This window comes from Acomys minous (assembly GCF_964271855.1).
Source record: "Acomys minous genome assembly, chromosome: 6".
NCBI classification, from domain to species: Eukaryota; Metazoa; Chordata; class Mammalia; order Rodentia; family Muridae; genus Acomys; species Acomys minous.
Genome location: NC_140487.1, coordinates 117,967,469 through 118,036,987, shown reverse-complemented (window position 1 = coordinate 118,036,987; position 69,519 = coordinate 117,967,469). Strand labels below are relative to the sequence as shown.

The window sequence follows — 69,519 nt, the reverse complement described above, 5'->3', positions numbered from 1 at the left end:
ATGTCCTGCCTCACAGGGTATCTGGCTCCCTCTTTGTCTAGTCTAACTGCTAAACCATAACAGGGCTGCTCCATCTCTATCTGTCTTTAGTCTAAATGCCGACCCACAACAGGGTCAGCTAGTTTCTGGTGAAAGGCAAGCTCTGGAAAAAACAGAGACTGAAAGGTGCAGGCTCTGACAAGATGGCTGAACATTTGGCCATGTGGCCTATTGTCCCCAACAGCTGTTCCCAGGGGGGTGAGACAGTGGGCATCAGGAGCGTTCCCTGGGAAGAGCTTTCCTACCACATTCTTGTTGCACTGGGGTGACAGGGACCCTGCTGAAGACACAGAAGAGGGAGGCAGGGGCTGAGGTTCGGGGAACCTCACGAGCTCATAGGGAATGGGGAGGAGAGGGACTTGAAGAAAGAGAGGAACCAGGCAGTCCTACCCAGCCGACCCTCCTGCATCCTCTTCTCTGAGGACCGTTTACCCCCAACCCTGCCACCTACCCCCACCCCACCCTCCACCCACCCACCCCCCTCCCAGCCTTACTGTCCTTGTCTGTGAAATGGAGAAGTTACCCCTTGAGACAGGGTTTCCCTGTGTAGCCTTGGCTGTCCTGGACTCACTTTGTAGTCCAGGCTGGCCTCGAACTCACAGCGATCCGCCTGCCTCTGCCTCCCGACTGCTGGGATTAAAGGTGTGCGCCACCATGCCCGGCTTGGGCTTCACAGATTCTATAAGATTGCCCAAGAGTCAGCCAGCCCCCTAGTGTCTCTGGTAAATCCCCTTCACTCACAGAGGCCTGGAGCTGGCTCTGTCCCTGCAGCCACCAGACCTTTTGTGCAGAAGTTGGGTTTATGAAGAAAACCTCCAAACAAACAGAGCCCAGCTGGCCTCCACCCCACCTCCAGCCTTGCCTTGCCAAGCCCTTCCTACTCCTGCCTTCCCAGCTCTGGCTAGGGAGGGGTTGGGAGGGGAGGGAAAGCCCTGGGAAAGGGTTTTCCTGGCACAGGTGTGGAGTAGGTGGGGGGGGGTGTGGATCAAGGAGATCAGGATAGGCCTTTTGGGGGTCCCAGACATGCAAGAGACTGATGGCTTGTCCAAGAAGGTCAGACAGTGGGCATCAGGAATCTTAAACTGGGAAGCAGGTTAAATAAATGTCCCTCTGTCTAATGAAGGGCCTAAGTCCTTCTGGGAGAATGACCTAGGAAGTGACCCATAAAGCCCCTCAGTTAGGCTTAGAGACCCCAGGAAGGACAGAAGCCAGTTTGGGGAGGGGCTTAGGTAGATGGAAGGCTCTGCTGGGGTTGGAGGCACTTACAGGATCCAAAATGGAAGGGAGGAAACTAGAGGTGCAGGAGAACAAGGCCTAAGAAAATCAGAAGCCCGAGCCAGGCATGGTGGCGCACGCCTTTAAGCCCATCACTCGAGGCAGAGGCAGGCAGATCTCTGTGAGTTCGAGGCCAGCCTGGTCTACAAAGTGAATTCCAGGACAGCCGGGGCTATTACACAGAAAAACCCCCATCTCGAGAAAAACAAAATCAAAATCCTGAGCTGGAAAGATGGCTCAGAGGTTAAACACAAAGCTTCTCTTCCAAGGTTATGAGTTCAATTCCCAGCAGCCACACAGTAGCTCCCAACCATCCTTCTAATGTGATTTGGTGCCCTTTTCTGTCATGCAGGCATACATAGATAAATAGATCTTTTTCAAAAATTCAAAATCCTGGGGCATGGAGAAACTGTTAGAAACTTGCTCTAGCAGAGGACCTAGTACTCACATGGCTGTTCACAACCATCTTCTGGTCCAGAGACTCTGACACCCTCTTCTGGCTTCCTTGGATACCAGGCACAGGCATGGTGCACATGCAAGCAAAACACCCATCCCCCTAAAATAAATTATTTACTTTAAAATTTTAATTACAATTCTTGCTGGATGTGGTGGCATTATATCTGCAATCACAGCACTTCAGAGGCAGGATACTACAAACTCAAGGTCAGTCTGCTCTACACAGAGAGTTCTAGATCAGCCAGGGTTTCCTAGAAAGACCCCGGTTTAGTAAATAAAAAGTAAATGAATAAACAAATGCTCTGGTGGCAGCTGGTGCTGTGGCTAGGAGACCAAGCACTGCCAAGCGTGTGCATGAACTTGGCTTGCATCACCAGCACTGAAAGGAAAAAAAAAAAAAAACCACAGGACTCTGTATCCACAGAGTGAGAGCACCCCAGGGAGTTCAGGGTCAGGCTAGAAAAGAGGGTTCTCCCAAGGCTGTGACCCCAGCTAACCTGAGTCTCCGAGGGGCGAGAGCTGGAATTCTAAGTGGCGTTCTACCTCAGGAGATAGATAGATGAGGAAGAAGAGAGAGGGTCTGCCGGAACCCCAGCCTGAGATGGGTTTCTCTTAGGACCTGGAGTTTCATAGATATTGCTGCACCTTGCTGGGTTAGGACAGGGCAGGACCTGAGTTGATGCTTGAGAAGGCCTGGAGGGCTCGGGTGACAGGCCAGGCATATCAACAACATGGCTGAAGAGGAGGGAGCTGCATTTCTGGGAATAGTTACGTCTTCTTTTCCAGGAAGGCCAGCCTCATCTCCCTCGCCCTAGCTTGAGACCCAGTGTCCTGGTGGTGTGTGTCAAAAACTTTTCACAACACACATTGTGTGTTTTCTCTACCCCCAGGTGACAGACCAAAGTACAGATGCCACCTGGTAAACCTGGTAAAACCATGAACTTCATTGGGATTAGCTACAGGAATATGGGTGAGAGGTTGCTTAGGGGAACAGAAATGACTCAAAGATAGACAGCCGTGTCACCAAAGCCCACGCTAGCATGGGTGACAGCTCACCAATTGGGAACCCGGAACACACTACACAGCCTACAGGTAGATCAACAGGTTGGAATGTCCTTTCCAGGTGCCTCAGTTGGTCTAAATTACTTCCAGGTAGATCAGCTGGGTTCGGCTGTTTCCAGGTAGTTGCCCTGGTCTCAGGGCCTTCCTTGTAGCCCGGCTTCAGGAAATGGGGACTCTTGGCTTTTATTACAGAGAGGGGCCTCGTGAGTCTGATTCATTTCAGGGACTTCCTGAAGCTATTTTGAGTTGTTTACCTTCCTGTTTGAAAAGTTTCCTGCAGGAAGCCGGCAGTGGTGGCGCCCGGCTTTAATCCGAGCACTCGGGAGGCAGAAGCAGGCGGATTGCTGTGAGTTCGAGGCCAACCTGGTCTACAAAGCAAGTCCAGAACAGCTATGGCTACACAGAGAAACCTTGTCTCGAAAAACAACAAACAACAAACAACAAACAATCAAACAAAAGTTTCCTGCAGGGCAGGCCATGGTGGCCCACACCTTTAATGCCAGCACTTGGGAGGCAGAGGGAGGCAGATCACTGTTAAGTTCGAGGCCAGCCTGGTCTACAAAGCAAGTCTAGGACAGCCAAGGCTACACAGAGAAACCCTGTCTTAAAAAATCAACCAACCGGGGCTGGAGAGATGGCTCAGAGTTTAAGAGCACTGACTGCTCTTCCAGAGGTCCTGAGTTCAATTCCCAGCAACCACATGGTGGCTCACAACCATCTATAATGAGATCTGGTGCCCTCTTCTGCCATGCAGGCAGAACACAGTATATATAACAAATAAAAACCTTTAAAACAACAACAAAAAACCCAACCAACCAAACAAAAAAACCCAAAAAGTTTCCTGCAGGATAAAATGTTTCAATCTCAGAAGAAACTGTTACAAATTTCATCTGGAACCACCTGCCCTGAGTTAGACCCTATGATGCAATCTGGGGTGACGGGAGGTCCAGGCAGAGCATCTGCTAATCCTGGCAACAATCCCAGTGTCCCCTGCTCCCACCCCTACCAGTAACAGGCGCCATCTGGGGTTGGGCCCTTGAGGGCTGTGCTCTGGAAGCTGTGGGAGGTTGTCACCCTCAGGGAAGGAGTGCAAATGGAGAAGAGGAAGATGCAAACCCCCCAGAGAGGCCATGGATTCAGAGCCTCAGATAACACTCCGGCTGGGGACAGGTGGTGTGATTTTGGGTCCACAGTGGCTGCCTCCTCCTTTTGAGGTCTTTTCAGGTGTTTTGTTGTTGTTTTTTGTTTCCCTCCCAGTCCCCACTCCACCAGACAGGGTTTCACTGTGTCGCCCTGCCTGTCCTGGAATTGACTCAGTAGACCAGACTGGCCTCGAACTCACAGAGATATACCTGCCTCTGCCTCCCAAGTGCTGGGATTAAAGATATGCACTGTGTCCACCACCAGGCTTTGTTTGTTTGTTTGTTTGTTGTTTTTGTCTGCAAGTATGCCTATACACCAGTATAGCAGGTGTGGGCAGTGCCTTCAGAGACTAGGAGAGCTTGAAATCCCTTGGGACTGAAGTTACTGACCATGGTGAGCCATCTTGTGGGTGCTAGGAACCAAAACTGGGTGGTCTGAAAAAGCAGTATAAAGGCACTCCAGCCCCCCTGAGCATGGCATGGCAAGCATGGCCATTTTCTTTCTTTCTTTCTTTTTTTTTTTTTTTTTCTTTTTCAAAACAAGGTTTCTCTGTGTAGCCTTGGATGTCCTAGACTTGCTTTGTAGACCAGGCTGGCCTTGAGCTCACAGTGATCTGCCTGCCTCTGCCTCCCGAGTGCTGGGATTAAAGGCATGCGCCGCCACACCCAGCTTTCTTTTTGGTTTTTAGAGACAAGAGTTTTTCTGTGTAGATTTGGCTCTGTCCTGGACTCCTTTTGTAGACCAGGCTGGCCTCGAACTCACAGCTATCTGCCTGCCTTTGTCCTCCTGAGTGGTGAAATTAAACATGTGCACCACACCCAATTTAGATGACAAATTTTACAAAGATTCACTTATTTATTTATTTTATGTGAGTGCTCTGTTTCTGTGGACACCAGAAGAGGGAATCAAATTCCATTACAGATAGTTGTGAGCCACCATGTGGTTGCTGAGAATTGAACTCAAGACCTCTGGAGGAGCACCCAGTGCTCTTGACCACTGAGCCATCTCATCAGCCCTTTTTTTTTTTTTTTTTTGGTTTTTCGAGACAGGGTTTCTCTGTGTAGCCTTGGCCATCCTGGACTCACTTTGTAGACCAGGCTGGCCTCGAACTCACAGCGATCCACCTGCCTCTGCCTCCCTGCCTCCCGAGTGCTGGGATTAAAGGCATGCGCCACCACGCCCGGCTTAGATTACATTTCTAAAGCTAGTCACTTCCCTTATTTGACCACTTCCTCCTCCTGAGGCTGACTACCAAGGTCCAGCTATTAAAATCCCCCTTTGGCTCACCTAATTAACATACCCAATTAAAATGAAACTTCTCATCCCAACACAGGGCTTCCTCTTTTACTTTTATAAACCGGCATTTGCCTATGGATCACATCTGTCTTCTCTTCTCCATCCAGAGGCCATCCTTTGTTTTCTTGGGACAAATACCACCTCCCTCACTCCCCCCCACCCCATCAGCATCTCCATCCCCCCTGTCCCCTTCCCCTTCTCCCTCTTCTGCTATCTCCTGTCTTTGTCTCTTATTCCCTGTCCTTAAATCTCCTTTGTGCTGAGCACTTGGTCTTGTGAGTCCTGAGACAATACGGATCGCTTCACAGTGAGTGCTCTTAATCACTGAGCCATCTCTCCAGCCCCTGACTGAAGTCCACTGTCAACTCTTGGGTCCCCTCATTCCTTCACCACCCCTCATTGTCAGCCTTTTGTCCCCACTGTTCTGTAACCTTTACCACCATCAGGGGCCCAGGGGCCCAGGGGCCCTCTGATCCAACTGTACCTCCACCACCTCCTCCTGTGTGTCCCCAGCCTAGGCAGGGTGTGTGGGGGGGGGCGGGGGGAACGGGACTGCAAAGCAGATAGAACACTTTTTTTTTTTTTTTTTTTTTTTTTTTTTTTTGTGGAGACAGAGTTTCTCCGTGTACCCTGGCTGTCCTGGACAGCTTTGTAGATCAGGCTGGCCTTGAACTCACATCAATTCATCTGCCTCCACCTCCGGAGTGCTGGGCTTAAAGGGGTGCGCCACCACGCCCAGCCATGGAACATCTTTTTGTGTAAGAGACACAAGAAGCTCAGAGATGTACTAAAAAGGGAGCTGGGGACACGGCTCAGATGGTAGAGTGATTGCATAGGATATAAAAGGCTCTGGTTTCAATCCCCAGCCAGACCTGGTGGCGCATGCCTGTAATCCCAGTGCTTAGGAGGAAGAGGCAAAAAGATTAGAAGTTCAAGGCTATCCTTGACAGTCATAGCCTTGACAACATAGTTTGGGCCTAACCTGGGATGCTTGAGACCCTATCTCAAAAACAGGCAGATGATAGATAGATCCAGAGGTACATAGATGACGGACAGTAAATGAGCTGTCGAGATGGCTTAGCGGGTAAAGGGGCTGGAACCAAGCTAAAGGCAGAGAAAGGGACTAGACTCTGACCTCCACACCGGATGGCACAGCTCGTGCCTCGCCCCCATCATGCACACGATGATAATTAACTAAAGGAGAGTGTTGGTGGCAGCCAGGTGAGCTAATGTGCTCCTGTCTCAGCTCTTGAGCTTGAAGGACCTGACATGTGCTTAGCACTCAAGGAAAGTTCGCGGCTATGGTTGCTGGACTTTCTCCCACCTCCTCGCTTCTCATGAGGGACAACCAAGCCCAGAGAAGGCGTGGACCTGTGCGAGGTCACACAGCAGTCCCCTCTTGCCAAGAGACTCCTGGGCTGGCGCCACCCCAGGGTGGGTCCCATGGGGCAGCCCTCCATTGTGAGCTCTCAAAGCAGGAAACCGCTGTGCTCAGCAACCTGGGCCGCAGAGAGGAGGAACGAGTTTGGCTACGTGACTGGCAGGCCCTGGAGGCTGAGCCAGGCCTGAGCTTGGAAAACAACCTGTAGTGGGGGCTTGGGTGGAGGCCTCGCCTGGAGAAAGGAGTGGCTGAGGGCGGCTTTTCCCCCAGACAAGGCTGGGAGGCTCAGGGCTTGTTCCCTGCCTTTGAGGGGGTGGCTGGAAGGCTCACTGTATGCCTGGGCTGCAGGGCTCTGAGAAGCAGTGAGGAACGTGGGTGGGCAACAAAGTCAGTGGGCGCACATAACCCTGGGATGACCCACGTAGGATCCTGACTTACATGAGCCCCAGTTTGTGGGGAGAAAGGCTCAGCTATGCCTGTGGGCTGCTGGCTACTTTGGTGACTTCGGGACCCAGGCCCAAGGCACAGGGGCCGAGGTTTCTTTAACATGGAACTCCAGAGCAAGGCGGAAGCCCTCTGGGCTGTCACTGCCATTGGCAGCTTTGCCTCTGCTCCCTAGCTTGACCCAGAGCCAGGAAACCAGCCATGAAAAGGCCCTGAAGGCCCAGGGAAGCCAGAGACCACAGAGAGGACATACAATGCCACAACTACCAAGGGACAAAGAGAAGCCATTCATGGTACAGCACAGGGGAAGATGATATAGGTGAGCTTCAGGAAAGGCGCAGACTAGAGGCCAGAATCCAGGAGTGGTGGCGCATGCCTTTAATCCGAGCACTCGGGAGGCAGAGGCAGGTGGATGGCTTTGAGTTTGAGGCCAGCCTGGTCTACAAAGCGAGTCCAGGACAGCCAAGGCTACACAGAGAAACTCTGTCTCGAAGGAAGAAGAAGAAGAAGAAGAGGAGGAGGAGGAGGAAGAGGAGGAAGAGGAAGAAGAAGAAAAGAGACTCTATTTGGGCATCTACATGGGACTGGAGGAAGACGGAGGATGTAAGCACAGGCATGGAAGGTACTTGCTTGGGCTATGTACGGGTCCCTCCTCTTTGCAGCTGTGAAGGCAAGCACATCTTGTCCTTGAGGTTGTGCCAGCTGCCACCTGTTTATCATCGGTCTATGCATGAAGACATATAGGGAGGCTGGAACTAGGTCAAAACCTAGGGGACCTCCCACCTCTTTCCCTGAGCACTCCAGCAGTAACCGCCTCAGGAAAAAGGGCACCCTGAACCTGGCACAGGGCACAGCTACAATGTCAAAGTACCTGCCTGGATATCAGAGGGCTAGCAAGGAAGCTGGACCTTGGGGAAGGTCCAGGGCCTAAGGTAGCCCTGGGAGCTGGCCATGGTGGACACTGGGCAGAGTAAGATCCTGTACATCAATGTTTCTATGTCCTTAGCAGTGGGGGCTGACTCCGCCACAGAGACCCATGGTTTAAAGAACTGAATCCCAGGAAAGGGCAACCAGGAGAGATGCTCTGCCTAGTTGTAAGAACTGCCCAAACTGAGCATGGTGGCACATGCCTTTAATCCCAGCACTCTGAGAGGCAGAGGCAGGTGGATCACACTGTGAGTTCGAGCCCAGCCTGGTCTAAGCGAGACCAGGGCAGCCAAAGCTAACCCAGAGAGACCCTGTCTTGCAAAACCAAAAAAAAAAAGAACTGCCTAAGATGGAGTGTCACAACCCCATATCTGCAGCCACACTCTGTGACTGTGCGCATGTGTGCAAGGGAAGATGCCAACACCAATATCTTCCTGCTTTACCTGGGTCTCACGGGCTCTCCAGTTATTTGTAGTAAAACAGGACTCTCTCTGTTGATGCTGCCTGGAGGGAGTGAGGGAAGGGATTAGCAAGTCTGGGGCAGGGGTGTGGCCTGTTTGACACCCAGCAGACACCGATTGCCTTGAAGAAGCCCCAAGAGGCAGATGCACCCTTCTTATGCAGAAAGGGGAAATTGAGGCCCTGATGGGTTAAGGCAGTGGGTCCAGACCACTTGGGGGTCAAATGACTTTTCACAGGGGTCCCATATTGGCTACCCTGCATGTCAGATATTTACAATTCACAACAGTAGCAAAATTACAGTTGTGATGCAGCAATGAAAATATTCTTATGGCTGGGGGTCACCACAGCCTGAGGAACTGTATTAAAGGGTCGCAGCGTTAGGAAGGGTGAGAACAGTTGGGTTAAGGGGACTTAGGACCATTCTATGTTTCTTGCTTTGTTTTGCTTTGCTGTTTTTCAAAACAGGGTCTCTCTGTGTTAGCCTTGGTTGTCCTGGACTAACTTTGTAGACCAGGCTAGCCTCGAACTCACAACGATCCGCCTGCCTCTGCCTCCTGAGTGCTGGGATTAAAGGCGTGCGCTACCACGGCCGGTTCTCCATTCTATGATTTTTAAGTCCCAAGCTTGGTGTCTTGGTCACAGTTACTCTTGCTGTGATGAAACACCATGACCAAAAGCAGCTTGGGGAGGAAAGGGTTTCTTTCACTCACCGTTCCATGTAACAATTCGTCACCAAACATAGTGAGGATGGAAATTTAAGCGTACCAGGACCCTGGCGAAAGGAGCTGATACAGAAGACACGGAGGCACACCACTTACTGGCTTGCTCAGCCTGCTTTTCTATAGAACCCTGGATCTCCAGCCCAGGGATGGCCCTGCTCACAATGGGATGGACACCCCTCCCCCTCCTTCTCCCCTCCCCCTCCTTCTCCCCTCCCCCCCCATTGACCCCCTAATAAGAAAATGCTCAGCAAGGCGTGGGTGGCGCACACCTGTAGTCCCAGCACTTGGGGAGGCAGAGGCAGGCAGATCTCTGAGTTTGAAGCCAGCCTGGTCTACAAAGAGAGTTCAGGACAGAGAAAAATCCTGTCTCAGAAACAAACAAACAAACAAACAAACAAAGAAAAACAAAGCAAAGAAAACAGAAAGAAAAGAATGCTCTACAGTCAGATCTTCTGGAGGCACTTTGAGGTTCACTCCCTTCTTTCATTAAGTTGACATAAAACTAGTCGGCACACCTGGATTTTCTGCACTGAGAAAGGACCTGGGCAGGTGGGTGGGAACAGGACACGGCCACCTCTTGGCTTGAGTCCCTTCCTCCCATGTCTTCTGGTCTCCCTTCCTATCTTACCCTCACCAGAGGCAGGCACCAAGGAGTACCAGGCTCCCTCTCCTCACCCCAGCCACCGTTCTAGCGTCCAAGCTGGCTTCTTCCACTCTGCCCCCATTGATGATATAGAAATGAAAACCTACCAGACCCACTTCCGCATGCCTCCCACCTTGGGGCCCAGAGGTGCTCAGCTCTGCCTGCTTGCCCCGCCTGAGAACGGCAGCGTGCCCTCTCCCACACTCAGTGGGTCTTCAGTGGACCACTCCATTCCCCTCTGGTGTCTACACTTGAACTCCAACTGGAAGCAGGCAGAAGCCAGCCAGCCTGTCCTGGCGCACCTGGCCAGGTAAAGGCAGCGAAGCCAGGAGCCAGCTCATCGCTTGGGTGTAAACAGCAGGGAAGTGGGAAGTTGGCAGCTGCCTTCTCTGCCCTTTCCCCAACCCCCCTCCTCCCTGGAGCCCCACCCTGGGGACAGAGGGTGTCCCAACTTGTTGGAGGAGTTTCCCATCCCACACCTGTACCCACACTGGATGGGAGGGGGCTCTCACGGAGAGGGGAGGGCAGATCATCATGTCTTCTAGACCCCCAGTTGACCTGCACTGGGGTGGTCCCTAGCCTCCCACATACACGGAAACCTTGGGCCATTTGTTCCAGGTTCTATCCCCAGAGAGAACAAGGGAATTATGGGAGCTGGAGCATGGAGGGGCAGGGGGCGGAGGTGGATCCTGGCTCCTAGTTACTACTGGCTCAGAAATCTGTCCCTGGGAGAAGAAAACAGGTCTCCACCAAACACTTGATCCAGCTCCCTGGGGAAACTTAATAGCTTATCTGTTATTACCTATCTTGGGGTACACTTTGTTTTTAATTTGGGTTTTTGTTGTTGTTGTTGTTGTTTAACTGTGTATTGAGACAGGGTTTCTCTATGTAGCCCTGGCTGCCCTGGAACAAGCTCTGTAGAAGAGACTAACTTTGAACTCACAAAGATCCACTTGCCCCTGCTTCAAGTACTGGGACTAAAGTTGAGAGCCACCATACAAAAACAAATAAAATACTTTGTTTTTTAATCAAAGATTTTTTTTTTAAAGTGTGTGTGTGTGTGTGTGTGTGTGTGTGTGTGTGTTGCCATATTTGTACACAGAGGACAGTGGCAATTGGATCCCTGACACTGGAGTTGTAGGCCGTTGTGAGCCTCCTGATGTGGGTTCTGGGACTTAAACTTGGGTCTTCTGTCTGGGCATAGTGGTGCACGCCTTTAATCCCAGCACTTGGGAGATAGAGGCAGGTAGATCATTGTGAGTTTGAGGCCAGCCTGGTCTGCAGAGTGAGTGTGGGACAGACAAGACTACACAGAGAGACCCTGTCTCGAAACCACACTCGTCCCCAAATACTTGGGTCCTCTGAAAGAGCAGCAACTGCCGAGCCTCAGTCAAGGTACAATCGTGGAGTAGATGTATACGGTGCGGAGAGAGCAAACGACCTGGCCAAGACCACCCAGCCAGGAAAGAGCCCAAACGGGAACTGACCCAGGCCCATCTCCCAAGGCTAGAGCATGCGCAAATTACAGGCAGCCACCCTCATGCCAGAGTGCTACCCACACACACGTCCACACCTACCCATTCAGGGGCATATTGAGTACACCGCCGCCTGCCCACGTCACGGAGGCCTATGTCATGGGTGCTCCCTCTGCCGTCTCCAACAGATACACAAACTTCCCTCAATGCTGGTCTCTCACGCTGTCCTGTCACCACCCCCTCCTCCATGCATGCAGAAGACAGGATAGCGCATGCCTTCCTCCGCCCCCACAGCCCGTGCCCTTTCTGCCTCTCTGGGCCCCAGCAGCTCCCTGGGCTGTTTTGGAGAGACTAGGGAACCACAAGCCATCAGTTCTGCGGGGCCCCACGGCATGCAGAGATGGGGTGCGAGTCAGGAACAGCAGCCTTCCTTCTCGGGCAGTCACTCCTAGGCCTGAATGGTATCAGGGCCTGGCTGCTTGCAGGGCAATTTCATGGCATAGTCTTTGGAGAGTTAAGGGAAAGTACAGGTCTGAGACCCAGGACCATGCCAGGCGGTGATGGCACACACCTTTAATCCCAGCATTCGGGAGGCAGAGACAGACAGATCTCTGCCAGGCAGTTTGAGGCCAGCCTGGTCTACAAAGTGAGTCCAGGACAGCCAAGGCTACACAGAGAAACCCTGTCTCAAAAAACAAACAAACAAACAAACAAACAAAGGACCCAGGACCTTAGGACCCCTGGCTCCTGGTCTATGCAACTTAGGCCTGTGTGGGGGAACCACTGGGGTCTCAGGTCTCTAGACTAGGACAAGAAGAAGCAAGATTTGCTCTCCTGAGTCGGCCCCCCTTGCCTCTCTACTAATGAGAGGTCTATGACAGCAGAGAACCAGCACGGTCCCACACTTGACACCCAGTGTTGAGTCACAGCGGTTCTGAGCAATGCAATAGGCCCACATCTCTCTCAGGGACCAATATGTTCCCATTTCCCAGACAGATAAAATGAGCACTCAGAATGAAGCCACTGCCTGAGGCACTTGAGTCGTGGCATAAAATGAGCCTTCCTTCGATGCCTATGGAAAGAATAAAGCTGCAAGGCATGTTGAGGAGCAAGCCTCATCCAAAGGAAAAGCCTCAGGATTTGAACTCAGGGCCAAGCTGCCCTTGAAGCCACAGAGCAAGCCTGTCTGGCACCTGCCCCTTGCCAGCACCCTGTGTGAGGCTGCTGGCTCTCCTTTAAATGGAAAAGGCCAGAAGGGTCCCCTGAGAGCCCTTCCTGGGTGCCATCCCCACACACAGAGGTAATGTTGCAGACTGCCACATCAAACAAAGCCACCGCAAGACCATAATGCACCAGGACAGAAACCAAGACTGTGCCACGTCGTCACATCTGAACACAAATTTATAAAAGAACGCATTCTAAGCCACAGGACGATCCAACATCCTCTATCCTGGCTGGGTGAATGACAGCGGCTTTCGCTCCACCTCAGGTCCCTTCCTTTCAGATAACAATCTCTAAGCTCCCTAGTGAGTCATCTCCACTCTTTGACAAGTACCTGACCCCCAAGCAAAGCTGCACTTCCATATACCCCCCCCCAAAGCACCCAGCATAAGGCAAGGTTGTTTAAGTCCTTTCAAAGGGGTACTCAGACACCCCAAGTTTTCCAGGTGTGAGTGCCCGGAGTGCCAAGCGGCAGCGGAACCTGATGTGTCCTGTGTCTGGAAGGCATGGACGCTGTCCTACCACCAAACAGGACCTGCTTTGTTCAGCCCATTTTGTTGATGGTTTTGGATCTGGGAGCCATTGAAGTGTCTGACTCCGGTGAAGCTTGACAGAGCTGGAAAAGACGAAACCTTAATCTTTGCGGCTGCCAGGAGGCCCAGGAGGCCCATTTCCAGGATCCCAAGGGGCTGGCCCTACAGCACCTGCCAGCCTCTCTGGCCACCAAAGACCAAGAGTGAGGTGTGACACTCCCCCTGGCCAGGTCCCTGGTTCCCATGACAGGCCCTGTCGCCTGCAAGCATCAGACATCGGCTTGCATTGAGAGGCTAAGAGGAAAGGATGGAGCTAAGACTCCGAGTCAGGAGATCTGGTTCTGTTTTGCTTCTGCCTCTTTCATCTGACGTTTTGCACCTTAGTTTTTCCATCCAGACGATGGGCAGGGTGACTGATAGCTCTCCGCCTGGCTCTGTGACTTGACCCTCTCTCACTTTACACCCTGGAGCTGGCTGGAGGAAGTCTGGCCTCCCCGTTCTTGACCCTGGCTCTGTGAAGGTTAGCCCAAGTTGACTCTGGGCTGACCTGAAGAGCAAATGAAGGTCCAAATGGGTCTCATATGACTTCAGTCACCAGACTCCTGACTGGGAAAGCAGTATGGCGAAGACCATTGCTAAGAGCTCAAGGTTCAGGGCTGTGTCCTTCTACCCTGTCCCTCCTTGTTCCTCGATCAGGGCCCATGTCCAAGGCAAACAGGATAAAGCGGAGGTGCCACAGGAAAGCCCGGCAGAGCCTCAGGGCTTGTTGCAGGAGGAGGACGAGGACGCTGTGTTGGGGGTGGTGAAGGAAGTCTTTCTGTAAGTTCTTTCAGCTCTGAATCCTGCAGGGGGGGGGGGGATGTGGCATTCTCCACTCTGCCCCTGGGCAAGAGGGCAGGAAGGAGCCTAGCTTTGGGCCTGAGGTGTGAGCCAAGGACTGTGACCTTTCTAGAAAGGAAGGGCCCAGTACAAGAGATCAAGGGAGTTGCATTTCCTTGGAGTGCAGGGCCCTCCACCCACTCCTGTCTAGAGGAAGGAAGCAAAGAGGGATTCTTAAAGTCTGACAGGGTGCAGGCCCCCTCCTGCACCTTCCCTCCCACCTCATACCCCCCCCCCCCCAGTGCACTGTCAAATGCTCTAGCCTCCCACAGCCCTGTTTGCCTAGGGATTGTTCCTCATTCTTGCAATCTCAGCTTTAATTTGCTTCCTCCAGGAAGCTTTCCCTGATAGGTTCCTGGTTACAAGGTTCCTCAATCATGACCGCTATGGTTTGTAGGTTCCAGTCAATTATCATCCTGGTGGGGGGGGTAGGGGCATTTTGGGGATGTATCAGAGGCAGTCTGTCTCATTTCCAGCTGAATTCCCAGAGTCCTGGAGGCGCCTGGTATACAGTGGCACCATGTGAGTGCATGAAGATAAGTGATGCAGCAATGGAGATGTGGACTGGAAAGTCTCCGGGACCTGAGAGCGAGGGGCCAACAGTTGGGATGGTTTGTCATGATGACATAGTCATATATAGGGCTTGGAGACTAAGGGGCCAGGAGTAGTTACACAGAGGCAACATGCTGCCTGAGGCATAACCTGGGCAAGAGTAAGAGGAAACTAGTGTGAAGTTGCGGGTTCTTTTCTTTTTTCTATTTACCTTTATTTTATTTGCTTTGGTGTTTTGCCTGCATGTGTGTCTATGTGATAGTCTTGGAGTTACAGATAGCTGTGAGCTGCCATGTGGGTGCTGGGATTTGAATCTGGGTTCATTTGCAAGAGCAGTCAGTGCCCTTAACCGCTGAGCCATCTCTCCAGCCCAAAGTTACGGTTTTAAACCGGGGTTTTCAAGTAACAGAGCTATCTATCTCTGGGACCCACTTCGCTGTGCTGCTGAGGAAAAGTAAAATCTCAAAGTCCGGTAAATGTTTTTGCGTTTACTTCTTTTATTCTGCATACACGAATATTTTATCTGTATGTATGTATGTATGTATGTATGTATGTATGTATGTATGTATGTGCACCACATCCATGCCTGGTGCCTGTGGAGGCCAGAGGGTATCAGATTCCTTAGAACTCGAGTTATAGATGGATGGTTATAAGCCACCAACTAGTACTGGCAACCAAGCCTGGGTCCCCTGAAAGAGCAACACATCCCCTGAGTCTCCAAGTCATCTCTCTAGCCTGCCCAAGACTCAAGTTTTGTTTTGTTTTGTTTTTTAAGATTTATTTATGGGGCTGGAGAGGTGGCTCAGCGGTTAAGAGCACTGTCTGTTCTTCCAGAGGCCCTGAGTTCAATTCCCAGCAGCCACATGGTGGCTCATGACCATCTATAATGTGATCTGATGTGCACTGTATACATAAGATTTATTTATTTATTATGTATACAATGTTCTGCCTACATGTATGCCTGCCTGCCTGCCAGAAGAGGACACCAGATCTCATTACAGATGGTTGTGAGCCACCATGTGGTTGCTGGGAATTGAACTCAGGACCTTTGGAAAAAGCAGCCAGTGCTCTTAACCTCTGAGCCATCTCTCCAGCCGCCCAAGACTCAAGTTTTAAAGCACTGTTTATGTTTTGCCTGCATTTATGTCTGTGGAGCACACGTGTGGCCGGCATCCTTGGCGGCAAGAAGAGGGTATCAGATCCTCTGCAACTGACATTGCAGAAGGCTGTGAGCTGCCATGTGGTTGCTGGGACCTGGACCCAAGGCCTCTGCAGGAGCAAAAAGGGCTGTTAACCTACAAGCCACCTTTCCAACCCTGCTCAATTGAATTTTAGCAAGATATTAAGAAAATTCTAGGGTTGGAGAGATGGCTCAGAGGTTAAGAGCACTGATTGCTCTTCCAGAGGTCCCGAGTTCAATCCCAGCACCCACATGGTAGCTCACAACCATCTATGATGAGAGCTGGTATCCTCTTCTGGCATGCAGCAGAACACTGTATATATGATAAATAAATAAATCTTTAAAAAAAAAAAAAAGAAAATTCTAGGGTTGGAGAGATGGCTCAGAGGTTAAGAGCGCTGACTGCTCTCCCAGAGGTCCCGAGTTCAATCCCAGCACCCACATGGTGGTTCACAACCATCTATGATGAGAGCTGGTGTCCTCTTCTGGCATGCAGCAGAACACTGTATATATGATAAATAAATAAATCTTTAAAAAAAAAAAAAAAAGAAAATTCTAGGGTTGGAGAGATGGCTCAGAGGTTAAGAGCGCTGACTGCTCTCCCAGAGGTCCCGAGTTCAATTCCCAGCACCCACATGGTGGCTCACAAACATCTATAATGACATCTGGTGCCCTCTTCTGTAGGTGTGCATGCAGGCAGAGCGCTGTATACCTAATAATAATGAAATAAACCTTTAAAAAAAGAAAAAAGAAAATTCTAGGCTCTTTCCAGGTGCAGTGGCCCATGCCTGTAAACACAGCACTAGGGGAAACAGAGGCAGGTGGATCACTGTGAGGCCAACCTGGTCTACAAAGGGAATCAAAGACAGCCAAGGCTACCCAGAGAAACCCTGTCTCAAAAAACCAAAAGAAGAGCCGGGTGTGGTAGCGCACGCCGCAGAGGTAGGAAGATTGCTGTGAGTTCGAGGCCAGCCTGGTCTACAAAGCGAGTCTAGGACATCCAAGGCTACACAGAGAGACCCTGTCTCGAAAAACCAAAACCAAAACAAAACAAAAAACCAAAAGAAGAAAAGGGAAAAAAAAAGAAAAAAGAAAAAAAACAAAGAAAAGAAAAGAAAATTCTAAAAGAAAAAAAGAAAGAAAAAGGAAAAGAAAATTCTGTGTGTGTGTGTGTGTGGGGTATATATCAACAGATTTGGCCGAGGTAACTGGATATACCTCACACACAAAATAACAAAGCTATCTCTCTGCTGCACACTTGCATTTCATTCACCATTAACGCACACAAGGATGGGGCCCTCGGGGACACAGATTCTCCCCTAGATCACAAGGCTCCTGAGATCGGGGTGTTATGGCACTGCTCCATAATCAAGAGGACCAGAAATCCAAGGTCATTCATTCTCTTAACTGCTTGGCAAGTTTGAGCCTAAGCTACGGGAAAATTTGCCCTCAAGCGGGGCATGGTGCCCTACACTTTTTTTTTTTTTTTTTTCGAGACAGGGTTTCTATGTGGAGCCTTGGCCATCCTGGACTCATTCTGTAGACCAGGCTGGCCTCGAACTCACAGCGATCCGCCTGCCTCTGCCTCCCGAGTGCTGGGGTTAAAGGCGTGCGCCACCATGCCCGGCTGTGCCCCACACTTTTAATCCCAGCACTGGGGAGGCAGAGGCAGACAGCTCTCTGTGAGTTCCAGGCCAGCTTGATCTACAAAGATAGTTCAGGACAGCCAGGGCTACATCACCACTCAATGCGCAGGTACTAGGAAGAGGTCTCTCTCACCAGATCCAGGTGTGCTCCCACCTCAGCTTGGACTTTCAGCTTCCCAAAGCCTGAGAATGCTTATGTATGTATGTATGTATGTATGTATGTATATGTGTGTGTATGTATTTATGTATTGTGTACATGTGAAAGTAAGATGACAACTTTGGGAAATTGATTTTATGCTTCCATCGTGTGAGTCCCGGGGATCAAACGCAGGCCATTAGGCTTGTCACAAGGCATATTTACCTAAAGAGCCATCTCACTGGCCCAAGTGTGAGAAATCTGTGTCTGTCGTTTGAGTCACTCAATCTGTAGTATTTTTGTTACAGCAGTCTGAGCGAAGACAATATCATTAGTCACTAGGAAATGTAAACCACAATGAAATACCATCTCACGCCCACTAAAATGGCTGCAACCGAAGCAACAGGCAATAACAAGTATCAGGAAGGATGTGGGCAAACTGGAGCCCCGTATATCATGACGGGATAGAAAGGGGGCCGCCATTTTGGAAGTCAGGCCTCACAGGATCAATTCCTCTCCCCAAAATACCTCAGAGAATGGAAATGTGTCTGTGTAAAATGTAGACACCTGCAAGGGGGTCACACACCTGTAATCCAGCACTTGGGATGCTGAGGCAAGGGGGACAGAAAGTTCCAGGTTTCTCTGGGTGACTGACTTAGTGAAACCCTGTCTAATAACAAAGCCAGGCCTGGGGATGATGACCCAGGGAGTCAGGGTGCATGCTGCACGCTGCACAGGCCTGAAGAACTGAGCCGCATCCCCCTGGAACCTGCTTAGTTGAGGCACAGAGCCAACCTCTGAGGATTGTCTTTTAACACACACACACACACACATACACACACACACACACACACACTACATGTATGAGACAACACACATACAAACACACACTCATACATATACGTTCATACACACTTATACACTTACATACACAATCATACACACACAGAGACTCACACACACACACACATACACACACATACACTCACACACAGATACAAACACCCGAAGAAACACATACATTCACACACAGAGACATACACACTCACATACAGACATTCACATCAACAGACACATACACACAAACACACACACACACACACATACACACACACACACACACACACACTAAACAGTTGAGCAAAATACTCGAGGCTAGAGGTAGGAGGCAGGAGGCTTGACACTTCACACCCTGCCAGGGCTATAGAGTAAGTTCAAGGCCAGCCTGGGCAACTTGATGAGACCCTGTCTAAAACAAACTGTAAAAAGGTGGCTAGAACTGTAGCTGTCGCCTCGCCTGGGAGAAGCTCTAGGTGCAGTCCCTGGAACTAAAACAAAAGCAAAACAGTGAAAGCAGGATGAAGCAGGTGGCTGAGAAACCAGGAGAGGCCTTGGAACCCTCAGACCAAGTGACCGTCATGGGCTCTAGACTGCATTTCTGTGACCTGTCCAGTTTAGGAAAAACTTGGAGACTGAAAGTAGACGGAGGGTCTCATAGGAGCTAGGCCAGGGCTCCACACCCTCCCTCTCAGCTAGAGTCCTGACCTGGGATCTTTAGAAGATAAATACTGGCACTTGAGAGGTGGCTCCTTGGCTTCTGTCCTCATGAGTAATGTGTTCTGCCTCAGGTCCTTTGAAATTGCTGTCACTTCTGCCTGGAATACTATTTCCTCAAATAGTGACTACCCAGCTGCCTCCCTCTCATTTCAGGAGACTGTCCAGCCTCCTGGACACCGGAGGCTACCTGCGCCTTGTCACAAACCTCCCGGCATTTGTCCCTCCAGTCTTTTTATGCACATGTCTATGTACGATGTTCATTCACAGATATGTTCATACACTCATGTATGCAGATGCCTGTAAACATGTATTCTGTGTGTAGGTGTGAGTAGTATTTGTGTGTGGTGTCTGTGTGTGTGTAATATAGTATCTATATGTGTCTGTGTATGTGTGATGTGGTATATGTGTGTGAAAGTGAGTAGTATACGTGTGTTGCATCTGTGTGTGTCTCTCTGTGTGTGGTGTGTTGTATGTGTGTGTGTGCGTGTGTGTGTGTGTGTGTGTGTGTGTGTGTGTGGTGTGGTGTGTGCATGTGTGTGAATGGTATCTGTATGTGTCTGTGTGGTATGGTGTGTGTGTAATTTTTTTTGGTTTTTTTGAGACAAGGCTACTCTGTGTGTCCTTGGCTATTCTGGACTCCCTTTGTAGACCAGGCTGGCCTTGAACTCAGAGATCAGTCTACCTTTGCGTCCCAAGTGCTGGGATCAAAGGTATGTGCCACCACTGCCTGGTTTACTGCATAAATCTTTTTTTTGGGGGGGCGGGGGGAGTTTCTGAGACAAAGTTTCTCTGTGTAGCCTTGACTGCCCTGGACTCGTTTGTAGACCAGGCTGGCCTGGAACTCACAGACTTACTGCGTAATTCTTTGCTGATTGAGTTTAGCAATGGCACCAGCTTCCTAGGTTCAGTCAGTACCCAGAGGGAGCACCACCTCACGCCCCAGTTGTGAGGAAAAGCTTTGAGACAGAGCCAAACATCCCCTCTGAGGAAGGTAAGGTTGCCTACAGTTGGAATTCACTACTTAGGAAGGGAGTAAAAGTCACAAGTGACAGGCTAAAAAGCAGAAGCACCTTAAAGCAAGGCCCAGGACCTGAGTGACAGCAGGGCCAAAGCAGGGTGGGGCACTAGGGCAGTGAATGCTTGTAATCTCAGCTTTTGGAAGGTGGAGGCAGGAGGTACAGGACTTGAAAGTCAGCTTGGCCTACATACAAATTCAAGACCAACCTGGGCTACATGTCCTCTGCCTCAAAGAAAGGGGGAAAAAAAAAAGAGTGGCTGGGCTTAGCCAGTGAGAAGTGGACAACCAGTCCCTGGCCCAGTTCTGCCTGTGGTAGATGGAGCCAAGCCCCGCTCCAGTCACATGATCTATCTATCTATCTATCTATCTATCTATCTATCTATCTATTGTTTTGTTTTAAAATATTTTAAGTACACTTAGTTACTTTATTTATGTCTGTGTATGTGGGTGTCTGTGTGGTGTACAGAGGTCAGAGGACAATTTGCGGGAATAGTTTCTCTCCTTCTACTATGTGGCTTGCAGGGATGAAATACAGGTCTTCAAACTTGGCTGCAATCACCCTCCTGAGCTGAGTCATCGCACCCGCCCTCCAGCTTTCTTTACAGCTTTCTGTACTCCACTCCTCTGCCCTCCTCACCCTCCCCATACCCCACCTCCACCCACTCTGGAGGGGCCAGGGAGCCCTGGGACCAGGAGGAGCAGGCCTGGAGAAAGAGTCAGGTCGAGGCATGTCCAAAGCCCAGAAATCTCATCCTGAGATGGGCTGCAGTAGGGTCATAGTCCCCCGCCTCAGCCTGCGCCCCACCACCACCTTTGCCCCACTGGAGGAGGTCATATAAACCACATATCCGGTAGCCACAGTAAACTTCCTTGCCCTAAGGTCAAGTCCAACTTCACCTGGAATTCTTCCTCATATAAAAGCAGCATCCTCAGGACCCCAGGCCCCAGCTAATGATTCACTCCTATGGCCCCTACTACCCCTCCAAAGGTTTAAAGAACCCTTGTCGCCCTCCCTTGCCAGCCCCCCCCCCAATTAAACAAGCTCTCTCTCACAGAAACCAGTCTCACTGACTGCTTAAGGTCTTTATCCTCTGCAGCCTCAGCCAGTCCTGCCTTTCTCCGACCCTCCTCTCAGGAATCACCAGTCGGACAGGGTAAGGGTTTCTCCTCTCAGGATCTACCCGATTGACCTGGTATGGGGTAGGGATGCACTGCGAGAGCCACAGCTGAAGGGACCAGACCCCTTCCTTAGGTACTCTGCCGGATGAGGTCCCCATCCCTGGAGTCCTTCCCGCCTTGCCTTGTTCCTCTCAGGATCCACGAGTCTCACCCTGTAAAGGCGGCAATGACAGCTGAAGGGACCCTTTCGTTATAATCAGAAGGGAGTTGTTTGTTTATTTATTTATTTATTTATTTCTTCGTGTCTTTCCACAGCACCTGCCCAGAGTTATTTGGGACCCAGCCAAGAAATGCCCGACACCACCCCACTGACCAAGAAGATGACCCATCTCTCGCTGATGGCTCAAGGATTGAGGAGGCGAAGGAGGTTCTACCCCAGATGGGGCAACACGATCTCCTGGAAGGACACCCATGACCTGGGGGCCGCTGTCCAGGCCACGTGCCCGCCGCCACGGGCTTCCCTTTCCGCTCTTCTTCTGGCTGGTTTTCTTTTTCTTCATTCTAACTCTGCTGCTGCCCACACTCCGCCCGACCCTCCCAGCATCACTCACCACTGGAGATTCTTTGCTAAAGAGATCTACGACGACGGACGCAACAAAATCGTAGGAACCTGGGACTGCCCAGCAGGAGGTTGCATGACCAAGGTCGAGATCCCCCTATACCTCGAATCCGTGTCCACTACGTCCACCCCTGTCCTCTGCTTTCCTCACCGCAACATAGGCGACTGCCTCGAGGAAGTCTCCAAATTCGGAGGTTGCAAATACTGGAAATGCCAAACGGAAACCCCCGGTGACAAAGACAGCATGTTCGCCAACCTTAACACTCATTTCCAGCTTTCCATCGATGACCCCTGGAACGAAGAGTGGCGAATGGGAATTTACGGTGCCATCTACCCTGACCCCTACGCCAAATACCCGGTAGCGGACCTACACGTCTTCCGCCAGCTTGTCCCCACTCCCATACCTGTCACTAAGCGACCTGTTAACAGTCTTCAACAGACGACTCAAACTCAAGAAGAGGCCCAAGCCACCTTCTCCTGGCTACAATACATCCAATACACAGCCTACCTCCTTTCCCTGACCACCAGCCAGGACGTCTCTCGGTGCTTTTTCTGCACTTCCCCCTCTCGGCCACTATTGGCCGCTGTTCCCAGCAACGTCTGGTTTGGTGAACCCCATGGGCCCATACCCACAGCAAAGTTAGAAAACATTCCTCTCTTCGGTCAGTCCCTCCCCGTTTGCCTCATAGGCCCCTCTTCAAGGTCCCGTCCTACATGTTCCCGTAACATCACCGTCACCAAGCCAACGTGTGTTCGCCCTCCCGCACTTCTCTGGTGCAACAATAACATTACCAGATCCTGCGTTCATCCCCCTCTTCAAGGTTTCTGCACCCCCGCTATAATTCTTCCCCAGGTTTATCTCTATGGGCACAAAGAACTCGCTTCACAGCTGAGAGGAGACCGAAAGAAAAGGGAAATTGTCATGCCTCTACTGGGTCTCAACGTCTTGTCGGGCGCCCCGGGAGCCACTGGAGCAGCCTACGTCCAAACACACCATCTGGCCATTGACTTCCCAGATAAGTTTGACAAGGCCATGGCTTCCACCATAGGGGACAGTCTCAAATCCTTCCAGCAACACATCACCTCCCAAACAGGCGTTGTGCCACAAAACCGAAGACGTCGCAACGTCGTGGCCGCTGAACAGGAAGAGACGTGCCTTTTCTTGGGGGAGAAATGTTGCTTCTATGTCAATGAGTCTGGACTGGTGGAACAAAACGTACAGAAGCTCCAAAGGCTCCGGCGAGAGCTTCAGGCAGACGGCCTTACCTCATGGTACTCAGGTCCTCCGGTGGTTTGGCTCGTCTCCTTCCTTGTTTCCGCACTGGTTTTGGGGACCCTTCTGACAGTCGGCCTCATCAAATTTCAAAAAAAAAAGACAGAGAAGTAATGTTGCAAAAATTCCCTGCCAACTAGGTTCTGGTTCAATACCAAACCATCCCCAACCTGGAGGCTCACAATCGTGGTGGTCCTTCCCCGAGCGTCGTTAGACAAAACAGCCCCTACTCGTCCCGCCTCCCCTGCTCCCCCCCCCCCTGCAAAGGTTTAAATAGCTTTTGTTTCCCCTTCCCCCAATTAAATGAGCTGTCTCCCTGAAGCTGTCTCCCAAGAGTCTGATCTCTCAGCATCCACCTGTGCTGTGGGGTGGGGAATCAGGGCCAGTGTCTGTCACCTGTCTGGGCCCTTTCTTGGCATTTGGAGCAGCCCTCTAGGTGGGTGATTTCAGAGCTACCAACAGAGGAAAGGGCAGGGGCAGTGTAGGTGTCTTCACTGGATCCTCTAAGTCTGTGCTATGGGGTCTCTGGTCACTCTGTCCCCAGCCGGTTCTCTCTCTGGCACCTCCCCTTTGTCTCCCACCCCTCTCTCCAGCCTCCCTCACCCCTACCCTCCTCCCCTTGGAGTCTGTCTCTTCTCTGGTGGCTCCAGTGGTTTGGATCCCCTCAGCTCCTGCTGCCCGCATGACCTCACTTCCCCCACCACACGCACACACCCACTGTCACACACAAACTCAGTGAGCTCATACAAAACACGAAAGGACATACACAACACGCGCACACAAACATGCGCACACTGCAGCACACACACACGTCTCTTCTGGGTGCCTCGCTAGATCTGAGGCAGCCTTGGTTCCTCCCAGGGGCCCCAGTCAGGAGCCTGCCTACCTCATCAGGTTCCTGGGGAACAGTGTAAACTCACATGGGGCCAGACAGGCCGGGCTTATAGATGGCCAGTTGTGCACGGGGCACAACTTGTCTATACCCTGCCTGGCCTCTGCACAGAAGTCTCAAACCCTTCTTCCAGCAGCCTCCCTTCCACTGGGGAGCTGAGGAACTGGAGCGTGTGGGATCTGATCTTTCCACTCCCCTGAGGACACACGGAGAGTCTCCTTTGTGCCCTCATTCAGTCCTCTGCTTTCTGCAAAGGAACCAAATCCTGCCTGGAACTGGAGACTTGGGTCCAGCCAACTCAGCCAGCATTGCCCAGGAAGACTCTGGCATGTGCCTCAGTTTCTTCCTCTGGGAAGACTGGCGCCAGACTGGTGGGGTTGCTGGCAGGCTACAGGCACCGGGCAGTGATGCACAGACTCCTGCTCTCCTTCGACACCCCCAGTTCTGGGTCCTGGGCATCTCTGTAGTTAGCCCTCCACTTGTGGCCTGTGTCCAGGCGAGCTTCCCAGAAGACTGGGGGGGTCGGAGGGAAGGGGTAACCGGCCTTCTGCCTTTTAATTTAGATTCCTGGGTTTATGGCAGGAAGCGCGGACGGGCTGATGCTGTAATTAAGGCGATTCCTGAGGCCGGAGCAGAGAGAGAGAGAGAGAGAGAGAGAGAGAGAGAGAGAGAGAGAGAGAGAGAGAGAGAAGCTTTATAGGAGGCTAGTTCCCACATTCCCTCTCTGCAGCCCAAGTCTCAGCTTTGGAGCTTCAGCAGGCTTCATGGCGCGGACACTCCATTCTGAATCTCAGAAAAGTGGAGCTGGGCGACTGCACGCCAAAGGTGACACAGCACAAGGGAAAGCCTCCCTCCGACACCTGTGGTCCATCCCAGGGGTGCAGGGAGTGTTCAGGCTCTGGAACTTCAGGTCTCATTTTTCACTGAGTGCACCCCACCCCCAGTCCGCATTCCTGAGGAGTCTGGGCAGAGCCTGGCCAGGGATGCTGTGGGAGGGCAGACCCCACCCAGGGTCAAGAACAGGGCAGTAGCCTAGGGCTGAGCACCCTGCGTGCTACAGAAGCCTGCCAGGCAAGGCCTGGGGCAGTGCTGGGCTCTGCTGGGCCACAGCTGCCAGGACATAGCTTCTCCCATCTATGGGCCCGAGAGCTGGCGCTTAGACTGCCGCCAGGTCACTGGGCCCCCACAGCCTTTTTGCTTCCTCTATGTAAGGACCATACCCAGAGAGCAACTATTATGAGGAAGGGCATTCTCTACCACCAGAACACACACAAGGCTTTTACCTCCTGACTCCTCAGTCTCTTTTTCCTTCACTGCCCTCCCAGGCTCTGTGTCCTCCAGCAACCCCCTGCCCTCTGTGGGCTTCTGAGGTAAGAATTAGTGCTCTAGGCTCGACCTAGGTTCAGGCCTAGAATCACAGCTACCTGGAAGGCTGAGGCTGAAAAATTGAAAGTTCAACTCCTGTTCTGGGCTATAATATAAGAGAGACGCTTCTTGTCCTGAGTAACTGGCAAGATGGCTCAGCAGGTGAAAGCACTTGCTGCCAAGTCTGATGACCTGAGTTTGCTTCCCAGAACCCTCATGATGGAAGGAGATAACTGACTTCCCCAGGGTGTCCTCTGATACACACACACACACACACACACACACACACACACACACACACACACATAAATGTAATTTTTAAAAAGGAAGGCTGTGGCCGGGCATGGTGGCTCATGCCTTTAATGCCAGCACTTGGCAGACAAAGACAGGAGGATCTCTGTGAGTTCGAGGCCAGCCTGGTCTACAAAGCGAGTCCAGGAAAGCCAATGCTACGAAAGCCAAGTCTACACAGAGAAACCCTGTCTCAAAAAACCACAAAACAAAGCAAAACAAAACAAACAAACAAACAAACAAAGGCTGTGAAGATGGTTTATTATATATGAGGTTCCAGGTTCAATTCCCAGTATTGCAAAGTGGAGCATGAACAGATTCAGGTATCAGCTCCCAGCAGGCTGGGGATACTTTTTCTACTTTAACTGCTTAGTATTCATGATGGGGCTCAGGGTCAAACTGAGGGTGAGCTGTTTAGGGAGGATAAGTGTGCATATGTGTCACGTGAGCTGGCTCTGCTATTGTGGAGGGTTGGCATCTTATAGAGAGGGCTGCCTAGTGGGTGGCTCAGCCTAACTGCCGTGGGGTGAGCCCTGGGGTCTGGGTCCTGAAATGGAGGCTGGAGTGCTAGGCATTCCACAAGCTGGGGAGAAAGGGGGCTTTGTTCCCTGAAATTGAGCCACCCCAGCCTCCTCGCATGCCCAGGCACTCTGCCAACGACAGAGAAGCCCACACAGTGGTGTTGGGGAAGCCAAGGCCCCTGCTGGAGCCACAGCCCACCCTAGCCTGGATGTCTCCTACCAGCTGCGCCCTCCTTACACCTGAGGCCTGGACAGGTACAACAGGGGTACAGGTGCTAGCCAGGAGATGGGGGAGAGAGAGATGAGAGAGTTGGGGTGACAGTGAACGGTGGCAACACGTGCTGTCAGCGATGGAGTGCAGTTGCAGTCAGCGTTGGCCTGCCTTGTCCAGGTCCACACCCTTCTTGGTACACAAAGGGCAAACTGAGGCTCAGAGAAGGACCAAGCACTGAGGAAAAAAAAAAAGCCAAAGGCCAAGCTAGAGACCCTGAAGTCCCACGGGCCCCTCCTTTCAGCCATGGGGGACAAAGATTTCTGGGAAATATGAGGCACAAGCCTTGCCCTTCCCTCAGCACTGTCAGAGCGGCCATGTCTGGGATGGGTGTTGGCCAGTACCCTCTTTGCTTATGCTGCCAGCCCTCAGTGGGTGTTTAAAAGTGTTAGTGATGCCGGGCGGTGGTGGAGCACGCCTTTAATCCCAGCGTTCAGGAGGCAGAGGCAGGCGGAGCACTGTGAGTTCGAGGCCAGCCTGGTCTGCAAAGTTAGTCCAGGACAGCCAAGGCTACACAGAGAAACCCTGTCTCAAAACAAACAAACAAACAAACAAACAAACAAACAAAAAAGTGTTAGTGATGTTCTGGGTAGCAAGACTCTGATACACTGCTTTGCTTGTCCCTCTTCCTGTGTCTTAAACTTGCCTCCCTCAGGTCAGTCAGAAACTTCTGCTCTCTGGCTCTTGACTGTCCCTTTTCTTGACTCAAGGGCTGGGATTCCCCGGGGGGATCCCCCCTTTATTCCACAGGCAGGGTATTGGGGAGCCAGTGCTGGCCTCTGGACGCAGCCTGCAGCCTCCTCATTAGCTGTGGACTCTAGCTTTGTGGGTGATGTGTGCTGGGAAGACAGCCCACAGTGGTGGCAGCCAGGCCTTATCCTGACCTGGAGGCCCAGCTGCGGGTGGGGAGAGCACAGCCCTGTGCCCACCCCTCCCTCAGACACGGTTACAACACAAAGGCCCTTCCTTTGTCCAGACCCCTGCTTAATAGGATTGGGCCTCTGGTGAGGCAGGACTCCCCCTGGATAGCCACAATGGGAGCCATGTGACATCACACTGCCCCCTGCAGTGATGTCAGGGGCTGTTACAATGGCCCTTCCCAGACTAGGGGTGGGACAGATGGCTGGGAATTGGGCCATGGGGGTTGGGACAGGACACCTGCACCTTGGAGCTAAGCCTAGGAAGCCTAACAGAAGAGCAGTACACGCCCCCCTACCCCTCAGTTTAGTCAAAATCATCAGTTCAGAAGAGGGGAAAAATAAAAACAGAGGTACACTCCTGCAGGCCGTCCAAGCTGCTGCCATATAAACATGGCTGACAACCGAGAGCTTCACAAAGGTTTCTGGGAAAAGTGGAGTAGAATTATTAGGGTACTGGGACAGTTTCCAGGCCTGAGGGGGGGGGCTTTCAGGGAGAAGGTGGGCCTGAGGAACCAGTGTGAGTCAGGGGACAGCAGCAGGGGGGCGGGCAGGAGTCTGGGAGCAGTAACTATGTGCAGACATTGTGACTGGCCAGAAGCCCCTGGACCTGGTCCCTGATGGAGAGGGGGCCTGGACATCCAACAGGAGATCTGGTCCTGAGCTGCCAGACCAAAGTGGAAACTTCATGGCTTGGCCTGAGCTACAGAGTGGGGAATGTGATGAGGTTGCTGAAATGGGGCTTGGGACCAGTGGGAGGTACCTCCCCCCCTCCCCTCCCCCACAACCTCTCTACCGCATCTTCAGCAGGGTGCCTGCAACTTTCCAGAACCAGGGCCTGGGACAAAAAAGAGGCTGGAGTGGGGCCTGCTGCCCGGGTGCTGAGGCTAAGGGTGGCAAGTCTAGGGGTCACCCTGCACTGCAGCCAGTCACCACTCACTTCCTCACGCTACAACGCAGACACCAAAGACCCAAGAGAGTGCAGCCAGGGCCCGTTGGCTAGGAGACTGAAGCAGCCTGTGGCTGTCTCCACTGTATTCCAAGAAAAGCCATCCAGGCTCCACATGTCACTCAGAGCGAACAAGCAATGGGGCTGAGCAATGGGTCCTTGTCATCTTCCAAAGTATCAGTCACCTTCCAGCTGAGGCATTTTTGCTCTGACTTTGTTACCTCACCAAACCTTGGTGTTTCTGTTGGCCTTCCTGCTCGGATGGAAGGGAGCCCAGGAACAGCACAGTTCCTCTGAGAGGAAACTTCAGCAGAGGTGTTGCAGCTTCCAGGGGTGAGGGATCCCCAGCTGAGCTGATCCTCAGCACCACTCCACTTCACTTCTCTTCTCTTCATTGTTTCTTGGCTTCTTCCAATGAGAGAGTCACACCAGGCAGCAAATCTCATAAAAGAGATTTATTGGGAGGGTCCAGGGTGTGGCAGGCTGAATCCAGCCCTAGCTGCCTCTGCCAGGGAGAAGGCAGCAGGGAACTGAGCAGACACAGCCTTTATATAGGATTTCTTAGGGGGTGGAACTTTCTAGGGCAGAGATTTCCAGGGTGAGGATTGGTGGGATTTCAAGTTCTGAGCTTGGGGGAGTTTAGGGATTGGTGTTTGTGTTCAGACTTCTTGCCTAAAATGAGCACAATCTGGGAACAGTTCTATTGAGGGGCTAGAGACTTTGTGACAGTTACAGAGGCTAAGAAATACTATTAGGACAGAGAGGCCTGGGGGAGGGGCCTGGTTGCTGGAGCTCCTGAGGAAACCCCCTCCTCCAAAGTTTGTAAAGTTTACAAAGGATACAAAGTTTACAAAGGGAGTCCATGGCTTCCCAGCTGCCTGAGGGGAATGAATAAATAACAGTTTCCATCTGTAAAATGGAGTAAACGGTGTCTTGGGGGGACTATAACCCTTCAGTAAGGCAGTTGGTGGAGGTGGGGCTGAGGGGGGAGAGGGTTTAGGGGGGAGGGGGAGCTGAGGATGAAGGGGGGCTAAGAGAGGAGAGGGGCTGAAGGTGTAAGGCAGTAGTAGGTGGAGGGGGTTGAGGATGGAGGGGGGACCAGTAGAGGAAGGTCTGAGGATGCAGGGGTGGATGAGGGTGGAAGGCAGTAGGCGGAAGGGGGTGAGGGCAGACATGGTGGCTGATGAGGGTGGAGGGGGCTGAGGGTGGAGGGGGCTGAGGGTGGAGGGGGCTGAGGGTGGAGGGGGCTGAGGGCGGACAAGGGCTGAGAGCCTGAGGCTGTGGGTAGAGTGCTTGGTTAGCATACAGGAAGCCTGAGTATAGTACCCCCCCCCCCTTACTGCATAAGCCAGGACAAGGTGGGAGAGAGGGCTGCAACACCTGTCACCCAGCACTCAGGTGGTGAGGAAGGAGACTCAAATTCAATGTCACTCCAAGTTAGAGGAGAGAGCATCTCGGTCTTCTCTGTCTAGTGACAGGCACAGAAATATAGTCCGTTGACGATGACTCCAACCAGCCAGTGGGAGCAGGAATAGGTGGGACTATAGACACAGCTTTCCCATACTGGCTATCCTCCATATGATGCCGCTAAACACTCAGGTCCCCAAGCCTCCATTCTTGTCCCTTCTCATTTTGTTACTCATTGAAAAAAAAAATAGGTATTAGGGAGCCTGGTGGCTGCTGGGCATCGCTTTGGACGGTGGTACCCCAGACACTGCACATAGCATGCGTGAACACAATGAAATGGGGGGAGGGGCGGCTGCTGGGATTTCATGTATTCCGTCTCTTGGCTTGGTTGGTTCCGGCCACATTACTGCTCCCCGAGTCTGTCCTGGAAGGGTGGGAGTAGGAAGGGGTGGGGGCAGAGAGTCTGCCGGGCCTGGCTTTACTAATTAACTGGGGAAATCTAAGGCGGGTGGTGCCTGGTGAAACTGTTTTAACTTGCTTCCAGACCCGGAGCCTCGGAGGAAGGGCCCCCCCCCCCCACCCAGCATTCTCTAATTGTACCCTTGGCCTCTATCTGGACTTGGTTGGGCCCATCAAAGGGCTGCCGCAGTCCCTGCAGCCTGGAGCCCAAAAGGGGCAGCGGCTTTTCTGCTCACTGCCCAGCTGAGAAGGACCGAGGCCGGAGACATGGCTCCTGTCTGGGTGGGGATGAGCAGGCTGGTGACATAGGGCTGTTGGCAGCAGGGTCACCAAGGAGTCAGCGTGCTGGAGGAGAGGCTCATCCTCGCCAAACGAGGCCCAGGTGCAGACAGGGGCTCGGCCACACCCATAAGCGATGAATGACCAGCCTCTTCTGGGGTATACCCTGGTGCCCTCGCCTTGCTGGTTCTACCCTGCCTTATTTAGCCTCAGATAGTGGGGTCTGCCTCTGGATAGTCCAGGAGGGCCTCTCTGGTTCCTTTCTCTAAGCCTTGTTCCCACTCCACTCTCATTGGCATCCCCACCATTGAAATCCTGCCTGGTTCAAGTCTGGCCTCTGTGCTGGCCTCACACAGCAGGAACTTCTTAACCATTTGGGGGGATGAACCAGACAGCAAGGCATTTGGGTGCCTGGGGTGTAGACAGAGTTTAGAAAAGTTCTGGAGCTTCAGTCTCCCCAGATCTTGGTCTGTCTCTGTCTCCCTCACCCTAACTCCTCTCTCTTTTTCCTCTAGTATAGCCCAGGCTAGCCACCAGCTCCCAATACGGCAGAGGATCTTGCACACCCGATCCTCTTGCGAAGTGGATAGGCCATGTGCCACCAAGTCCAACCGCTTAGACCTTCTTTATGGAGCCCGTGGGTGGCTAGTGACCGAGCTTTCTGTCATGGTGGTTGAAGATGGCAACTAGGAAGCTGGGCTTGACCTTTCTTCCTAGAGAGCTGAGTGGCTCTGGCAGGTTCCACACTGCCCTGGCCTTGAGTATTCAACAGTACCCACCTGGAAAGGTCGCTGGATGGATTGGGTGGCACAGAACAGTGGGTGGTGGCTGGCAGCCAGGGGGTTCCCTGCTGTGCAATGTTAACGCTTACCCACAATGCTCTTGTTCTGGTAACATTTATTTGCTTTTAGCTGGTGATCTTGACTTTGATCCTTGGTTACAGCGACACTTGCCAGCTTTTCCCCACTGGGAACTTACTTTTGTTTTGTTTTGTTTTGTTTTTCGAGACAAGGTCTCTCTGTGTAGCCTTGGCTGTTCTGGAGCTTTGTAGACCAGGCTGGCCTTGAATTCACAGTGATCCACCTGCCCCTGCCCCTGCCTCCTGAGTGCTGGAATTACAGGTGTGTTCCACCACACCCAGCCTTTCTTTGCTTTTTTATTGTGTGCCTTAGTAGTCTTCACACTTCCTTTTTAAGATTCTGTTTTTAGGGCTGGAGAGATGGCTTAGCGGTTAAGAGCACTGACTGTTCTTCCAGAGGTCATGAGTTCAATTCCCAGCAACCACATGGTGGCTCACAACCATCTATAATGTGATCTGATGTGCATTGTATACATAATAAATAAATCTTAAAAAAAAAAAAAGATTCTGTTTTTAAACTGCCCTGTAGTGGTGCACTCCCATTATCCTTAGCACTTGGGAGGCAGAGGCAAGAATATCTCTGTGAGTTCAAGGCCAGCCTGGTCTACAAAGAGAGTCCAGGACAGCCAGGGCTACACGGAGAAACCCTGTCACAAAACAAAACAAAATGAAATGAAACAAACAAAACCTCACAAAGAATAAAGTGAGTTTCAGGACAGACAGGTCTAGACAGAGGAACCCTATTGTGGTGGGGGGGGAGACAGGGGATTTGTTCTCAATTACATTATTGTGTGTGCCCACGTAAGTGTAGTTTCTGTGAAGGCCACAAGAGGGTGTCGGACCCCGTGGAGGTTTCAACTTCCCCAGTGCTGGGATTCCAGGGTGTGTCACCGTGCTTGACTCTCCCCCACTTATTTGTTAACCCAGCTGTTTATTTGTGCTAGCATGAACTCATGTGTGTTTCTTTCGTACTTTGGGCCTTAAGGTGATGTCACCCTATTTGTTCTATTGCTCACCTAGCACTAGGTCTGCCCACTGGAGGCTCTGTCACCTTGTCCCTGTGTGTTCTCAATCAACATGGTCTTTTTTTCCGAGCTCTTCCTCACTCTTGTAGATGCTCCCAGCTCACCTTGGAGTTTCCCTGCCTGAGTCCTAGGGTTTTCTCTAAGAAACCATGGTTATTTTTATTGGAGAATGGAGACCTAAGGTTGGGTTACTAATGGCTATAGGGGTATCATTACATCCAGGCTGCCTAGGGAACACCCTTAGCATTTACTTTCACTTAAAGAACAAGTTTTGGGCTGGGCATGGTGGTGCATGCCTTTAATCCCAGTACTTGAGAGGCAGAGGCAGGTGGAGCTCTGTGAGTTCGAGGCCAGCCTGGTCTACAAAGGAAATCCAAGACAGCCAGGTCTCTGTTACACAGAGAAACCCTGTCTCAGATAAAGCAAACAAAACAAACGAAAGAACTGAAATGGAAATTATCAGATCTGGAAGCAGCCTGAGATCCAGTTTTGTGACATGAAGCTTCTGTGTGTTACATGCACACAGGTATGTACTCATGTGTACGTATGTGTGCGTATGGGGTGGATTCCCACAGGAGAGAATTTTCTGGATGTACACCCTGGGTCACACCTTGTCTCAAAACCTCTCTCCCCCTCAAAAAAAAAAAAAGTTTTGAAAGGATAAAATGGCTCAGTGTGCAAAAAGTACATGCACACCTGGCTGTCCTGATGACATATATTCTATCCCAAGCTCCCAAGGCTGAAGGAAAGCAAGGATTCCAAAAGCTGCCTTGATTCTCACACATGCATTGAGGTATGCACACCCCTGTGCTCTTACACACACATAAATAATAAAATTCAGTGGCATTTCTACTTGTGCTGATGAAAGGGTTCATTGGCATGTACCATCCATTTGGCCTCTTCAACACTGGACCATCTTTGGGTCCCAGTTAGTGTTTAAGAAAGCCTTATATCCGTTAGGTTCAAGGGAAAAAGCACAGCATGGGAGGCCGGCACCCTTAGTGCTGAACCACCTCCTGTTTCTATGCCTGCTCATGATGGGGACGCCAGGTAGTTACCTGGGGGACAGAACCCTGGCCAATTCATCACACTCTCAAACCTAGACTGTCAGTGACAACCCTGGTCTCTCTTCCAAAGTGACAGTGGCCACCCTAGCTAGGTCAGCTACAGGTCAGGCATGGAGATGCTGACTCAAGACACTGCCTAGAACACTCAGGTGGCCTAACCTGGCCTTACGGGCAGAACCCAGCTGCTGTGAGTGCCCGTGTCACCCAGGCCCAGCCACACCTGTCACAGGCACATCTTGCCAGTGTTCAGTGGGCTGGGACCCAGAAGGGTGCTAGGTGGAGCAAGGAGTCAGAACAATTCCTCAGAGCCAGTGGGGTGGGTTTTTTGTCCTTGCTAATCTCTCTTGTCTCCCCACAACTCCAGGCTGAGAATCAAGAGGCCTGAGTTCTCAGCCTGCCACACCCTTGCTTAAAACCTTCAGTGGCTCCCCACTGCCGTCAACTTAAAGTCCTCACTGCTGGACCTGCCTTACAAGGCGCTGGAGACCTCTCAGACATCCCACGTCATGCCTTAATAACATCAAATTGCTTGTGGCTTCCCTTGCACAACTCTGCGGTTTCACACCCCCGCACCCAGCTCTGCCTGCCCTGCTCCCTCCAACTGCCTCACTGGTTGGTTCTGGGGCCAGGGGGTGTCCCCTCCTCCAGGGAGGTCTTCCTTTGGAAGCTCTGCTCACTTAACCCACTCTCTAGTGCCCTGTGTGCCACATCTTTGGAATCGCCTGCTATGAGCACCCTGACAAGTAAATCTGGTAGAGGCAAATGCTTGGGGTTTGAAATGGGGATTTTGATTTTCTTTGAGGCTTTTGCTGTGTGACCTGGGGCAAGTCACTGCCCATCTCTAAGTTTCAGTTTCTTTTTTTTTTTTCTGAGACGGGATTTCTCTGTGTAGCCTTGGCTATCCTGGACTCACTTTGTAGACCAGGCTGGCCTCGAACTCACAGAGATCTGCCTGCCTCTGCCTCCCGAGTGCTGGGATTAAAGGTGTGCGCCACCACACCCCGGCTCTAAACTTCAGTTCCTACTTGAGAAAATGCCGAGTTCCTGGCCTCTCTTTCGATTCTGGTCTGTATCCTGCTATGTGGCTTCAAGCAAGTCTGGTCACTGGACTGAGCCTCAGTTTTCCTCTTCCACAAAATGGAGATGCCCACAAAATTCATGAACGCTAAAGCTCCCACATCACAAAATCTGTGCAAGGCTTTGTAGCCAACCCCCATGCCTACCCTTACTGGCCACACCCTCCTGGAGCAGGAGGGAGGCCAGAGCATGCACTCCTACCCATTCAAGGGTGACGGAACACTTGAATTCAGGGGGCCCCCTTCCCCCCGCCCCACAGGCAGTCACAGACCCCACTGAGCTCTAGGACCGAGAGCGAAGATGAACCATCTGCAGCTTTATTCCAGAGCAGAAATAAGTTGTTTTCTAACAATAAATATAAAAAAATAATAAGTTAATGTTCACAAAAACAACCCAATAAAACAAATCGGTAACACTGACAGTGACAGTCGTCCAAAGGGGCCAGAGATGGGTGGCTGGGTGAGTCTGGCCAGCCCCAGCCTGGGAATGTCTGTTGCAGGGTTATCTTCCATCCCCAGCGCTGGCAAGGTCCGTGCCACACACTCATTCTTTCCACGTACAAAATATATATATTTAAAAAACCAACACACAACCAAGCATCCTGAGAGAGCCCCAGGAAAGCAAGAAATTGGCCCTTGAGGGCAGAGGGCAGGGCCCTGGGTCTGTAGAAGGCACTGGAAGGATTGCCATGGCTCCACCCAGCCAAGTCCATAACCTACCCTCTAACTAGGGGCGGGGCTTTCAGCACCCTAGGCATATGGTTTGGGGCTGAGTGCTCAGCCTCAGCTCCTGAGGTGACTTGTTAGGGAGAAAAGATGATGGGGGGAAATCCGTTTCGAAATGTTCTGCATGGATATCAATGGCCTTGGTGTCACTTGAACCCCAAGGGATGCTGGGAATGCAACAGCAACTGCTAAGTGCTTAGCTGGGTCCTTGGTAGGGCCAGAGGCCCCTGGCCAGCATCCAGACGTTTTCCGTAGTCCAGGCCAGGGTGCCCTGCAGACTCCTCAGGGTGGCATGGACGCAGAAGAAGTCGAAATAAATAAAGTCCTAGTGGCCCAGCATGGGGTCGGGAGGGAGACCACTGCGGGTTTTCTTCAAGTATTGTTGGTCGAAGTGGGCACAAGGCCCTGTCAGACTCAGATTGGAATCCCTACTGTGTTCACTTGGTCCTTGAGTCCCAGCAGGCTGTAGGCAATTCGCTTCTGGTGGCCAGGGAGACGAACCCCAATCCTCTTGATGTCACTGTAGGTGGGGAGAGAAAAATGAGAGTGAGGGTGAGGGAAAGGCCTGTGGGAGGGGGGGGGAGGCCTGCTGGGGAAGTGGCAGAGGGAAGAGAGGAGAGGCAGAGGCAGAGAGGAAGGCAAGGAGGGAAGGGGCGTTCAGGACCTGTGGTGAGGGTTGGGTCCAGGGGGGCTGGAGGTTCACATAGCCTGCCACTCAGAATTAAAGAAGTGATACACTGCTATTCGGAACCTCTCCTAGTCTGCACGATGGATTTGGAGTAGGTGCTCCTATGCATTCGTGTGTGTGTGTGTGTGTGTGTGTGTGTGTGTACGCGGGTACATACGTGTGCGCATGCATAGGCAGGTCCAGGCGCAGACTCGCTTTAGATGCATGCCCACTCTGCTTTGAGACAGGGTCTCTTGGCGGCAAGCTCTAAGGATCTGCCTATCTCTTCCTCACCACCGGGATCCCAAATGGTCACCACGGGAGGGCTAGCTTTTTTTTTTTTTCTTTTGGTGTAGCTCTACTGGCTGAGCTATTTGCCTAGCCTTAGTAGCTGTCCCTCTTACCCTGTGTCTTGTAGATTGGGGGAATTGGAGCCTAGAGAGACGTCTTGAGACCACACAGCTAGGAGATGCCACAACTGAGAATTACGGCAGCAGGGAAGAAATGTCTCCTTGCTGGGGAGCTAGGTTCCCCCCGTCCGCCCCTCCTCCCTCCGCCCGCTCTAAGCAGCAGGAGGTATCATAGGGAGTAGTTTTTCAGGGACCCTCTAAAGGGTGTCATATCAAGGCCCTCCATCCAACTACTGTCACCTCTATTCCCCCCTTGGATCACTCTCACAGGCCCCCCCCACCCCCCACGGAGACAGCAAGCATTTGTTGATGAGCCTTCAAGGATAAGGCTCTGCTGGACTCTAGTGGGTGCGGCCTGCAGGTCACCAGAGGCAGGTTACCTTTGCTTGTGGCAATCTGAGGGATACTAAGGGGTTAGGATTTAGTGTGGGGGTTCACAAGAGGTCCCAGGGGACCCCCCTGGGGAAGGCTAGGTAGGCTGCCCTGGTCTCCCTACCGCCTCCACCCTAGAGCCACGCCTCCATTCTAGAACCATGTAAGCTTCCAGGAGCTGTCAGCAGATTGTCTGTTGCTAACTTCAGGAGGTTTCTTCTGTCCTCACCCGCCAGCCCTAGCTCATGAAAACACCCAGGTTTTTACGGGCCAGCTCTTGGCTGTATGTAATTGGGGCTAATTATATGGTGCAAGCTCCAGGAGCTCGCAGTGCCGGAGACAAGACTTTCCCACAGGCTCGGAAAGAACCAAGCATGGAGCAGGGGATGGGCAGACCCAGGTCGGGAGGGAGGGAGGGAGGGAGGGAGGCTGGAAGATAGATATAGGGAACGCCCATCCTACCACCAAGGTGCTGGGATGTTTTGCACAGCGCCCCCCCCCCCAGGGGGATCACAATGTGGGGACCTGGATACATGCTGGGAGTAACTACCAGAAGTGGCTCTTACGGTTAGAAAGCAGGGTGCTGGGCAACCCCAGACTCACTGGGCCCGTCCCACTGTGCCCCTGCTGAGTAAACGGGTGTGCATATAAACATCACTGTTGGACTGAGCCTCTGCCCTACCAGAGCGTTTCCTTTCAGTCTGGTTGTCCCTCCCACGGCTGTGTCTTTTTTTTTACAGAGGCTAGGATGACATATTCCTGAGCAGTGAGCTCTTTCCCCAATCAACCAACCGAGCTTCCTTCCCTGAGGCAGGGTCTCGCTGTATAGTCCTCTCTGGCTTGAACTCTTATGTAGACCACCAGGCTTGCCTCAAATTCACATTCCCACCTGTATCTACCTACCTCCCCACTGCTGGGATTAAAGGCCAGCCTTTAAAAAAAAAAAAAAGATCTCTGCAGTCCCATTCTTCCCCACCCCCACCTTCCACTGCCCCCGAGACAGGATTTTTCTGTGTTGTCCTGGCTGTCCTGGAACTCTCTTTCCAGACCAGGCTGGCCTCAAACTCACAGATATCCACCTGCCTTTGTCTCTCAAAGTGCTGGAATTAAAGGCTTGTGCCACCATACCTGGCTCTTTCTTTTTTTTCCCCCTAAGACAAGACTTCTCTTTGTAGCCTTGGCTCTCCTAGACTCGATTCGTAGACCAGGCTGGTCTCAGTTCACAAAGCTCCACCTGCCTCTGTCTCCTGAGTGCTGGGATTACAGGCGTGCGCTTGATTTGGCTGCCCTTTTTTTGACTACGGATGGGAACAATGCACTGGCAATGCAGAGAAGCTGGAGTCCAAGCTGGTCCCTGTTCCCACCTCAGTTTTCCTCTCAGGGACACCAAGCACGCATCCCGCTAACCCTTGTGCAGGAAAAGAGACATGACAAGACACTTCAGTACCCCGTCTTTCCCCTAAGCCGTAAGTACCCATGAACACATGCTGTATGTGGGGGTGGGGCTGGAGGCATAATAGTCCCCCAAAGACTCAAGAGTTGTATCAGTCACACCCAGCTAGTGGACTCCCATCCTTAAGATCTACCTGGAGTGTGTGCCCACAGCCTGCGCAGAAGATGCTGAATCCTGTAGCTTTGACACTGGGCAGGGCTGGCCTTTGGGCCGGCTGTTTTGCCTAAGGTACATATGGCACAATAAAAACACTTTCTGTATTTTCTCAAAAAGCCATTTTGACCTCATCCAGCTAGAAAACCAAACCAAGTCCAAAATAGCATGGTAGACACTTGAGCTGAGAAGAGATGGCGGGAGAAGAGGCCAGGTCCTTAGAGAGAGAGGCCCAAGGGAGGGGTTGGGGGGGCTGGGTACTAAAGCTTACATCGTGACCCTAGCATGATGGGAACAGATGTCTCTTGTCACCAACTCCTGGTGAGCTCCATGGTGTGGTCAACAGTCTGTAGGGTTTGTTTTGTTTTGTTTTTTGAGACAGGGTTTCTCTGTGCAGCCTTAGCTGTTCTGGACTCACTTTGTAGACCAGGCTGGCCTTGAACTCACACTGATCCACCTGCCTCTGCCTCCCAAGTGCTGGGATTAAAGGCATGCACCACCACGCCCAGCCTAGTCTGTAGGTTTAAAAAGCGCTCAGGTCCAATGCCACATTCCCTCTGGGCATTAGAGACAGCCCTGAGAGCCAGTGGATCTGTTCGCAGGAGGAAGGAGTGCCGAAAGACTTCCGGTCTTTATCCAGATACTTTCCAAATAACTCGTGAGCATGCACACCGCCTGCCTGCGCGCACCGCCTGTCTGTCCGGGAGCCCGTCTCAGCTCGTGGGAAAAGACTTTGCAAGGGGCGCCCCGGGGCTATTTTGGGATGTTTCTATGGCCATGTGTTTCCTGTAAACCTGTTCCATGCCCTGTGCTAGACTCAAAAAAGCTGTGCTGTCCTGGGTGGGGGAGGACCTGAAGGAAGCCAGGGGGCTGACCCTGGTTGCCAGGGAAATGGAGCCGGACTCAGGAACCAAGGCATAGAGGCCATGACTTCCGGGACCCTGGGAACGGCAGAACAGAGATGTGGTTGAGACAGAGTAAGCATGTCATTCAATCACACCCTTGCCGTGTCCTCATCGAGAAATGGGCACCAAGATCAAAGTTAGACCAAATCGCCTGCACAGCGGACGTGACCTCAGGGGTTGTCTGCAGAACCAAGGTGCGAGCTCAGCTGCTGGCTGGCAGCAAGAGAACCTGACGTTTGCCCTCCATATTCTTGCACCTCCCTCTGGTCAGTTTTCCCCGTCCAATTCCCATGACCCACCATTTTCTCGGGCTGGCCACATTCGTGACCAGCAGGTCAAAAGACCAGTGGCCTGGGAGAATGTTTGTGTCTAAGCCCAAGTCCCAAAGGGTCTAGAACGCAGGAACGTGGGAGGCTCAGGTCTCCTCTTCCAAACAGTTCCCAAAACCTTCCCGCCCTGGGGCTGTTTCTACCATGGCCTTGGGACACTTGGACACTGGACTGTTGGGACCCACAACTATTTTTGGAAGCACAAAGGCTAAGAGGACAATGTCGTTATTCCTCCAGGGACGGGAAGAGACGTTCCTGCCAAGGCTGTTCTGGGAAGGTTCAGTGATGGAGATAGGGTGGGACGGGACAGCGAGACGAGCAAGCACTGAGGAGGAACAGGCTGATGGCAGGCTAAGAGTCAACCATCACAAGGGAGAGTGACCTGGCAGAGGTCTGCAAGGCTCCTTCATTTCTCCCAGGCAGCAGGAAAGGAATGCAAGGCTCTGAGGTCCCGCTTGATCAAGGCTAGAATCTCTGTAGGATGCTGGGCAACAGTAACCTGAGTCTATATAAGCAGAGATTCCCTATACTGCAGCCCAGGGGTGGGCAAACAGCCCCTCCACACAACAGCAGCTTTGTGATAACTATTATATCCTAGGCGGGAGGGTACCTAGGAGAGAGAGAGAGAGAGAGAGAGAGAGAGAGAGAGAGAGAGAGAGAGAGAGAGAGAGAAGAAGAAGAAGAGGAGGAGGAGGAGGAGGAGGAGGAGGAGGAGGAGGAGCCAGGAGTGGTGGTGCATACCTTTAATCCCAGCACTCGGGAGGCAGAGGCAGGCGGATCGCTGTGAGTTCGAGGCCAGCCTGGTCTACAAAGTGAGTCCAGGATGGCCAAGGCTACACAGAGAAACCCTGTCTCGAAAAACCAAAAAAAAAAAAAAAAAAAAAGAAGAAGAAGAAGAAGAAGAAGAAGAGGAAGAAGAGGAGGAAGAAGAAGAGGAAGAAGAAGTGGAGGAGGAGGAGGAGAGAGGGGGCAGGAGTGACAGGTAGGTCAGAGGCTGTCCCCAGTGGTGAACTCACTCGTTGGACATCTGCACTACTTTCTCGATGGCCGTGTAGCCAGCCACCATGAAGTGTTCTGTGTACTGTTGCATTTTGATGCTTTCCAGCCACTCGGACACCGTACGGAAGGGGACTCCCTCTGAGCCGCTGGTGCTGGGCAGCCGGATGGACACCCTGGGATGGAAACCCACAGGCTCGGGGTGAGGGGCTGACAAACCTGACCCATCCCCCAAGCCCCTGCCCTCCTAACTTGGGTAGGGCCTACAGCTGGCTGTGCCTCAGTTTCCTCCTCTGAGCCAAGGAGGAAGCTCAGACAGGGAAGAGATAGTCCTGACCCCCTGGCATTACCTGCTGTCGCTCCTCTTCTACCAGCTAGGTCATAGGACGGGAGCTCCCCGCCCCTCCTGTTGGGACTCTGGGTCCTGGAGTCACAGTGCCAGCTTGGCCACCCTACATCTCAGTTTCCTGTTCAGCATACAGCCCACTTCAGGACACTTCAGCAGGTTTGTAACATGACTGGTGCTGAGCCCAGTGCTTGCCCGCCCACCATTTAAGATGGTTTCTTACTGGTATTACTGGACCATGCCTGAATAGCACCTTTTCTTTTTTAGTTATTGGCGACTGAACTCAGGGTTTCGTACATACTAGGCAAACAATTTACCACTCGGCTTTATCACCAGCCCTCATGTGTCACTTCTGAGCCCCTTAACATCCCTGACTCTCCAAGCCTCCCACCCCCACCAGGCATCCAGTCAACCTGAGGAGCTTAGGAGTCCACAGCAATGAACTTGGATGCTATCACAGCCACAGACAAGAGACTCACCGGGGGTCAAAGTCAGCCAGGGTCTTGAGGGAGTCAGGGGCTCGGATGAGCTTGTCCAGGATGCTGACGATGTCAGCAAACTTGGGCCTGCGGGAACGGTCCTGCTGCCAGCATTGCATCATCAGCTGGTAGATGGCAGAAGGGCAGTCCATGGGTGTGGGGAGCCGGAAGCCGTCATTGATGGCTTTCATGACCTAGGGGCAAGCATCAGGGTGGCCTTAGTAGAAAGCCACATGGAACTGCTCTACAGACCAGCTCTAGGGACCCCCACCCCCACCCCCCAGGCCCTAACACAGGGAGGAGGGCCCCAGAAACAGACAAGCAGCCTTTCCTAAGTACACACACAATTTCAAAGCTATCCATGGGGCAAGTGCTGAGGGGCTGTCTCCAGTACCAAGGGCCAGCCTCTTCTTGTCTCTACCCATCCCCAAGATGGGCTCTTTCTTCCTGCCTGTCTGCCTTACTTGCTGTCTCCTCAGTCTCTGGAGGAGTGTTATCCCTGCAAGCAAAATCCCAGGCCTCCAGACTAGGCACCAGGTACATGTAACTTGCCCACATACATGTACATAGATATACATATCCACTTGCACTTGTATATGTACAGACACATTCATCTACCTACCTGTGGACATATGCACATGCATATCATATATGTGTACATGCCCACACACACATGTGCATCACACATGAGCATGTGCATACACTCCTCCCTTCTGCCTTTCTATGACAGGCCACAGAACAAGTATCTGTGTGGTCGCTACTTGATGCAGACAGGTTGCTCCCAGGGCTCTTCTGTCAGGGCCCCAGGGTTTGCATTGGTCAGTGTGGGGGAGAGCGGGACCTACCTCGTGGTTTGACAGCTCCCAGTAGGGCCGCTCGCCGTAAGTCATCACCTCCCACATGACGATGCCGTAGCTCCACACATCACTGGCTGAGGTGAACTTGCGGTAGGAAATGGCCTCCGGGGCTGTCCACCGAATAGGGATCTTGCCGCCCTGCAGGAGACCCAGCCCCAGTTACCCCTTATGCCAGCCAAAATTTGGGGCTCCTTCTGTTTGGGCCTAGAGTCATCCTTGACTCCCCAGGTCCCAGATCTAGGGTAAAAGCTGTTTCACCTTCGAGCCCTCCACATCCCAGGTATGACATCCCCGTCCCCCAACTCACACTAGTGGTGTAGGTGGCCTCAGGGTCATCCTCCAGCACACGAGACAGGCCGAAATCAGACACCTTGCAGACCAGGTTGCTGTTGACCAGGATGTTGCGGGCGGCCAGGTCCCGGTGCACGTAGTTCATATTGGCCAGGTACTTCATGCCGGACGCGATGCCCCGCAGCATGCCCACCAGCTGGAGCACGCTGAACTCACCATCCTTCTCCTGCAGATCATAGGCCGTCAGTGCTGACGGGTCCCCCAGGCACTCCTGCCAGCCCCCCCACCCCCACCCCGTCACCCCCGCCAGACCATGACCTTACCCTAAGGAATTTGTCCAGGGCTCCATTCTCCATATACTCTGTGATAATCATCATGGGCTTGTCTGTAGAACACGGACACGGGTGTGAGTGAGGCCAGCAAGCAGAGGGTGGGGGCACAGCCCCTTCCCCTGACCCCCCGAGGCCATCCCCTAGCACCTCCCAGGCCTCACATTTAGAGACAACGCCCTCCAGGCGAATGATGTTGTGATGGCTAAACTGGCCCATGATGCTGGCCTCGCTCAGGAAGTCCACGCGCTGCTTCTCCGTGTAGCCAGCTTTCAGCGTCTTGATGGCCACGGGTATCTCCTTCTTCCCCGAGGATGACTTCAGGGTCCCCTTATATACCTCCCCAAACTCTCCTGCAGGTAGGCAAGGTGTGCAAAAAGTGAGCTCCATTAAGCCAGGGCATTGGGCAGGCCCTGTCTGGACCACCCATCACCTGTCTCCTCCCAGGTGCACAGTAGGTGGGCCAGCCTCACCTGCTCCAATCACCTTCTGCCTTGCGACACACGATGGGTGGATCTCGGTGGTAAATTTGAGTACGGCCTGGTTGGGGTCTTCGTAAGTGTGGGGGTCCACATATGTTTTCAGGGGCTTCAGTTGTTCTGGAAAGGGGAAGAAAGAAGCTGAGTGACAGACAGCTCAGGAGGTGAGACGCAAGAGAAGGGGAAAGCCACATGACCCCTGACTTAGACTGAGGGGTTTCAGGCAGGGGGATGCTGAATAAAGCCTCTAAGTCCACACTAGAGCTGGGAAGGCTCCTAGGTAGTGTGTGTGTGCGCGCGCGCACACACATGCATCTCACCTGACTTGGAAAAGTAGACATCCTCAGAGGACTGGCGGGCCCGCAGGTTCCTCCTCCTGGAAGAAACCCCCAGGGGGACCAGACACACGGTCAATGAAGTCTGTACCGGCCAAAAGGACACCCAACCACATTCTGGCTGCAATGCCCAGCAAACCGCTTAGCCTCCATGTGGGGGCAGAGGGTGAGGGGGAAGGCAGAGGAAGCCACCAAGGCTAGAGTCACATTTGGAGACCACACTCCACAATGGCCACATAAGCAGCCAGAACTAGGGCTAGCGTATTCTGCCCCATGTCCGGAGGAAGTAGGGACACACAAGGAGCACAGCGAAAGTGACCACTGTGGCCCTTAAAACTCAGCCTATCCTCCCACAGGCTTGCATTAGATTAGATTAAGTAACTGCAATGTGCTTGGGGCTCCCTGCCCTTCTGTGTCCAAGCCAGACCCTTGCGGAGACAAACCTTCGATGGATGAAGAAGCCGACTCCCGCCAGCACTAGGAGCAAGACAGCACCAACAGCCACACCGCCGATCACCGCCAGGTTGGCAGATCCTTCCGTGGCTGTTGGGAGGGACCAGCTGATCAGAGAGTCCACCCCCAAATCCTACACACACACCCTGCTGCAGCCAAAGCTCTCTTATTTGGAGGCGAGGGGGCAGGGGGGCTCGAGACAAGGTTTCTCTATGTAGCCCTGGCTGTGCTGGACTCACTTTGTAGACCAGGCTGGCCTCGAACTCAGAGATCTGCCTGCCTCTGCCTACCAAGTTCTGGGATCCCAGGCATGCGGCACCACAGATTTTTGAGGAAGAATTTCATGTAGCCCAGGCTAGCCTTATCAAGGAATCAAGGGTGACTTTAAACCTCTGATCTTTCTTTCACAGGCAAACACCATGGAGTTTATGCATGCATTAAGGATTGAACCCAAGGTCTTGAGGACACTAGGCAAGTACCTTACCCATTGAGCTACACCCCAGTCCAGCTCTAGTACTTTCTTACGCAGGATTTGAACTCAGGAACACCAATGTCAAAGCCACAGGCCCCCCTTCCCCTCTTAACACTACCCTGAACACACACGCCTGGTCCTATATTCTAGTCCGTCCCCATATAATGGCTGTTCCATGCCCTGGCTAAAAGAAAGGAGCAGTTATAGATTCTTGGATCCTACACCTGGTTCAGGATCCCTGGACTGGCCCACACCTTGGTCCCCCCAACTCACACAGTGTCTGGAACTCGTGCACCTTGCTGCCGGCACCCTGGCCCTCCTGTGTCAGTGCCTGCACCTGCACCAGGTAGGTAGTATCAGGAGCCAGGTCAATGAGGGTCATGGAGAAGCCTTCTGTGCGGCGCACGTTATAGCTGTTGGCATCCCCCTGTGGGGGGAAGGGCAGTGAAGATAGGGCAGTCAAGAAAGGCAGTTGGTTTCCTGTGTTATCCAACACGACAGACACTCTAAAGAGACAGGAAACCGAGGTGCAGAAGCGCACTCACCGGAACCAGAAACGAACATCCACCCCCAGGCCTGGCTGGATCCCAAACAGCCCACTCTAACTGGCTCTGAGAACCCTGGGAGACCCCAAGCTTCAGTTTTCCCGGATGTAGGCGGGAACCTCTCCATGACCTGCGCTGACCCTCAGCCAGTTACCTTTTTGTGGTAGGTGACTTCGTACTTCCACACGCGGCTCTGCTGTGGCACTGGGATGCTCCAGGTGACGCTCAGTGAGGTGGTACTGCGGTTCTCCAGCCTGACCTTGGGGGGCTCTGGTAAGAAGAGGGGAAAGGGTGTGAGAAGCCATTCAACGGTGAGGGATGAAGAGACGGGAACATCAGCTACCCGCTACCCGCCACTTAGGCTCTTCAGGTCCTGCCTTGGGTTCCTGGATTTCCTGTTACAGATGCTGCCCTGACTGACCACAGAAGTCAGCCCATCAGAGGAGCTCTGGGGACATTCACAAACATGTAAATAGTAACTAAGACACTAGCTGACTGCCACTGAATCTTTCTGGAGACCAGGCAAGGCTTGAAAGAGCCTTGTATGATAGATTCTTTTTCTGCGTGGTGTATGTATGTATGGGTGCGTGCACATGTGCACATTGGTATGTGTGCATACATGCTAAAGATGGAAAATGACATCAGGCGTCTTCCTTGGTTTCCCTCTTTCCGCCTTACTTTTTTCTTTTTCTTTTTCTTTTTTTTTTTTTTAAAGACAGAGGATCTCACTGAACCTGGGATTCACTTATTTAGTTGGGCTCCCTGATCAATAAGCTGCCAGTTCCCCACCAGCCTGGTGTTCAAATTACAACCGCACACCCACTGTGGGTGCCAGGTGTCAACCCAAGTGCTGGAGAGTCAAGCCCAGCCCCATCATGCAGCAAGCACTAAATCTTTCCATTCCCTCATACAATAGTTTCAACAGCCCTCTCCTTCTGAAAAAAGAAAAAATTTTCAGAAGTAACTTGAAGTCTCTGGGTTGTATAGCCCAGAGATGTCCTCTTTTGTTTGTTTGTTTGTTTGTTTGTTTTATGTGTGTGTGGTGTTTGTGTGTGTTCACGTTGTGTGTGTGTGTGTGTGTGTGTGTGTGTGTGTGTGTGTGTGCATGCGTGTATGTGTGTGGTGTTTATATGTATGTTCACATGGAGGTTAAAGGTTATCTTCCCCCACTGCTTTCCACCTCGTATTTTGAGACAAAGTCTTCTACTGAACCCAGATCTGGCTTTATCAGCCATGACTCCCCGTCTCTGTCTCTGTGGGTCCTAGGGATCCAAATAGCCCTCAGGCCTATGCAGAAAGCGCTATATCGCTCGAGCCACCTCCTCCCCTGTTCTGCCTTTGCCTCACATTGATCTTAAACTCACTATGTACCTGAGGATGACCTTGAATGCCGGATCTCCCTGCCTCCACCTTCAGAGCATGAGTGTTGAGTTTATAGCTAGGCGTGTGCTATCACACCTGGCGGGAGCCTTACTCTAGCTAGCCCGGCACTCACTACATAGGCCAGGAAGGATGGAACTCTTAACCATTTACAGTTGCCTCTCCAAACACAGCTGAGTCCGCGTGCCTGTCCTCAAGTCCCACCCTGGCAGGTAATGGACAGTCATTACCATGCCTGGGCTCACCTGTCTGGTTAATGCTGACACTGGCAGTGCGGAAGCTTCGGCTTGTCACCAGGCTGGAGACACCATTGCGGGCCTCAACGGCGAAGGTATAATTCTTGTGAGGTTCCAGGTCAGTGACTGTGACACTCGTACGAGTCAAGGCGTGGGGAGGCTCTGAATAATGCACACTGGCCTCACAGGGCCCACACTCGCCAGACTCTGGCCAACACTGTTCGCAGGTGACCCTGTAGAAAATGTCCTTGCGGCCCCCACTGTCCTGGGGAGGTGTCCAACGCAGTTCTACTTTGGCACCCATGCCGATGGCCGTGAGGTAGTGGGGGGCAGAGGGTGGACCTGTCAAAAAGAGTGGAGGTCAGAGAAGCTGCCTTTCTCACTCAGCCACCCCTCCCTGGATGTTTGCAAGACTCACGTGTGCAGGGCATGGACAGTGGGTCCTCAGGTGCCCTAAAATAGTCTTCTTCACACTGGCAGGAGGTGGCACCTTCAGTGGATTTCAGGGTATGTTCCGGACACTCCAGGCAAGGGCTCTCGGACGCCTCAGACTTGAAGAATCCTGGTAAACAGGCTGAGACATGAGGAGAGACAGGAGGTCATTTGTATGGAGTTCCCTAGCTGTGTTTTGACAGAACATCACACCCATGGCCAGCGCCTGATGGACACCAAAATAACCTGTCCCAAGTGCCCTAAAGCCCAGCACATCAGGAAGCCTCACACCTCAAGGACTCAAGGACCACAGCTCGCTCTCCAGTGTAAGTACCTTGCTATAACCTGGTTTGTGCAGACTGACCCAGCAGGACCCCTCTTGTACAGATGTGAACTGACCAAGGTGGAGATTGTGTCTGTGTACCCCCCAACCCGTGACCAAACCAGTGGGCCTTCCCCAGTCAGGATGCCCCCCTGCCAAGGCTCCTTTACCCTACGACTCCATCTCTTTCCTGTTCCGGGGCTGACCTCCCTGAAGCAGGAAAGGCCGGGCCCAGCTCTTTCCCTGGATTCGTTTCCAAAGCCAAATCATTTCTCCTTTCAGGGGGCCGCCAGGAAGTAGCTTTTCCTCCTCTGGTGGTCCATCCTGGCCAGCTGGCTAGAGGCTCAGGCACCTGACTCTGGGGGGCTTTTTCCTCCCAGCACCTTACTCTGCTCCGTGTCACAAGCTCTTTCCCGGCCTATAGGCAGGAAACTGCTCAGACACAAGGCTCACCTCATAGGGCTAGCCAGGCCTTGGGTGGCTCTGGAAAAGACCATTGTGGGCTGTCCCAGGGGACCTCCTCTTTTTTTTTTTTTTTTTTTTTTTTTTTTTTTGTTTTGTTTTTCAAGACAGGGTCTCTCTGTGTAGTCTTAGCTGTCCTGGACTAACTTTGTAGACCAGGCTGGCCTCGAACTCACAGCGATCCGCCTACCTCTGCCTCCCGAGGGCTGGGATTAAAGGCGTGTGCCACCACCGCCCAGCAGGGCCCTGCAATGCCCTCTTTCACTTTTCTGCAGAGAGGGTCCTGAAACACCATTAACTTCCTGCACTAAATACTCATTGGTCGATCGTCCCTCTGCCTAGCCCCATGTGGCTTATTAGACCCAAAGGTGAAAACTAATACCGTTAAGTACAGAAAACAGGAGTGTGTGACACGTCTGGCAGTGAAGTGGCCGGCAGGGGGCATAAAGGGTGACCAGGCATCTGAGGAGCCTGGGGTTTAAAGGCTGTGTAGAAGTTCAACAGGGCAGAGGGTGTAGAGTAGGGACTTGTCATGCAGAGCTTGTCACACAGGAGGTCTGAGCAGCCTTTTAGATATAAACAAAAGGGACAGGAGCAATGAATGATACAGCAGAGAAAGGCCCTGAACAGCAGGAAAAGAAATTTGCATTATGCTGGGCGTGGTGACGCAGGCCTTTAGTCCCAGCACTTGGGAGGCAGAGGCTGGCGGATCTCTGTGAGTTCAAGGCCAGCCTGGTCTACAAAGTGAGTCCTGGACAGCCAAGGCTACACAGAGAAACCCTGTCTTGAAAAACCAAAAAAAAAAAAAAAAAAGAAAGAAAAAAAGAAAAAAGAAAAAAGAAATGTGCATTATATCCTGAGCACAATAGGGCGCCACTCATGACAGTCACACTGGCAGGCCACTGTAAGGAAAACTGCCTGGACAAAGGTTGTCTGATGTGGGGCGGACCTGGCCCTGATGGCCCGACGACAACCCTCCCTCCAGTGAACAGTGAAGCCAATTTCAAGACCTCAACAAACCTTTGGCCAAGCCAGGCTGGAGAGCAGAGCCCAGCTCTGGATAGGAGAGCAGGGGTGTTAGGAAGACAGGGTTGAGGGCAAAGTGGGCTCTAGCTCTGTCAAGGACTGGCCTGTGCCTTGCATTTGCTAGAAGTCACGCAGACAACATCCTAACTCTTTGTGGCCTCTTGAGGTAGCCCAGGCTAGCCCAGCCATTGGCCACACACATGCTCGCACATGTGCGCGCGCGCGCGCACACACACACACAAACACACACACACACACACACACGAACGAACGAATTTGGGTACTTATGGCAAGAATGGGGTTATTCAGAATGGAACAGCAAGACAGAAGTACCCAAGACCAGCTCTTAACCTACACAAAGTTTGAGTTCCTAAGGATGAAGCACCTACTGTGTGCAGGGCCTGGACTTGACAATCTTTAGTCCTCAAGGTGAACCTTTACATGTAGGTGTGGCTAGCATTTACCCCCATTCTGCAGGGGAGAAAACTGAGGCTCTGACGGGCCAATTTGCTTAAGGTCTTAAAGCCAAAAGGTAAACTGAGGATGCTGGAGGCTGAGCACCTCTCCCGTCACCCCTTCCTGTTTCCGGGAACACCTGGGTTTGGAACAAAATTCAGTGCTGGTGGCAGCCATGAGTCCTACTGACCTGCTTCACCGCCAGGAAGTCCAGACTATAGCCAAAGCAGCCTGGAGGGGAGCGCCCAGACCCCCGGGGACCACCCCGAGGGGCTATGGAGTTAACTAAGAACATCTTCTCCAAGCTCTACAGTCTTTTTAGCCTCCTAGTGGGTTTGAGAGAACTGTGTGTCTCTGGCCTCGCTCCCGTTACATAGCTGTTACAATACTAAAATAGCTCTCATCTTCGCCTAACTTTCACACAAAAATGACACACCAGAATGCCAGGCCCTGCTGATCCCAGCTTTCCATTTCCCTAATGCTCTCACTTAAATTCAGAGATGTTTGCGCGTTAAGTGTTGGCTCACTGGGGACCAAGGTCAGGGGACTGGGAGGCGGGAGGGTCCAGCCCCCAAATCATAATCACCTCTCCCCAGCCCTGTGCTCAGTCCAGACAGGGGTCACAAAGGCCTGAGCCACCTGCCAACCCTCCCTTGCTCCCCACCGTCTCATGCCAGGAGAGGAAGTGGGGGAAGAGATGGGTTCTATTCTTTGGACCCAGAGCCTGGGGGTGGCCTGCCTGCCGGCAGGAAAAAGGGAATTTGGAGAGATTTCCGCTGCGGATATGCCAGATAATGCAGGAGAGGCGGCGTCCACAGGGCATGCGCTTGCCTGCCGAAAACGCACTGCCCCCTCCTCCTCCAACCACAGAGCCCTAGGGCACCCCCAGGCCCTGCCTGCCAGAGTCTGCAAGTGTCTGAGAAGTCCCAAAACCTGTCAGGAAGACCACCAGGACCCTCAAAATTGCTTGAGTTTCCCCCAACATCCAGGGCAAGCAACAAGGGTCACACACACATCCACCCACCACTCCAAGGACCCCACCCACTGCCCGGGAGCCAACTAGCTTAACTCCTCTATAACCTTTACCAACTGTTCAGCTCCAATTTGGCATCTATTACTCAGGTTCAAGTTTACCAACAGTAACAAGCCCAACCTACGTGTCTGGCACAATGCTGGGAACTGGGATGTGGTGGTGTGACTGACAGATTAGCATCTTTTCAGCTCCAGGGGAATTCGCAGCCTAGCTTTTATGCCTCATTTGAAATTATTTGTGCACATATGAGGATCCACTCTCTTTCTCTCTCTCCTCCCTTCCCTCCCTCCCTCTCTGAGACTGGCAGCTTTGAGGGAGCAGGAGGAGTCTCGTTTAATCTGCCCCATTTGTGGCTCAGCAGAGGGCCTGATGGGAAGGAAGCTTCACTCAACAAATCGGTCTTGAATAAATGGATATATGAATGGATAAAGGAGGGAGGGAAGGAGTGAAGAAATGAAAGAGTGAATGAGTGCAAGGTGAAGCAAGCCAAGGGCTGCAGAAGTGAGTGGTGTTTCTGCCCACCCCACCCCCTCCAGGGGCACCATCCATCTGCCACCTGGCTGGCACGAGAGCCTGGCTTCGGCACACCTGGGGCACCTGTGGAGTGCGCACCTCTGGCCTCAGTTGCCTGACAGGCCTGGGCCACGCCAAGCAGAACTGGAACACAGAAGCTGCAGCTAGGGCTGTACCCTGGTTTTTCCAGTTCCCGATGCCCGCCCCTACAGGTGGCAGTTGCAGGGTGACTCAGGGACGGACGCCCTCTGTGTGGCGCTAATCCAGCTCCTTACGGAGGCCCTCCCCAGGCCCAGCCACCTCCCAGGCTTTGGCTGCTAAGGTCGTGGGGTCAACAGGTCAGTCCCGGTGGCAATCAGCTTCCCCAAGCCAAGAGCAGCGGGCAACCAGAACACCACCTCACTCCCTCTGTCCTGCACGTGGAGCCTAAGCTTGACTGTCAACCCGTGAGTTACTGACTGACCCAGGGCATAGAGGGTAGCCCCAACAGGCCTTGTGGTGCCTACAGGAAAAAGGAGCCCCATTCCCAGTTCTCAGGGCCTTGCTCCTTTCACACGTGCCCCCCCAGGGTGCTCCCATCTGTTAGCATATCTGCCACCCAACAGATAAGCTAAGTGCTCCCCTCTGCCCACCCAACTCTCCCACCTCCAACCCTTATCTTGTTTGCTTTCTCCACCTGCTGCCTCCTTCCTTCCGTTCAGGGGACCCACTTACCTCCTTACCTCCCTCCCGTAACTAGCGAGGGGCCAAGCCTGCTTGGTGGGGCTACTAGGGCCTAGACTTGCTCCTGAGAGCATAGAGGTCAGAGCACAGGCGCGAGGCTGGGAGGCTACCGCCATGGCCCTTACCCCTGAAACCCACAGAAATTAGAGCTGGTATCCATACCAAAGGAGGCCTAAGGCTGAGAACCACCATCCCTACCCTAGTCTGAGGTCATTGCTGTGGGCCCTGGGCAAGGAGTCCCTTCTCACTGTCTATGGTACACATGACCAAGAAAGTGACAGCTTCTGGGACCTGATCACAAGGTGGCTAGGTCCCTCAGAGCCGCTTAAAGATAAGAAAGATAGAGCCCAAAGGGGCTTTGCCATAGTCACACCACTCTACAGACAAGTGGGGACCGGGCAGGGCGTGGTCATTTCCTCTCTGGCCTTGATCTCATCTGTACAGTGGGAGAGTCCTCACCCTCTCTGGGTGCTTTGCAAACTATAAACCTTGCCTGTGAAGTACTTAGTTGTGGAATAAGGTATGTATATGAAAAAGGGCCATGAAACCGGAGCCTGGCGGTGACATCCTCCAAAGGCTGCCCCCCCCCCCCGCCCCTTCCGGCTGCTGGGCTGAGCCTCTGGCCTAGGCCGCTGGTCACCTGCTCACCTGGCCCCTGTCTACCTGGGGCCTAGTAGGTAAGGCGCCAGTCAGGGGCCCTGCAGAGGCTAACACAGGAAGCAGAGACAAAGCAGCCCCCAGGGAGATGTCGGTCAGCCTGAGTGACTCCACTGTCCCCTGGACAGAGCTGGGGGTGGGCTGGAGGGAGGCTGGCTCATTCCTGACATAGCTCTGGGTAGTGCGGGCTGGGCAGCATGCCCACCTGTCCACCTGGAAGGCACCTCCTTTCCGTTGACCACTTAACTCTTTCCTGACCAGATCCAGCCTTCTTGGGGGGGGGGGGAACTCCCAGGAAAAACAGATACAGAGCTTGATGACTCTGGAAATGACCTTGACAAGCTGCAAGCTAGTACCACACCACACCCGACCCCTATCAGTAAAGGCCTTAATAGGAGCGCCTGAGGCTACAGCCTAGGGGGAGCAAAACCTGCAGCCAACATGCCCAGCAATGGCCCTCCAGTCACCCTGCCCCTCCCTCTGATGGAGCCCCAGCCCTGGTGCCAAGACCTGCCACCCCAGAACTGCCCAGCGAGCCCATCTCAGTGCCAAGAGCTGAGTCAGGGATTCCACGGGATCTGGTCATTTCCTGTCCCACTTCCTGACCCACAGCAGCCTGGGCACTGTTCACCGTGAGTTAAACCCTGACATAGCTGTGTAATTCCAGGCAAGCCTCTGAGCCTCAGTTTCCCCATCTACTTAAGGGAACTAATAAGATCCCCAGCCTCACAGAAAGGATGTGTGGACTCAAGGACAGCATCTACCCCTCAGAGCCATCGCCAACAGGCTGCTGAGCAGCATGTATACCCATGCGCACGCACACACACACACACACGCACATATACACACCCCATGGCACATGTGTGAAAGTCAATTTTGTGGAGTTGGTCTTCTCCTTCCATTAGTATTCTGAGAATTGCACGCAGGTTGCCAGTCTTGCATGGTGAGACCCTTTACCTGCTGGGAGGAGGCACCGGGAGACAGAGCCAGGGCAGTGGGTGGCTGGAACTTAGACAGCTGTGCCAGCTAAGTCAAGTGTCCCTCCTGGGAATGTATCCTCCCACCAGGCCGATTCTACCAAAGGGGGTCTTGGCTTAGCTTTTTATAAACAAAGCTTCCCCTGATCCCCACAAGAGGAGGGAGTTGCCCACTCCATGGAAGACCACCCCCCCCCCTCACAGCTCCCACTTATCTCTGCAGGGTCTGAATCACCAGGGTGGAAAGTTTTCAACTGCCCCTCCTCCACCCCCGCATTCTTGTGTTAGGATGTCATGGGGGAGGAGCTCCTGAGCCCACTGGTTGTCCTGTGCAGCCCCCCCCCCTCTGCATTCCCCCCCCCCCACCCGCAACTGCCATGGTCATTGTCTGAAGCTAGGACTCTCACTGAGGTCACCTCAGGGGCCACCTAGGGAAGGAGACTCCCTCAGCAGAGGGCAGCTGGGAGGAGAGCGGGGGGGGGGGGGGGGGGGGGGGTGATGGGAACTCACAAAGCCAGAAAAGGCTTGTAGAAATCCCTCACCAGGCGCTTATGCACTGTGTTAATCAAGGTTCCAAGAACTGCCTTGGGAGGCACACAGACCACCTAAACAAAGACTTCAAGGTCTTCCAGCTTCCTTCATGGAAAACTAGATCCGAGGGTGGAGGCAGAAAGCTGAGGCCAGAGAGGAGGAGGCACTTACCCAGCTAGGGTCATGCAGCAGATATGTGCACCTGTAGGGAACGTAAGGCCCTAGCCCCTAATTTCTCAACACTCAGCTTATCTCTGCAAAAGCGACTCCCAGGGACAGCCGTGGGGGTGGCCTTCCAAAGGTCAGCTGCATTCCTCACATGCTCTGCCCTAGTGGCTTCCAGAATCATCCACTGCAAACACGCGGTTTTGTACATTTCCGTTGTCACTGGCCCTGGCTGTCCCCACAGCTTTCCCTGTATGAGATCACTAATGCCCAGACCTGTTCTCAGAGAGTCACCTAACCAGGGCCCTAGCAGTCTCAGTATGTCACCAATAAACCCCCAACAGAGGATCTGGCGAGAGAGCCAACCGCACCCCACTTCACACCCCACTTCACGGCGCCTCCAATTCACTCCAGGTGGTTCACAGGTACCCTGAATCAACAAACTACTAAACTCTATTAAATGAGGAGCCCAGAGAAGTTGGGCAATTTACTTGAGGCCACACAGCAAGGGAATCAGAAATAGCTCCTGGGAATAGACCGCAGAGCATCAGCAGAGCAGGAACTATTCGTGGGATGAATCAAAAAGAAAAAATAACAGCCACACTTACAGGCATGTATGTGTCAGGCGCTGACCTAAGCACTTTACGAGCATGAGGTCATGTGATTATCACAACTACCCACCCCAAGACAGATACTATGACCCTCTCCACTTTACAGGTGATGAAACTCGGGTAGGGGCGTGAAGGAAACAGGCGAAACGAGAGGGGGACTGAAACCCAAGCATAGTTGTGCTAAAACCCTGGTTCGGAACCCCCACACTGTCCTGTTTCCAGGCAACTAGAGCAGCAGTGTCCAGGGCAGAGACATCCCCAACATACTTACTAAGACGTCCCAATCCCCGAGCTGTGACTTCCACCCCAGGCTGGCTTCCCCTCCAAGCCAGAAAAATCCACTCACTCGCTCGCTCTCTCGCTCGCTCACTCCCTCCCTCCCTCACTCACCTTGGCAGACTTCCTCAACCTTCTCGTAGCCTTCCTGGCACACGCACTGTCCGATGGGCACCAGCCACTCGCCATCCACTGTGCAGTGCATGAGGGGCTCCTCACCCCCATGAGGTACCACGGCGTGGTCCACACAGGTACCAGCCACGGTGGCCAGGGGCTGTGCATCAGAGACAGCGACAGCAATGGACTCGGGGAAGCGGGCCAGGCTCTGCAACATCTCAGGACACTTCTTGTAGTAGACGCGGACGGAGAGCAGCGCCACGCAGGCGCCGATGTCCTGGAAGGCGAGGTAGAAGCCCTTCTTGCTGAGCGGCCCCACCATGCGCTCCTCCACGTTGAGCTTGACGTTGCGCGCCTCGAAGTCGCTGCTGACGGTGATCTCGTCGGGGGCAATGGTGTCGATCTTGGTGAACTGCCGCTTCTGGAAGTTGGTGCCGTAGTCCACATCCGACTCCGCGTAGTAGAGATTGAAGGTCTCTTTGCAAGAGCTGGCACCCCCCGGGAAGCTGTTACAGTCGCGCACGGTGAACTTGAGCTCGATGAAGATGCGCTCGGCCTCCTCCCGGTACACCCAGTTGGTACGGAGCCAATTGTCCTGGTCCCCGGACACCACGTTGCAGACGGAGTACATGTATATGGGCATGTCATTCATCATGTTCTGCATTAGGTCCCACTGTGTGTGGTTAACAGGTGAGGGTCCGTAAGAAAGGGCACGGAGGGAGTCCCAGATGGCAGAGCCTCATAATTGCGCGCTCCCCCCACCCATTCCTATGTTCTATTAAGACAGGGTCTCAGGTAGCCCAAGCTGCGCTTGAACTCACTGCATCATGAGGGATGACTCTGAATATCTGATCCTCCTGCCTCTGCTTTCTGAAGTGTTAAGATGATGGGTGTGTACCGCCACACCCTACTCTCAGTTCTGGTTTGTTTTGTTTTTTAGATAAGGTTTCTCTGTGTAGCCTTGGCTGTCCAAGACTCCCTTTGTAGACCAGGCTGGCCTCGAACTCACAGCAGTCCCGAGTGCTGAGATTAAAGGCATGCACCACCACCGCCCGGCTAGCCAACTCTCAGTTCTTACTGCCCTCGTTCTCCAGGGAAGAAAACTAGGACCTAGAAAAGGGCAAGCAGGAAATGGCTGGGCCAAGGCATGGCTGTGGGTCTTTCTGGCCCTGATGTCTGGGTGCTGAGTCTTCCCACCAGTGGGCCTGGACCACAGTCTGGGGGCTGCCTATCATCTGAGCGCTTTAAAGCCGGCGTCTATACGGGGAGCAGGACTGCTGTGAGGACGACAGACTATCTACAAAACGCTGGGCCACAGCTCAGAGCTACAACCAAACGAAGCAGCTGGCACTGTCTCGCAGCGGCCAGGGTCATCACTGTGTGCCATGTGTGTTGACAAGTATGGTAAGTCAGCAATGTCCAGTCCCTGGTGATGACCGGCTTGTGTCTACAGGACAGTTGAGTTTCCTCGGGGTGCCTGGGTAGAGCCATGTGCCTCTACAATCTCCACGTCCCCTGCATCATTGGAGACCTCGGCGCGTGATGACATAGGCCTGCCTCCCAGAGCTGTATTGACCTCCTCATCATGACAACAGCAACTGAGTTGGCTCTGAACACCCAGGGCCCCTCTAGGTACTTAGGAAGGTCTTAGATGAGCATAATGTGTGAATAAATGAGAGGAAAATAAATCAGTAATAGTGAACCCAAGTATAGCGAACAACAAAAGAGGCCTGCCCTGCCCTATATGGCGTTGGCCAAGACCCACATGCCTCCAGGGCTCAGTTTCCCACTGTATAAAATGACTGGGTTGGATACCTGCCTCTGGCTGGACATTCCAGGGTCCTGAAAGTTTGTTCACGACTAAACTTCAAGCTGAGTGGGGTGGTGCACACCTGTAATCCCAGCACTGAGAGAGGCAGAGGACCGTGTATCTCCCTGAGTTCGAGGCCAGCCTGGTCTCCAAAGAGAGTCCAGGACAGCCAAGGCTACACAGAGAAACTCTGTCAAGAAAAGCCCAAACCAACCAACCAACCAACCAACCAACCAAAAACCAAAAACAAAACAAAACAAAAAAACCAAAACTATACTTCAGGCCTCACTGGTGCCATGGGGGGGGGGGGGGGGGTGGGGGTGGGAAAGCAAGTCACTTGGATCTGGCCAGCTGTAGGTACTATCCTCGAGTTTCCTAAAGACACACCTCTGTCCCTGGCTCAGAGTCCCAGGACCAATTTATCAAGGGTGCCCGAGGCAAGCTGAGGCCCAAAGCACAGCAGTGTCTTCTCCAAAGTCCCTCAGCTTGCAACTCAGCATCTTGTGGGGTCAGGGCAGGAAAACTGCAAAGCACTGTGGACAGGGAAATGCCCCCAGGGCGGGTAAGGCAGGGTAGACTGGGCAAGGGGCCCCAGGCAGGAAGGGAGTTTATGTTCCTTATCTGTCTCACTCTTCACCTCCAGGGCTTAGACCTCCAAGACAGGGCAGCCTTTAACCCTTCCCTCCCAAAAGGCAGCGAGAACTGTGTGTGAGACCTTCTCTGGAACATCCCATTAGGCAGGAGTCTTGAGCTGCTTCTCCAGCTAGGCAGGCCACCTGAGGTCCCTTCCTTCCTGTCCAGCTCCAGTTTACCCTGGCCTCGGCCACTAACTCAGTCCAGTGTGGTAAAAAACAGTTTGAAGCTTGGTTTAGCTGTTGAGTCTGAGCCAGGCTCCCATCCTCCGTCTCTCCTGGGACGCGTAGCCCTTCTTCCCACCCGCCCTCAGCCCATGGAAGTTTACTTACCCCTTTGCCATAGGGGTGTGTGAGCCAGCCGAGCTCCCCTTTCATCGCTGCGAAGTCCAACAAAACAACTGCAGGAAAAAGTAAGGAGAGGACCAGTGAGTTTGGGCTTTCCCAGGAGCCACACAACAGGACGAGTTGGGGATGGTGTGTCCCCCACCCACCCAACCCCAAATCCCATGAGCTACACATGACTTGACCTGGGAAGAGGCGGGACTCAGTGCCACACAGCTGCCTGTCACCAGGGTTTCAGCTATGCTGTCTCCTCAGCCCCCCAGCAGGGCAGGGCCCAGCACAGCAGGAGAACAGCAGCTGGGCAGTGTACTGGAATGATCCCCCACTGCTCCATCTGCTTCCTCAGAACAAGGGATCACTTCACACGGGCCACAGAGCACGGGACTGTCTGCTTCTCTAGCATAGAACACCCTGGCCCAAACCAGGCCACCCAGCACACATAGTAGCAGTGGGTAGAAAGGCACTGAGGTGCTCCATAAAAAAAGGGTCATTGGGCCGGGCGTGATGGCGCACGCCTTTAATCCCAGCACTCGAGAGGCAGAGGCAGGCAGATCGCTGTGAGTTCGAGGCCAGCCTGGTCTACAAAGCGAGACCAGGATAGCCAAGGCTACACAGAGAAACCTTGTTTCCAAAAAAAAAGAAAGAAAGAAAGAAAGAAAGGGTCATTAGCTAGTTCTGGTAGCACACAGGCAGAGGCAAGTGGATCTCTAAGAATTCAAGCCCACCCTGGTCTACATCCTCCTCCCTCAAGAGGCATCTGGAGGGGGCTAGAGAAATGGCTCAGCAGTTAAGAGCACTAGCTGTTCTTCCAGACGACCTGGGTTCGAGTCCCAGCACCCACATGGTAGCTCGCAACTGTGTGTAATTCCAGTTCCAGGGGACCTGATGCTTTCACACAGATATACATGCAGGCAAAACACCAATGCACATGACTAATACACATACATACATACATGGAGAGCTCCAGGCCAGCAAGGTGGAATGGTCAGACCCCGCACCCCTACCCCACCCCACTCAAAAAAAAAAAAAGAAAAGGAAAGAGAAGAGAAAGAAAGGGCTGTAAACAAGAGTGGACAGATCTGGAGGAGTGGGCAGTCTGAAAGCAATCTTCTCACCACAAAGTCACTGATTAGGAGAAGTAAGGCCATGAAGGCATGGAGGTCTCTAGGAGGGACCCATAGCTACAGATCTCTGGCCAGGTCTCTTCCCCGGGGGAAAGTCATTCTTTTTTTTTTTTTTTTTTTTTTTTGGTTTTTTGAGACAGGGTCTCTCTGTGTAGCCTTGGCTGTCCTAGACTCAATTTGTAGACCAGGCTGGCCTCGAACTCACAGCGATCCACCAGCCTCTGCCGAGTGCTGGGATTAAAGGCGTGCGCCACCACGCCCGGCGGGAAAGTCATTCTTAACCCTAGCAGAAGTACCTGTAGGAATGTGATGGATGGAAACTGTCATAGGGGACTTTCCAGGCCCAGAGGGACCAGGTGCCAGGACCACGCTCTCCTCCTCCCTCAAGAGGCATCTGGAGGAGGCTGGAGAAATCGCTCAGCAGTTAAGAGCACTAGCTGCTCTTCCAGAGGACCTGGGTTCGAGTCCCAGCACCCACATGGTAGCTCGCAACTGTCTGTAATACCAGTTCCAGGGGGATCTGACGCCTTCACACAGCTAAACATGCAGGCAAAACATCAATGCACACGACTAATACACATACACACATACATGGAGACATCTGGAGTGGGCAGACAAGCCTCTGCCAGGGCTTGGCCTGGCCCTCGGGCTCTTTCTACAGGGCCACTCCTTCCAGGTCCAGCAGCCAAGACCCAAGGTTCTCCTTCTCTTCCATTTTCAAGCAAAGGCTAAGTCATGTCACCCTCCCCGGAGAGCAGTGTATTGGGGAAACTGAGGCTTTCGACCCACACATGGTCTCCAGATTCAGAAGCCAAGGTCCGCTTGTAATTGTAAGAACCGCAAAGTAATTGCTTTCACTGACAAAGCAGCTTGGAGAGCTGGCTGCAGAAGCAACACTCCTCTACACCAAGATCTAGAAGAATGGCTCTCTGTGGGAAACTGAGGCAGGCTAGGGTTCCAGATGAGAAGATTGGAGGAATCATAACCCTAAGGACAGTGTGCAGTGTGTGTCAGCTGAGGAGTCTGTGCTTAGCAGATGACTCCAAGCACCACAGCCGCCAACAGAAGAAAGAAAAGAAAGAACAGGGAAAGAAAAGAAAAGAAAAAAACAGTCAGCAGAGTGCTTGCCCAACATGGATAAGACAGGTTTGATATCCAGCACCACATAAACCAGATGTGGTGGTGCATGCCTTTAATCCCAGCATCCAGGAGGCAGAGGCAAGACAGCCTGGTCTGCAAAGATAGACCCAATCTCAAACAAAACAAAAATAAATATCTTAAAATAAAACTAAAAAGAACCATCGTGAGCCGGACACTGGGCCACACGCCTGTAATCCCAGCACTCTGGGAGGCAGAGGCAGGTGAATCTGTCAGTTTGAGGCCAGCCAGCCTGGTCTACAAAGTGAGTCCAGAACAGCCAAGGCTAAACACAGAGAAACCCTGTCTCGGGGAAAGAAAGAAGAAGAAGAAGAAAAAAGAACCATTTTATATAGAGCTAAGCGGATCTCTGTGAGTTGAAGCTAGCCTGGGCTACATAGTAAGAGTATGTCTCAAAGAAAGAAAACTCTTTCTGAGATGAGACAGTCTCCATCCTAGGGAAGCCCTGAGGCCTGGTGAAAAGTTCTGCCACCCTGACTCTGGCCTCAGCCATATCTAACAAAGTTCTGGCAGCCCAGACAAGGAAGAGGAAGTCCGAAGTAGCTCAGACCCCACATCCCACAGCCAGTGGCAGAGGTGGTAGGTCAGAGAGAGTGGAAAGTGTGGTGGGCAATAGCAGGGATTTGTTCAGACATGCCCAGGGCCTAATCTTGGGAAACTCACTAACCCCACAGGAAAGGTTCTGGGGGGTGGGGGGGGGCAGGTTCCTGACTCCAGCTGGGTAAGAGGAAGGAGAAAACCGCTCTCTGTAAATCTAACACATAGCACACAAATATACCACATACACACATACACACACCATATACACAAGCAGTGTGGAAAACACAAGCTAAGCCCCTTGGGGAAGGGGCCTTAAGGGGTTAACCTAACAGAAAGGCCAGCCCAAGTCGGGATCTAGAACTTTCATGAGGTTCAACCTGAGAGGAAAAGAAGGCCTGTGCACCCCAAGGGCTGCCAGCCACAGCCCCCTCCGATGGAAATTCCCTAGACCCAACCACCAGGAACAGGGAGAGCCCAGGCATCCTCCTGCTGTGACAGAGGCCCCTAGGCTCTGGAAATCAAAGGTTCTAGCTAGTTGGAAGCAGGCAGTTTGGGAGCCATCTGCCTGACTCTTTCAAAGATTCACCAAAAGGTTGGCCTAAATTGGGTACCCTGTAAGTTCTCTGACCCCTAAGAGATACTCTGACAAGGGGGGGCGGGCTGGAATCTACCACTATAACGTCACCCCTGTGGGCTACATTACTTTACAAGCTTTCCCACAAGGCAGTGTCCCCCTTGCCACCTTCCTGCTAACCTCATGCCTCTTTACCCAAGATCAGCTTACACCTAAAAAGGGGGAGAGACTAGGCACTCCGGATGCAAACAGGCAGGGGACTGGGGGCAGACAGGGCCCTTGCTGAACTAAGAAACCCAGCCTTCTCCAAGCCTGCTGAAGCTCTAAGCCCCACCCATCCCAGCAACTCAACCAGCCGGCCAGAAGTTCTGGCCGGCTGGCTGGCTGGGTCAGACCCTCTGTGCAGAGGGTCCTGCCTGACCAGTGTTGCCTCCCCCCTCCCCCCCCTTTAGAAGGAAGGACAGGACAGTCAGATGGCTCAGCAGGTAAAAAGTCTAGTCTGAGTTCCATCCCAGAACCCACATGAAGGAGAGAAAGAATTCCTTCTGCAAGTTTGAGCTCCACACCTGTGCACTGGCACTCAAACACACACACACACACACACACACACACACAGAGAGAGAGAGAGAGAGAGAGAGAGAGAGGAAAAAAAAGTCAAAGTCACTGTAGGAGGCACATTCAGCAGCTGTTGAGGACCTAACTGGTTCCCACTGCGTTTCCAAACCGAGCAAAGAGCAGAAGAGAAAGAAGGCTGCACAGCTGTGTCAAGGCTAGAGCTGAGACAGATCATACCTGCCCTCAGCTGCGCCCTCCCCCCAAGTGAAACCAGATGGGTCACGACCCCTCCCCCCATCTCACAGACATAGTGCCTGGTAGTTGCTCCTGGAGGTGCATAGACAAGAACTGTCCACAACTCCGGGGCAATATGCGCTCTTTTTTTTTCTCCTCTGTCCCATGCAGCACGAGATTAATCACAAAGGCCGGGGTAAGGAGGACAGATGCACCCAGACGCACAAGTCCAAGATTGTTTGACGCTTCCCCGCTGAGGACTGGGGGCCAGGAGCCCGCACAGCAAAGCTGACGTCTAATCCTCAACTCCGCGGGAGCCCAGGAAGGTCTGCAGCAATTCCAACCGTCTCTCCATTCTCCCCCAACCACAGCTCCCAGAAAGAGAGAGCCAAAAGTTGAACCAGAGAGGGGGGCGAGGGTCGCAGAATCCCTGCCCTGCCCACACCTTGACAAAAAGAACTTCCCGGGGAGGGGGAGGGGCTTTGTCCTTGGAATGGGGCTAGGATATATGACCCCCCCTCCACCCCAAATTCACCACCCTCCAAGAGTTCCACACTGGCCTATTACCCTCCCAATGTGGAAGGCGAAAGAATTGAGAAACTTCTAACCCACCAGGGTTTCCTCCGCGCTTCCCCCTGCTGGAGCCGGCCGGAGCCGTGCAATGCCCAAAAGCAGGGGAAAGTTTTCGCTGTGGGAAACGGAAGCCAGCTCTGGCAGGGTAGACAGAAAGATCTTCGCCAAGAGCAGGGCAGGAATCCCCACCCGTTCGGAGACCTTAGCTGAGGGACAACGCCCCCGAGTACACCCCCAGCCGCGCCTTAGGCAAAGGCAAAGTCTGCAGCCCCCTCACCTTGCGTGGCTCCCAGGACTCTAGGGCGGGAGCAGGTGATTCACTCTCCCACCTCCAGGTGCCTGGGCTCCCCGTGCCCGAGACGACGGATCCACACCGCGAGAGGCCGCAACCCCACCTGCCGCATTTCCTCCTTCTGAGTCACCCCTTGCTCAGAACACTTGACTTTGGGACTTCCTGTCCTCGCTCCTGGCTCTTTAACCTGTCTCCCAAACCTGGGAGTGCGGCTTGGTAAAAAGGGAGGGGTGTGCGTGGCCAGGGCTGACCCCAGGCTCCCTACACTGACCTCTGGGATCCCAGGAAAAGAGGGCGCAAAGAGATCCTCTTGGTTCAGGGAGCCCAGGAGACCCCTCCCCAAAAAGCGGGGCCTGAATCCAAATGCCTTCCGCGCGAAATCGGTGCAGATGAATTAAGTGAACTCTGATTACCAAGAAGCTGATCGCCAGGAAAAGCCTACTTAAACGCCTCCTTTCCTTTGAGGGACCCCGCGCGCCCTACGGGGGTCGCGTTCCAGAAGCAGCCACAGAGCTGCAACCGCGTGGCGGGCGTCGCTTCCCCCTTTCCAAGGCCTCCGAGCCCTGCGCGCCCCAGCTGAGATCTCTTAGTTCCAAAGACCCTGGGATCCCAGAGAGGTCCCCAAGACCGTCTCCGATCGCAACCAGCGCGCCCTGCCGAACTCAGCGCGCGAGACCCAGCAGCTACAATTCGGTTTCCAAAGGTGCGCCCCGGAGAGAAAAGTGGGGCGCCAGCACCCCGGGTCCCATGGACCGGGTCCCTGATGGCTGCTGCCATCGCGCAGACACTCACCTTCCTTTCCCGGTGCCGCCGCGGCCGCCAGCGCACAACTCCAAAGCAGCGCCAGGCAGAACCGAACTGCCTGGAGCTCCATGCTGCACCCCTCGCTCCCCGAGATCTCCGCTGTCCGCACGCCGGCCTCGATGTCCCGTTCCTGCCTGCCTGCCCGCCGCGAACAACTTCTACCCTCCTGCCCCAAGTCCTTAATGGAAGTTGGGTGAGAACCCGCTCCTGTTCATTCATGCCCCACGCTGACGTCACCGAAACCACGCCCTCAGGAATGCCTTTAAAAGGGCCGGACTGACACCCTGACTGGAGGGCGGGGGGAGTGAGAGGGAAGTTGGGGCGGGGGGTTGGGGGGGTCAGGGGGAGGCGGGGAGCGGGGAGGAGGGATCAGCAGGAATTTGGGGAGGATTGTAGGGGGCCTGTGCAAGGGCGGGCGTCTCTCCAGCTCCAAACCTTTAGGAGTTTGAGCCCTTGAAGGTGCCTCCGAGGGTTACACTTAGCCCTCGCGGATCTGATCTTTAAGCCCAAATGTGCAGAATGGATCTGCACTGAGCATACCTATTCTAGCTTTTTGTCCCCGGGCTTCAAGACCTAGGCAGCAAAGAGTTGTAAACCGAAGTAGAAGCCTCCTTAGCAACAGGCCTGGAGAGCTCCTGCTACACACACACACACACACACACACACACACACACACACACACACATGCCGCGCGCGCGCGCGCGCGCGCGCACACACACGTTCCTGAGACCACCATACCAAGGAAGGGTCTCTAACTGTGTGCCAACAGTAGTGCCCCTGGGAACACTTTAGACATACAGGTGTCTTCACCTTCACTTTAGAATGGCGCTTTACTGGGGGGGGGGGGGAGGGGGGAGCTTTAATCCCAGCACTGGGAAAGCAGAGACAGGAGGATCTCTGGCCAGCCTGGTCTACTTAGTGAGTCTAGGACAGCCACGGCTACACAAAGAAACCCTGTCTAAAAAAAAAAAAAAAAAAAAAAAAAAAAGAGGATTTACATCAAGCTTCAAAGGTTTGCTAGGATGCCCAAAGGCTATATAACTCACGGGTCATAGATGCAGGGCTTGAATCTGGGTGAGCACTGCTCCATTTTGGGACCCACCACACACCCTCATGGGTACCTCCTGACCTCTGCCTCTGAATGGGACAACAGAGCACCCTTGTCCCCTGATCCTTGCATGGCAGAATGAGACTGTGTTTTGATACTCTGGAGACGCTTGCCTCCTACTTGCCCTTTCTCTGCCAAGGTTCCTTAGCTCTGAGTTCATCTTCTCGCTCGGTGTCTAGCGTTAGCGAAACAAACGGGACATGAAGTTAATTAATCAGCCAGCCTGGCCCACAGCTGCCTGCTGCCCAGTTACCATTTGGCCAGTGCAAGAGGAACAGTTTTAGCAGGCTTGGCTTTCCATGAAACTTTCTGCTCACTTCTGAGACCCTGGCCTTCCTCTCCTTGACTCCCCTGGCCCTGTTCATCCTGGCCCACACTATACTACCCTGGTATCAGGTCCTCCTGGGAGCCTACCCACCAGCTTGGCCTTGGCGCCTGTTTTTGAGAAGCGGGTCCAGACATCTCCCCTGGAGGGGGGGGAGAGAAAGGGTTAATTACAGGTGTCGGGGTTAATGCGAGCCTTTGATCAGGATGATGGGAGAGGAGCCCACGTCTTCTGAGAACGTGAGCACACCGTGTGTGTCCGTGAGAGTGCCGGGCATGTATGTGTGAGCATGTTTGAATGTCAAAGTACTGGGTGGTATAAGGGTTGGAACTCATGAGTGTACTGTGTACAATAGTGAGTGTGGATGTGTGTTGATTGCAGGTGTTGATGTGGATGTAGGTGTGCGCTGGCGTGTGAGAGGACCTGGCGTGTGCCACCCTTCACAGCAGTGGAAAGCACAGACTGTGGAGGAGGCAGCAATGACAGTCTGGACAAGTCGTTTTGCTCCCCCAGAGTTTTCCCCTCTGCTCCCTGGGGACACTCAGAAGCGATTTGGAAGAATCACTGTGAAGATCAAATAAGGTCACGCATGGAAACCGCACAGACTGGGACGCAGAACTCGCTAGTCAAATCTCAGCTGTTATTACGGTTACAGGCGGTTCAGCGAGAGGAAATCACATCTGGGGAGGCAGGGAATGTGGTGTGCCGAGGTCCTGTGGATAGGCACGTGCATGGGTATAGTACACACATGGTATGGGTAAGTGTTCTGTTGGACACGCTAGGTTGGGGACACTGTGGTTTGTGTTAAGACTTCCTGTCAGTTGCTTTTGTTTTGTTTTGATTTTTTTTTTCTTTTTCTTTTTGGACTGTGTGTGTTTCGAGTGCCTCCGAGGCCAGAAGACTGCACGGGATCCTGTGGAGTTGGGAGTTAACAGGCAGTTGTGTGGCCCCGGATGTATGTGCTTAGAACTGAACTCATGTCCCCTTGAAGAACAGGAAATGTTCTAACCTTCTCTCCAGCTCCTTGGTCTCACAAAGCCAAGGCAGATCTGGAACTTACTAATGCAGCTCTGGCTGGCCTTGAACTCCTGATCTTCCTCCCTTCACCTCCCAGGTACTAGGATTACAGGAGTGCACCAACCAACGTATTCAGCCCTAGGAGTTGTTTGAGTATTTGAGTACTAGGAACATACATGGTGCATGCCTTTGATCCCAGCACTGGGGAGACAGGCGAGCAGATCACTGGGAGCTCAAGGCTAGCCTGGTCTACATAGAAAGACCCTGTCTTAAAGAAAGAGGGGGGGGGGGAATATGAATGGATATATATGCAGAAGATAAGAATGTTTGTGGAAAAAAAAAAAGGAATGTTTGTGAAAGACAGACAGTGCCCCGACAACATCCAGCTATCTATCAGGAAACTTAGCCAGGCCGTAGTGGCGCACGACTTTAATCCCAGCACTCGGGAGGCAGAGGCAGGCGGATCGTTGTGAGTTCGAGGCCAGCCTGGTCTACAAAGTGAGTCCAGGACAGCCAAGGCTACACAGAGAGACCCTGTCTCGAAAAACCAAAAAAAAAAAAAAAAGAAAGGAAACTTTTGTTGAATGAATGAAATTATAAGTGAAAGCAGTGTTGGGCAATTCTCAAATGCACAAGGTTCGCGGTATAATGGTAGCTGTTTCTCTTTGTGCCCTGTACGTGTTTTATGCATACTCCCCAAAAGTCGACCCTCCCTGCCTCCCCCACAACAGGCCAGGGTGCTGCTGGCAGGCTTCAGTGCTTGGGCCATATGCTGAGAGGTGTGCGCTGGAGTGTTCTCACCCACCTCCAGCGCGTAACACTAGCGGAGGCTGGCGGGAAGATCTGGGCATTGGCAGGAGGCAGGGGCTTTAGTCACCCATTAGCTGGCACCCCCCTCCCTCTCCTGACGGGCTCTGGGTGACTGGATGCTAAAGGGGAAAGTTCCCTAGTGAGTCTCATAAATTGGCCCTGGAACTGGTATTTATTGCGGCGTAATCGGCTGTAATGAAGATGGAATTACCCCGTAAAGGCCCCAAGGAGCCCTGGGGGCCTAAAGTGCCACTGCAGCCGGCAAGACTTTCAGGACAGGCAGGTGGAACCAAAGAGACAGAATGAGAGAGAGATCCTGCCAGCTCAAGTGCCCACCTTTGCTAGGGCTCTGCTTCCAGCTGGGCAAAAGCAGGCCACCCACAGGAATGTTGACGCCTCGGTTTCCCCACCCAGCTTTGATCTGCATCTGCCCTTGGCCAAGAGCCAGATATAATCAAAAAGGGCGATCGGCGCCAACTGTGCGTAAAGGGCTTACTGTGTGCCAGGCTCGGTTCTAAGAACTGTGTCACTCTGACACCGCTGCCCCCCATAAGGTGGATAGTTCTGCTCCCATGGTGCCTAGGGAAGAAAAGAGCACGGCTGAGATGGGGTCTCAGCCAGTCTGGACACAGTACACACCGTTCTGTCCCTGAGTTCCGCCGTCCTCCCCACCTGCAGTGATGTGCCTTCTGCCTGCAAGCAAGACCTCCAGGCCAGTGTAATGGCTGTGTTCTCAGTGGCTTCCAGGGACAGGTCCTCTCCTAAGCCTCTGAGTCCACCTGGAACAAGATCCTCAACTGAGTTAAGGGAACACTTTTCTCAGATTCCTGAGCCTCTGAACAGACTCCCCGGGTGACCAGATTGTCTCCCTGAAGTGGGAATTCTGAATCAGTTCCCTTCATTTTCTTTTGTCATTTGATTAGTGTTTCTGCCCCTCCCTTTCCCCCCGCCCCAACAGGGTTTCTTTGTGTAGCCCTGGCTGTCCTTGAACTCTCTTTGTAGACCAGGCTGGCGTTGGACTCAGTAATCCAATTGCTTCTGCCTCCCAGATGCTGGGATTAAAGGCGCGCACACACACACACACACATGCCACCACTGCCAGGCTTCTTTATTTTGAGACACTAAGTCTACCCGAGGTGGCCTTTAGATTCTGGCTTCAGCCTTTTTAGAGATGGCTATACCAGTCAGTCGACACAACCAAGGACATCATATGCTTTCCTGCATTTCATGCATATTGTCCAAGCTGTGCCCTCTCCTTGGGTGCCCTTTCCATTTGGACAGTCACTACGCATTCTTCAAGACTTGTCTTTTCAGCTGAGGGTGGGAGTGGCGGCAGGGGTAGTGGCAGCAGCCCACGCCTTTAGTCCCAGCACTTGGGAGGCAGAGGCAGGTGGATCTCTGTGAGTTCGAGGCCAGCCTTCGCTTGTTTATTTTATTTATTGCATATGAGTGTTTTTCCCCCCCAAGACAGGGTCTCTCTGTGTTAGCCTTGGCTGTCCTAGAGCATTTGAGTGCTTTATCTGCAGGCATCAGATCTCATTATAGATGGTTGTGAGCCACCATGTGGTTGCTGGGAATTGAACTCAGGACCTCTGGAAGAGCAAGAGGTGCTCTTAACCACTGAGCCATCTCTCCAGCCCCCTCAAGACCTGTCTTGATAAAGCACTAGAGACTGGAGTCCTAAAGTGCAGAGGGAACCCAGGACAGATTTTTGAATGCATGGGATGGATAAAGAGGGAGGAATGGATGGGTATAAGATGGATGGATGGATGGATTCAGGCAGAGGTGAGTGGATAAACGAATGCTAAGATGGAGGGATGGTGGTCCAGCAGGGCTGCTTCCTGTTGCTTAGCTTAGCTGTGTGGTCTGTAACAGGCTTGTACACTCCAAGGTAGCAGCCAGGCCTCCAGGAGATCACATCGGCAGTGCCCTTGTCAGCTGGAGTGGATGTACCTTAAATCACGGCTGTTCCTCCCTCTACAATCAAGTCATTGCTGAAGGCTGACTGGCCAACTATCCTTTGAGGACAAAACCAAGGTCAGGTGTACCATACCACCCTCTCCCTCAGGCAGCGAGGTCCTTGAGGGGCAGGGACCTAATTGACTCCCTCTTTCTGGCCCCAGTGGTGCCTGGCATGCAGTAGGTGTTCAGCAAATATTTGTGGACCACACACAGGCTTTGACTAGAGCTTCCCTTTCAATAGAAGAACGCGCAGGGGGAAAATGAAATTGGTTGATCAGCTTTTCGGATGAGGCTCTGCGATGATCTAGGAAAAAGCTTTGCTGAGCACCGCTTCCCACCTCCCCCAACGTCCGTGCGTGCGCGCGACACACACAGCGGGAATAAGGCAGCTTGAGGCGAGGGTCGGGGACTCACGTGTGGGCTCTGAGATTTTTAAGGGGGTAGCATAAGAGGAAACCCTTGTGTAATTGCGGGGCTTCCCCCTCCCCCAGAGCTGGATTAGAGGCTGCACCGTTTCCTCTGGGACTCGCAAGCGCTTCCTGGGACCCTTTGAAGTGGGTTCTTCGCAAATCCTGCCCGCGGGGCCCGGGGCGGGGCCTCCCGGAGGGGCGGGGCCTCCGCTCAGTCCCCCTGGGTCACCGGGGTGCCTTCCGCCCAACTCCAGTCTGGATTCTCAACCCCCTCCTCCCGCGCCCCCTCCCCGCCC

The 69,519-nt window shown here is 52.9% G+C and overlaps 2 protein-coding genes and 1 long non-coding RNA gene across 7 annotated transcripts; 1 reads left to right on the top strand and 2 right to left on the bottom strand.

Moving 5' to 3' along the window:
- The first annotated feature begins 13,837 nt into the window (after window positions 1–13,837).
- On the top strand, window positions 13,838–23,277 carry LOC311600136 (ERV-BabFcenv provirus ancestral Env polyprotein-like). Of its 2 annotated transcripts, none has more exons than XM_084786483.1 (2): window positions 13,838–13,898; window positions 21,482–23,277. In XM_084786483.1, the coding sequence occupies exon 2, from the start codon at window positions 21,517–21,519 to the stop codon at window positions 23,170–23,172; it is 1,656 nt and encodes a 551-aa protein (XP_084642609.1). In that variant the 5' UTR covers window positions 13,838–13,898; window positions 21,482–21,516; the 3' UTR covers window positions 23,173–23,277. The 2 variants fall into 2 exon arrangements, with proteins under 2 accessions (XP_084642609.1, XP_084642610.1); XM_084786484.1 differs by lacking the exon at window positions 13,838–13,898 and adding an exon at window positions 21,160–21,201.
- An 11,457-nt stretch (window positions 23,278–34,734) lies between these two features.
- EPHA2 (EPH receptor A2) lies at window positions 34,735–63,820 on the bottom strand. 4 transcript variants are annotated; one of them, XM_084786444.1, is made up of 17 exons: window positions 63,580–63,818; window positions 57,726–57,793; window positions 54,948–55,623; window positions 47,068–47,223; window positions 46,659–46,991; window positions 45,188–45,303; window positions 44,762–44,915; window positions 44,007–44,106; window positions 43,549–43,604; window positions 43,223–43,348; window positions 42,914–43,102; window positions 42,744–42,805; window positions 42,437–42,646; window positions 42,118–42,267; window positions 41,273–41,466; window positions 40,468–40,623; window positions 34,735–35,682 (listed from the first exon to the last, which is right to left on the bottom strand). In XM_084786444.1, the coding sequence occupies exons 1-17, from the start codon at window positions 63,659–63,661 to the stop codon at window positions 35,577–35,579; spliced, it is 2,934 nt and encodes a 977-aa protein (XP_084642570.1). In that variant the 5' UTR covers window positions 63,662–63,818; the 3' UTR covers window positions 34,735–35,576. The 4 variants fall into 4 exon arrangements, with proteins under 4 accessions (XP_084642570.1, XP_084642571.1, XP_084642569.1 ...); XM_084786445.1 differs by lacking the exon at window positions 63,580–63,818 and adding an exon at window positions 62,773–62,912; XM_084786443.1 differs by having other exon boundaries at window positions 42,744–43,102; window positions 63,580–63,820.
- A 1,044-nt stretch (window positions 63,821–64,864) lies between these two features.
- LOC311600148 lies at window positions 64,865–66,085 on the bottom strand. The gene is made up of 3 exons (XR_014780161.1): window positions 66,034–66,085; window positions 65,118–65,166; window positions 64,865–64,874 (listed from the first exon to the last, which is right to left on the bottom strand). It is a non-coding gene; the product is annotated as an uncharacterized lncRNA (long non-coding RNA).
- Between the last annotated feature and the right edge of the window lie 3,434 nt (window positions 66,086–69,519).

Bases quoted from the DNA above. Each gene is read 5' to 3' on its own strand.
- LOC311600136 (XM_084786483.1), top strand. From the start codon at position 21,517: ATGCCCGACACCACCCCACTGACCAAGAAGATGACCCATCTCTCGCTG.
- EPHA2 (XM_084786443.1), bottom strand. From the start codon at position 63,661: ATGGAGCTCCAGGCAGTTCGGTTCTGCCTGGCGCTGCTTTGGAGTTGT. The intron at 43,349-43,548 runs GTGAGATGCATG...TCCCCTTTCCAG, and splicing joins TGTCTACTTTTCCAAGTCAG to AACAACTGAAGCCCCTGAAA. The intron at 42,268-42,436 runs GTGAGTTGGGGG...GGTCTCCTGCAG, and splicing joins AGGCCACCTACACCACTAGT to GGCGGCAAGATCCCTATTCG.